The 60,948-nt window shown below is 40.3% G+C and overlaps 3 protein-coding genes across 5 annotated transcripts in view; 2 read left to right on the top strand and 1 right to left on the bottom strand.

Moving 5' to 3' along the window:
• The first annotated feature begins 1,279 nt into the window (after window positions 1-1,279).
• c8h1orf50 (chromosome 8 C1orf50 homolog) lies at window positions 1,280-13,876 on the top strand. 2 transcript variants are annotated; one of them, XM_028807711.2, is made up of 5 exons: window positions 1,280-1,505; window positions 2,313-2,428; window positions 7,108-7,194; window positions 8,943-9,074; window positions 13,086-13,876. In XM_028807711.2, the coding sequence occupies exons 1-5, from the start codon at window positions 1,466-1,468 to the stop codon at window positions 13,269-13,271; spliced, it is 561 nt and encodes a 186-aa protein (XP_028663544.1). In that variant the 5' UTR covers window positions 1,280-1,465; the 3' UTR covers window positions 13,272-13,876. The 2 variants fall into 2 exon arrangements, with proteins under 2 accessions (XP_028663544.1, XP_051786359.1); XM_051930399.1 differs by lacking the exon at window positions 1,280-1,505 and adding an exon at window positions 1,512-1,669.
• A 713-nt stretch (window positions 13,877-14,589) lies between these two features.
• Window positions 14,590-41,463, bottom strand: ap5b1 (adaptor related protein complex 5 subunit beta 1). Of its 2 annotated transcripts, XM_028807708.2 has the most exons (3): window positions 41,343-41,463; window positions 30,137-30,298; window positions 14,590-17,279 (listed from the first exon to the last, which is right to left on the bottom strand). In XM_028807708.2, exons 2-3 carry the CDS (start codon window positions 30,284-30,286, stop codon window positions 14,607-14,609), a joined length of 2,823 nt encoding a protein of 940 aa, XP_028663541.2. In that variant the 5' UTR covers window positions 30,287-30,298; window positions 41,343-41,463; the 3' UTR covers window positions 14,590-14,606. The 2 variants fall into 2 exon arrangements, with proteins under 2 accessions (XP_028663541.2, XP_028663542.2); XM_028807709.2 differs by lacking the exon at window positions 30,137-30,298.
• Window positions 41,464-59,795: 18,332 nt separating this feature from the next.
• cdc42 (cell division cycle 42) overlaps window positions 59,796-60,948 on the top strand; it is a 63,064-nt gene continuing 61,911 nt past the window's right edge. Inside the window, exon 1 of the mRNA XM_028807706.2 lies at window positions 59,796-59,919. The gene's annotated coding sequence lies outside the window, so the exon portion shown is untranslated. The remainder of the gene's footprint in view (window positions 59,920-60,948) is intronic.

Here is a 60,948-nt window from a genome sequence, read left to right as displayed (position 1 = left end):
AGCATCAAAGTCAACCTGATTTAAGTATTTGTTGATCAAAGAGACAACTAAATCAGAAATTGCACTAAAGACAAAATCAACATTATCCAAAACTGATCATTTTCCATTTGTTATTGATAATTTCTGTCTCCCCTTCCGCACAGGTTTCTGGGTGTCATCCTTGACAGTACTTTATCCTTTCAGTCCCACATCAATAACATCTCCTGGTCTGCATATTTCCACTTGCGTAACATTATTCGTATTCGCCACTCCCTCACTTCCCACACCACTGCTATCCTTGTTCATAGTCTTGTCACTTCTCGTCTGGATTATTGTAATTCCCTTTCTTTGGTCTTTCTCGCAAATCTCTTTATAAGCTTCAACCGGTCCATAATTCAGTTGCCCGCATCACAACTTGAACCCCCTCTATTCACCATATCACTCCCGTTTTGCAGCAGCTTCATTGGCTTCCAGTTAAGTTTCGCATTCGATTCAAAATTCTTCTGTTAAGGCTATCCACAACCTTGACCCGTCATATCTGTCTGACCTCCTCCATGTTGCCATTCCCTCTCGTACCCTTAGATCCTCTTCCTCCATCCACTTGACTGTCCCCTTCGTCCGTCTTACCTTTATGGGGAGCAGAGCTGCTCCCCTGCCCTGGAACTCACTACCATCTGAGCTTAGGAATATTGAATCATTTTCACTTTTCAAATCTAAACTTAAAACTCATTTGTTTAAGACTGCTTTTTCTCTTTGATTACAATTGCTCTGTCTGAGTTTAATTTTTGTATTTTAGTTTTGCTTATAACCTGTGTTTTATCTATTGTTCGGTGTCCTTGAGTGTTTAGAAAGGCGCCTACAAATAAATAAAATGTATTATTATAAAAAAAAAAATTATGTGGATTCACTGGGATGTGATTTGTCTTCAAGAATTCAGTTGAAGAATATAATTTACTATCCTCATTTGCCAGTTAAGATACTAACAGAACATTATTACCATAACACGTTTGCAGAAACAACAATTTATTTTTAGATTTAATAGCTTTATAGTTCTAAATATAGTAGGAGTGAAGTTAAGCATAATTTAAGCTTTTGAAAGAACGTCGAGTCAAAGGAATGTGGGTGGAGTCCTTACCAGTTAACTGCTCAAGGCCGTAATTTACTGGGCGGGAGGATAACAATGCCAATCATTTTCATAATAGCCAATCATTGAGGAAGCAGGCAGAGAACACACGAATAATCAGAGGAGCGTCTAGAAATGTGCCTGTCGGTAAAAACACGAGAGTGTGCATTTCAGCTTTTATGATAAAACCAAATAGTGAACCTACAGAAGACAAGTAAGAATGTAAAAAAATAAATCACCCTTGCATCGTGAGATTAACATTCACGTGCGGTGTTCATTTAGTTTTGAGCACATGCGTCGACGCCACCGAGTATAAATGTAAACGTAATTGTATGCGATAAATTGGACGACTCAGGCAATCAGATGGACAACCTCTCCACGCCGCATAGTTCTCCGGAAGCAGGTATTTGCGTTGGTGTCATCGATGTGCGCAACGACGCTCGTCCAACACGATAGTTTGTGCACTTTTTTTTTGTTTTGTTTTGTTTTGTTTAGCATTAAGTTTACGTACACGGAAAATGGATGGCACGGTTACAGTGCCTAAGTCTTTGCCTACAGCGACCACCGGTAAAGCACGCTTCCTAATAGTTGTATTAAAGAGAAAGTGTAGTGGCTCTGCAATGTCTTCTCAGCTACACCATTGTTTTCTACTGTGCTGTGTGTTCTGCGCAGATATGCCCATTAAGAGCACATCCCTTAATCCGTTTTGTAGACTGACTCATCCTTTGCTGATGCAGTTTGACGTTGTTTTGCTTTCTCTTTATTTCTTACATTATTTCTTTATACAACAAATGGGTTTCGTTAAAGTGATTTACAGGGTAATAGCTCAACCCCGCCCACCACCCCCCGTGTATGATGGCACTGTAGTATATATCTGACTGCATACATGTCAAGTGTTTGTTTGGATCTTGTGAGAAGCTGGATAACCCAATCTCAACCATGTGTTAGCTGATCGTGTCCTGCATGTACAGTTTACACATAAAATGACAAATATGCAAACCATTGACCATTTCAGCATGCTTCTAGAACGTCTGTTGCCCACGTTGCAATGCCTGGTGTTTTAAGACACTTGAATTATTTATTCACGTGTGTAAAATCACAGAGTAATACCAATAATGGATTTATTTTAGCAGCTGTTACAGTTATTAACCATTCCATTCACCCGAGTCATTTTTTTTTTGTTTGTTTTGTTTCTGCTGTTGCTAACTAGTCTCTTTGGTTGAGAACAATGCCAGCCCTTCTGGCCTTCACTTAGTAAATCCACGACAGACAAACAGAAGTGGAGATCCAATGGATTTGGTAGCATTAGCTCAGCAAGTACAGAAGGTAAGAACTTGAATACTTGGGCATCGTTTTTGAGTGAATGAATGAGAACTTACTGTCATATGCACAGTGAACAGTCAGTCACAATGTACAATGAAAATCTTACTGTGTGTGCCCTTTTGGCCATCAGCAGGGATGGATTAACTACTTGGGGGTGCCAAGGCTGACGCCAGCCACAAGACTCCCTGACCTTCCTGTTAATACAAATGCCCCACCCCTCTCTACCTTACTTTCCCATAATGACCCATAGCACTTGACACATTTCTTTTTAAATACCAATGTAACAATGTGTTATGGGTCACAGAAATGTAAAGAATTATTATTATTATTAAAAGAAATGTGGCCTGTGAAACACCAATCTGGTGTTTAAACCAACCATATGATGTCGGCAACGGTGACTGAAGTAATGAGCAGTGTGACTCTCAGTTTCAAACAACACAATGTGAGCAACAAGGTCACTTCCACCAGTCTACACAGTGATGTGCTGCTTTCTGGCCATTTGACCCACAACATCCACAAAATATTAAGCAAATGCACAACACAAAATAACACAATAGAAAAATATACCCTTTCCGTCATAAGCTGTTTATTATAGTGTTCTTTGCAGAAGAATCCTTTTTGATTTCTATAAAATGCAGTTGTTGAAGTGTATCCCTTTCAATGAGTGAACATTAGTGTTGCACTGTTGAGTCTTTCCTGTTGCACTATAGACCTCAGTCTATGTTATACCATAGCCCACTTTGATAAAGAGCACTTCTTCATTGGCATTTGTGACAGGTAATCGGGGATGGGCTGGCCTGGCTTCAAAAATTGAACTTGTACTTTTGTCCAGACCAGCATGCCACAGTTGGCCAGACACCATCCATTCTTGCACCAGTCAACTGCTGTGCACATATTATTCTCCATTTATAGTATAAGTAATGTTGTGTAGTAAATTCAAACCCCTTCTCAGTATTTCAGGCTTTTGTTTCAAGCATACAGTATTCACAATGAAGTAGTCATTTTTTACATTTTCTAAATGTCATTGTTTAAATGCTTAGCCTTTGTTTCTTTTGTTGTTTTGCATTAATAGAAGTGCAGAGTTGTCAAAGTTACAGATGTTTCCTAATTGCTCATTCATATATTTTTGCATTGCCTTTAAATGTTTAACTTTTTGTTTTGTCATTTTCTTTTTAACTCTGTGAGGTTATTCTCTTAATTAAACCCAAACACTGACAACTGATAATAAGCACAGCAGACCCAGGCCAACAATAATTGGCAAAGGATAGCTAATTCATTCAGTGTTACCCACTTGTTCCCTTACTGGTAAATACTGCATAACCAGAACATGCAAAAGAACATAATTATGTAAAGCAAAACAAAGAGGCTTTTATGCATCTAACATGCACATTCTTGCTTCATTCAGTACATATTTATCACAACCAACTTGTCATTTCTAGACTGATACCAACAAAAAATAGATACTTCTGCAGCTGCTTTGTCCTCCTTCTTCTCCTCGGCTCTACTCCATTGTAGATGTTGTACTTGGTCTTACAAAAAGTTCCTGGGTGAGTGTTTTAACACAGACAACAAAGTTTTGGTCCTAGCTAAATGTCTTTTCATGGCTTGCCACATAATCTTAACTCCACTACATGTGTTTTAAAGTTGGTGTCCTTGTAAAATAAAACATAAAACAGTTTAGAAAATAAAATCAAAGTTAAATCTTCTGACTGTTACGTTGTCTGGTAAACACCCCTAATTTGTCAATTTACCCTTCTTCGCATTTATTTTTTTTCTTGACCACCAATAGCATGCTTCCTGGTGGAGCCAGTGCTAAACACAGGGTTAACCACTGTGACGAGTTCGGCAGCAATCTCCACCTTTCCTTATTTTTAATTCATGGTACATAAAACACAAGTCATCAGACAAGTGAACCTCTCTTCTGTTTGTGAGGCCCAAAGCCCTCGTGTTCCTTATTCCTCGTTGCTGCCTTCTACGAATTGTACTTCTGGATTAGCATTCGTTGGTTCTCAGTGCTCATGTACATAGAGCCTGTCCCTACAACTAAAGACAAAATCAAACTGGTTTGATATTATTGGAGCGAGTCGCTTGGAATGTCATATTATGCAGCTGATTTCATGAAAGCGCACATTCTAGCTCAATAAGATTATGTAAATGAAACCTATGACTGAAAATCCCTGGAAAGGTCAGGTAATGTAACATAAGCATATATGATGCGCAAACTATTGAGTATTTACATTAAAAATATAAATCAGAAAGTGAGATTGAAACATGTAATACAGATACCATAATTCAAAAGGTGCTAGCTGGACATACGGTATGTGTCAGCAAAGATGCATATCTATCTATTGTGAGGGGGATACGTAATGGTGCTGGAATCACTCAAGTCTGATTGCCCGTGTATAAAAACTGTTATGTTGTCTTGTAGACCTTGATTTGATGATATGAGTGGGAAGAGGACTGTGTTTGGGGTGGGTGCTGTTTTTTTATAATACTATGAACCCACTCGATGTCTCTAACATAATTGTCCTCCAGAGATGGAACAGCTGTTCTTGACGTGTTGTGGTAGTCTTGACCACCTACTGTTGGGCTTTGCAGTTCTGTGCAGAGCAGTTACCAAACAAGACTGTGATAGCATTGGTAAGAATGCTTTCAAAAGTACCCCTATAAAAGTTTACCAAGGATTCTGACTGGCATGTGAAATTTATTTCGTCTTCTCAGGATGTACAAACACTGTTGAGATTTCTTTACTAATAGAACCAGGTAAGACCTTCACTAATATAAATGCAGATAAATGTAAGTTTTCACTCTGTCCACCTCTGCCTCACCAATGGACAGTGGTGTGTGCTGCTCCCACCATTTCCATGGGTCCACAATCATCTCGTTTGTTTTACTTACATTTAAGGGGAGGTTGTTTTACTGTCACCATGTTACCAGATTTACCATCTCCCTCATGTAGACTGTCTCATCTCTACCAATAATCGGTCCATTGACTGTACTATCAGCAGCAAATTTGATGATACTACTGTTATTCTGGGAGGCAGCACAGTGACTTGCAAAGTGGGTATAAATCAGAGGGGCTTAGCCCAAAGCCCTGAGAGGTCCCTGTATTTAAAATTTGCATGTTAGAAATATAGCTCCCAATTTGGAGTACCTGACGTCTGCCTGTTAGAAAGCCCAGAACTCATTTACAAATGGTGGATGGCAGTCCAAGGGTAAGGAGCTTGTCCATCAGTTTTGATGGTTTTACTGTATTGAATGCAGAGCTATAATCAATAAATAGCATTCTAATATAACTATATTCTCAAGGTGCGAAATAAGTACATGCATGACAATACTGACGGCATGTGCTGTGGTCGTGTTTGCTAAGTAGGCGAACTGAACGGGGCCTAGAGTGACTGGTATGATGTTCTAGATGTAATTCATGACCAGTTTTTTATGGCACTTCATCACAATAGTAGATAGTACAATGGGTTGATAGTCATGCAGACAATTCACTGTGCTTGTCTTCACAACAGGCTCAATAGTCATTGTATTGAAGCAAGTAGGGACTGAGGCTTATTCAAGGGACAGGTTAAAAATGTCTGCTTAGACATCCACCAACACTGATAAACTCTGGCCACTTGTGGGTCCAGATAAATGAAATCTCTGGACCCACAGCTTTCCATTGGTTTATTCTGCTCAGGGTCTTGCCCACAACCACCACTGCAGCCATGAATGGTGGGTACTTTATGTCCCTGACCACCAGTCCACTCTTCTGTCGCTTGGTGTTAAGCTTTCCCTATGTGAGCGTATAAATCGCTGAACTCATCAGGCAGTGTTCTGTTAACTTCTCCTGTTCTTGCTGTGAAAAATGGGAGCAGAGCAGAGTGTAGGGATGAGAGAAGCTTCCAGAAGGACAACCATCGCCACAACACTCCACCTATATGAGGTTTATGGCAAAGTGGCCAGACCGAAGTCTCTCCTTAGTAAAATACATGGAAGTTAACTTGGAGTCTGCAAAAAAAAGTACTTAAAGGACTCTTGCACTGTATTAAACAAGATTTTCTGGTATGATGAAACCAAGATAAGCATCATGTCTGGAGCAAATGAGGCACTGTTCATCTGTTTAGTACCAATGCAACAGTAAAGTGTGGTGGCAACATCATGTTATATGGTTGGCTTTGGGCAACTCTGGGAATGTCCTCAAGTTGCCCAGTCAGAGCCCACACTTGAACCTAAACGAGCATCTCTGCTGAGATCTGAAAATAGCTGTCCACTAATGGCCTCCAACATGACAGATCTTGTGAGGATCTGCAGGGGAGAATGGCAGAAAATACCCAAATCCAGGTTTGTGAGAAGCTTGCCACATTATATCCAAGAAGACTCCAGGCTGGAATTGCTGCTAAAATTGCTTCAGTTAAGTACTGATTAAAGTGTCTGACTACTTTTGTCAGTGGCATGCTAAAGTTTATTTTTAAATTTTGCAAAAATGTCTGAAAACCTGTTTTCCCTTTGTCATTCTGGGGTACTGAGTGCTAATTGATAGGCAAAAAATTAAATATTAGCAAAAGGCTGCAATATTTGAAAATGTCAAACAGTGAAGGGGTCAGAGTAATTTCTGAGTCTACTATGTATAAGTAATGTGAGAATCTTAAGTGTTCGTTTAATCATCAAAAAATATCCACTGTTTTGTTTTACAGGCAGATGAGTTTGTGAGAGGCAATGCATGCAATAAATTAACAGTTATAGCTGAGCAAATTCGATACTTACAAGAACAAGCCAGAAAGGTAACATCTGTTTATTTTGTTTATTCATATGACTGTTATATATGGCTTCAGTTCAATTTTGTCCTTGGCTATCTTTGAACTTGTGAAGTTCCTTGTTATAGCTAACTGTTGGACACCCCCTTTTTATCAGGTTTATTTTCTCCAGGAGTGCTGCCAATTTGTGTTTTTTTGTTTTCCTAATATGTTAATTGGGCATTTATCAATACTTAATATTTTCATGGTTTTATTATGCTTAATCATTGATTTTTGGTTCGTGTGTAAGGTTTAGCATTATACTGTTATTGTATAATAGTTGTAAATCTGTGGGCCTGTACCAAGTCAAGAGTGCAATGACCAGAATGTTGTATATGCAATTGGTACAATATAATATATATATATATATATATAATTTTTTAGTAAGTTACTTGCAGCAGCAGTGGTAGTAAAAAGGGGAAATACAAAAATGACAAGTACAGTTCTAGCTATTTAGTGCAAACTCAGTTCTTATCCAGTCTGATTTCAGACTTGACCACACCTCCTCCTTCCTCTTATCTTTTACCCACTTCCATGTGGCTCAATGTGCCTAATCAACCTTCTCCTTGCAGCTTGGTTCTGTACCTGTTCACCAATCAAACCATTTTCCTTCAGATTTTCTTTTACTTTGTCCATCCACCTCTGCTTTGGCCTCCTTTGCTTCCTCTTCTCCTGTACTTGCATTTCCATCACTCTTTTGCCACACATGTCCATACCACTTCTACTTTCCTGTACTTTTTTTTAGTCTCTCTTTCACTTTTGTTGTACCTCTGCTCACATTTAATATTCTGTCCTTATTTGTAACTCCACACATCCATCTCGACATACTCATTTTTGCCACTTCTTCTCCTGTACTCCTTTTACTGTCCATGTCTCAGCTCAACACATCATTGCTGGTCTTACTGCTATCTTAAAACTTTGCCTTTTCACCTCTGCCTTAATTCTTCAATCATACAATACTCCAGATACCTTGCTCTGGGGTTTAACTCTGCATCCAGTTCTCCATCTTGGGCTGCCACTGCTCCTAGATATTTATACTTATCCATTCTTTTCAATAGCTCCCTCTGCAAGCTAACTTCTGAATCTTAATCATCTTTAAACCTCAGGCATTCTGTCTTCTTCCTGTTCATTTCAATCCCTTATCTTCCAAAGCTTTTCCCCATCCTCCCAACTTACTTGCCACTGCTTTGTGATGCTACACAACACAGCGTTATCTGCAATGGTAACTAATAATTTTTGTGTCCCAATGTTGATGTGCAATTCTGTTCGATTTGGTAAGCTCAGCCTCACTGCTGCTCTTGACAGTATCCTTCCAAGTCATCTTCATTATACTACTTCACTGCATGAAACTGTTACTCCTGAATGTGTTACTGCCATTAAGGCTGGCTAATGTATGCAGACCACATTTAGGAAAATAAGGTATGCATGTAGTGAGCACAACTGACTGGTATTTGTTTCCATTGTTGCAACCAGTGCTGAAGGGATAGACCCTGGCTCCCCCGACCCTGAATAAAATTAAATGACTTTGAGAATTTTATGTTATGTTGTTGTGACATTAAATATACAGAGCACCTTATATTTTAAATAATGATGTAATGCACTTAATCTGGCCCGCAGCTGTTTTAACACTTAAAATCAATTGCATTGTTTCACTAATTTAAGAACATGTAACTCTTAGATCTTTTTTTTACACAGTGCTATGGGGCTGGATCCATGTGTCCCATTTTTTGTTTCAGGTACTAGAAGATGCCAAAATAGATGGTGACCTGCATCATGTAGCTTGTAATTTTGTGAAAAAGCCAGGGAATGTGTACTACCTATATATGCGTGAATCTGGACAAAGATATTTCTCTATTCTTTCACCAAAAGTAAGTAAAATTAATTCCTTTCTTTTTGCATAAATACAATTGGCATATATGTTTCAGTAATTGTCAAAAATGAAATGTGATTTAGTCAGTCTAATTCCACTTTCTTTACAAGGACACCATTCATTAATTTCCTGAACCCAGTTTTACTATTACAGAGTCACATATAAAAGGCAGCTTATCCTGGTGGCACCAGGTGCAAGAAAGGACCAGACCTGTCTGGAATGCCAACTCATTAAAGGGCATACTTTTGTAGACATCTGCATGTGCCTCTTAACTTACTGTACACACCTTTGGGATTCGGGAGGAAAACAGAAATAGGACCCGGGTCCCTGGTGCTGTGACGCTTAGGACCTAATCATTCTCTCACTATACAGTTTACCAATCAGAACTGTGACAATATTTTCATGTGCAGACATATGTTCTCGGATGACTGTTTTATATAAAAAAAAAAAAAAAATTAAATAAACATCACATGTAGAAATTGATGAGTTTGGTATTTTTCACTTTTAAAATAATTTCTTTACAATTATGGAATATATTAGTTTACCACATGAAATTGTGTTGAAAAGTGAAGCATATTTTACAAATTTTAAAATAAAACTAGCTGTCATGTTTTTATAATTGAGATGAAGGGTGCTGTAGTCCCATTATTAAGAAAAACTTTACAAAATATGTCAGTTTTTCAGGCCAAAAATTGTTTTAAGTAAGAAAACAAGCAACAAGCACATCATTGTTGTGAGATTCAGCCATTTTCAAAGGAGACCAGCTGTCCACCTCACTTCACCAAGTTCATCTTCAGCATCATTTCAGCCACATGGAGGCTGTACTTGGCTCCAGGGGTTTAGATTCATCTCTGGAACCCGCTGCCAAGCACTGTTAATTTGATAATATTGAATGTTGATGCTTAGATGTGGATTGCTGTCTCCATTCTGTAAACAGCTAGACAATAATAACTGAGAAAAGTTACACAACATCTTGTAATCTTTCACTGTATGGAAGCTTTTTTTCTTTTTTTCGCAAAAGTCCTTCCTACTAATACTGGATTGTTAATGCCCACACATGCTTCAGTGAGACAGCTTATTCGGCTTGCATACAGCATGTAATCAAGTGGCAAGAACTAAACCGAAATTATAGACATCCATCTGTCCATTCACTTAACCCACCCTTCTGGGGCAGTGAGGCAGGCCAGCAGAGGCCTATCCCAGTAAGCATCGGACACAAGGCAGGGACAATCCCAGGGCAGGGCATCAGTCCATCACGGGGTGAACACACATTTACACATGGGCCACTTTAGCAGTAACAATCCACCTAACGTGCATGTGTTTGGACTGTGAGAGGAAACTGGATTACTAGGGGTTTGGAATTGTACAAGCTCCATACAGTGAATACCTGGGACACCACCTGCTTCACTGAGAGACACCAGTGCTACCACTGCACTGTCCAATAATAATAGTTCCTGTTCTCAGTATCAATTATTGATTACTTTTTTCCCTCCACATATTTTTGTCTGTGATATGCACAATAAAAATAATCATAATCCCGTCACAATAATAATCTACCTCTCTAACCCACTTATCTAAGGCACGGTCATGGGGCAGCTGGAGCCTAAACCAGCAAGAATCGGATATACAGGAGGAAGAATCTCTGTCCAGGGTGCCAGTCCATCGCAGGCTGAACACACACCCAATAGGGACACTTTAGCAGCACCAGTCCAACTTACTTGCATGTGTTTGGACTGTGGAAGGAAACTGGAACCGAACATTCAAACTCCATGAAGGGGACACTCGCTACATAAATCCTATATTTCCTTCACTGTGAGATGGTAGTGATCTACTCTGCTGCCAAATAATAATAATTTTAATAATCATTCATCCATCTTCCTATGCCAACAACCATTGGACACAAGGCAGGAACAACCCCTGTATGTGCTCCAGTCCATCGAACAGCAAACACACACGCGCGCACACACACACTAGGTCCAATTTAACAATACCAATTCACTTAAATCTAATTAAACTTAAACTTTAGTATAGATATTTTAACAAAGGCAGAGTGGTAGTGCAGAGATGTCATTCCTGCCTCAGTGCCAGGTTCTACATAAGTCTGCATATTCTCATTGGCGGTGTCGATGAATTTACTCAATCAAAAGCTTTGTGCTCAGTTATTTTATTACCATATCATCAATAAGAGCAATATCTAAAAAGACAATTGATTTTTTGGAGCTTCAGTCTGTTCTATTGTGCACTCTGTCTTTTTCATTTTCTCAAACATGCCATGGAAAAGGTGGTGTGGCTGTTTCAAAACTGTTAAGTCTTTTATAAAAATGCAATGCAGTGTAATCAGTTCAATTCAGATTTTCATAGCACTGTCACTCGGTGTGAATCTCTCTGTAGGCTTTGTATATTAACAAAGAATGTCAGGAGTTGGAGTGGGTTCAACATTAGTTTGTCAAAGCTTCACCCACAGTGGCCACTGCAAGCAGACAAACGAGCAAGAAACGCTGAAAAATAGGACAAAGTATCTATGATAAAATGATTATTTCTAGTTGCCTTCTGTTATCAGAAGGATGCCTCATACAACGCAAAAGTAGGGCTGGACAATATATTCCTTCTGAATGCTAAAAAAAAAAAAAAAATCCCCAAAATCTCCAGCAGTCTTCTGCGTATGATAACTTCGACTTCACCCATGTTACCTGGAAGTGATGAGTGTGAGGAAAGGATCAGAAAAGGAATTTTTTAAAACTGGTAAAGGGTAGCACAGCTATTTGCAAATGGTTTGGTTTTCTCCAAGATGACAGTTGGATAACTACACTAACCAGTAATTCACATTGCAGAGGATTTTAGATGTCTGCACAGTGGAGATCCTCATTCAATATGGTCTCCATTACTGAATAAAGACAGCAGCTGTCCTAGTATTCTGTTGTCTGTCTTATTCAGTGTTCATGCATCAGGTATGGAAATCAATGGCATCCTGGCCCATAGGAAGCTTGCCCCATTCAGGTCTGGACCCAGGGACACTATACTATATTTTCTCAGTGATATTTGAATCTTATGATTAGGAAATCAAACCACATTACTTTGTGAGCATGTTAAACTGTTCTAGACAAAGCAAATGCATGATTTGGAACCATTGCAAATGTTTTTAATCATAAAGCAGTACATGTATAATATACATATGCACAAATACTATGATCAGGGATAAGTGAAGTAATGAAAGAGCAATGTTTATTGGCTGGCAGACCCAAATGCAATATATCTGAGTTTCCATTATATAAAAGTAGAGGAGATATATATAAAAATGGTTGGAAAAAACACATTATTTGACCTGCTTTGTGGCACAGCTATTCATGATTTTTTTTTTTTAAAGAAAAAATGGTTTCTTTTGCTAATATTTCATATTGTGGGAAAATATCCAGTCTTTTGGACTTTATGACATGCATACACAATTATATGGTGCTGATGTACAATCTTTAAGGCATTTTGAGACTATAATGAGAAATATCGAATGTTGCATTTTGGGTCAAAATAATCAAAATACCAGTTTCAGTCCATATGGCCGAGCCCTACGCAGTAGTCATGTTTTCTTACTATGAAACCTTTGCTGCCTTAAATTTAACATATTGTAAAGTTTAAAGCTTTTTCTTTCACCCTACAACCCTATTGTAAACTGTAAGAACAGACAAGGTATTTTCAAAACTGACAAAAAAAAATGCTTCATGTAAGAACACAATTTCAAGTGGCAATTTAAATACACCATGATTGTGATGAAATGGACTTGAAAAATGCCAAACATATCCTTTAATTGTTTAGTTGGGGTCTTTGCATCTTTTATTAGGATTTAGATGAACACTTTATCATTTAAAACCTGCTAAGGTTGAGAAAATCTGAAACAGTTGGAATGTATGTATAAACTTTAGAGCGCAGGAGCAACAGCTTTGTTATATAAATGAAGAAAATAGTAACATAAAAGCTAGTATTTCAATGAGTATCTGTGTTTTGTGCTGTTCCCTAGGAGTGGGGTTCCAGCTGTCCTCATGAATTCCTTGGAGCTTACAAACTTCAGATGGACATGTCTTGGTCACCTTTTGAGGAAATAGAGAGAAGAGACGCACAGATTAGCATCATTGACAAACTGCTGAACCAGCAATCCGCTCTGCCAAGCTGCTCGGAGCCCAATTTTCACGGCCTTGTTGACTGAGCAGTACCTCACTGCTGACTGACCACATGTTGAGATTCAGCACATTGCCTGACTTGGCTTTAATTTGTTAAATTCAAAACTACTTTTTGTTTGGGATCAAAGAACATCAGTCTTATATTTTCCACTGATTACCAAAGCTGCTCTTTAAATCCTTTTTAATTGTTTTCATTTATTTAATATATAGTGTATGGTATTCTAAAGGGGATTGAGTGCAGAAAAATATTACATTGTTACTTTAGATAGACTTTTTGAACATTCTCCCTGTTTTTAACTGCCTTCTCTATACTGTCTAATGTACAGAGAATAACTGCCTGTAATTTTTGCTGTCTCCTCTTGTAAGTGTAAACATATTAGGTATAATTAATGACAGAAGCCAGAATTTCAGGACTTTTAAATTTGCTGAAAAATGAGTATATATTTTCTTTATTATTAGTTGAAGTGTGAAATCGAACAATGTATGCTTTTAAAATTTGCAAAAATTCTAAATTGCTATTTAACATTATTAAAAATACAGAAAACACCATTCATGTACCCATTTCATTAATTCAACTATGGCATTACTGGAGCCAGAGTTGACCCAGGCAGCATCAGAAACAAGTCGGGAACCATCCCTGCATGAGGCATCTGCCCATCTCCAGGCACACCCACTCATCCTGGGCCAGCCAAAGAAAAGATGTCCCAGTGATTGTGGACCTGTGTGATGAAGGAAGCCAGGTAGTGGTGGTGCAGTCATCATGTATCCTTTGAGGTTTGTTAACAAAAGTGAAACACACAAAGTGTCTGAGGCTTATAGCTGCAAATAAATTGCAGTTCTTGAAACCTCACTCATTAAAATACTAGTAACAGCTGTGGAACTGATCTGCCCGTTAGGTCAGTCTCCTTGTTTGAATCAAGTATGCCCCCAGTAATTTTGTATTGCGACTTCAAGCAGACCACACATATCTACCCATAATACAAATAGTTAGGGTACATCTCCAGAATGGGTAATATTTTTAAGAGATTTTTAAGAATTTCTTGAAAGACTAATATTTTTTGTATAAAAATCGGTGTTTATCAAAAATGTTTAAAAAATCACAAAAACAAATAATGCTTTCTGAAAAGTTATGAGCTTAGTCATTTTCGGTTCTAAATTTAAGGATCATTATTCCCTTTTGCATTTTGGCAAATATTTGTGTTTCACACATAAAAGAGAGTTTAATCCAAACACTATAGTCGTAGTACAGACAATATTAAGTTCTTACCTGAATATTATGTCTCTTCTGCAAGTATATGTAATATTTAAATAGATAAGCACTTTTAAAAAATAAAGATTATCAAGTTAGGATGAATAGATTTTTATAGCTTTAATACAGAAAGACTGCTATCCAAGCCGCTAGAAGATGTGATGCTTTGCAGGTACGCATTTATGAAAGGTAGGAGCTGCCAACTGTCTGTCACAATACTAACACAGACTGCATCTTCTGTCCTCTGTATCTGCAACAAAATGTGAAATTTTGGAGGCAGAAACACAAGAACTTTGTAAGTCTCTGGTTCTGGGTTCTTAGAAATTGCAAACGTGCTCAAGTGCAAATCAAGCATGCGCTCTAAGGACTGTTCATCAGCTTCAAAGCAGAACCTGCTAGTGGCAGACACTTCCGATTTCTCCGAGCTCAGAAAGCACCACATCTGGTCAAAGAGTTGCAGTTTTTTGTGTACAGGCCACTGACGAGGAACTGGAAGTGACAGAAAGACTTCGGAAAAGCCAACAGAGATTGGGTTGAGCTGGGTTTGCCAGGAGATTCCATCTTCCGTAGTAAATACAGCACAGACTTTAAGCACGGTGGGGTAAGGCCGTATGGGTTTTAAAGTGAGAGTAATCAAGTGGGGCTTCCTTTCTTGGAAGAGGCTTGGGACAGTGATCTCACTGCAAGGTGCGTAATTGCCATCTGTGAGCTCAAAATGTAAACGGATACAGAAAAGTTTGGCAAAGGAAGGATCTACACTCCCTACAAATGTCAGATGGTAGTTCAAAATAATCACTGGAGACAAGTGCAGAAACTGATCACAATAGCTTTTGAAAAGGTCGCAATCAGGAATGTCCTCCAGTGGCTCTCCACAGTCGGTAAGTTGCCGCCTGCTTCCATCATCTGCTGAAACTTTAATCAGCTGCAACACTGGGTGCCTGGTTGAATGTACAGTCAAAGAGCTGGATAGTTCTTCACTTTCTGCCATTATGGAGGACAATGACCTGACTTTGGTCCGACTTGCTCCTGCTCCACTAGCCAGGATAGAGGCAAGTTTGTCTTTGGAAAGGTTAGTGAGCAGAGTGTAATAGAATCGGGCGTGATCTTGAATGTCTAGATCTTCAAATCGCAGCATCATAAACTGTAGTAGGTCGGCCAGCTCGATGAAGATCTTGTCCAAGCTGGGATGCTGTAATACATTTCTGCACACAGTAAGCACACTGTTGCCCATCCGCCAATTCCCAGATGTGCAGAGTCCTGAATTTAAGAGGAGATTCAGCAAGAAGTGAACGGTGCTGCCTTGTGAAACTTGGCTCTCATTGGCTATTCTGCTCAGCATTTTCAAGTTCCAGCTCAGGCTCGACTGGATGAGTTGATCTTGAGGCAGTTGTACAATTAAAATCTGGACAGCTTGAAGGAGGTCAGTAGGCCATGGGGAATCATCTAAAGTTCTCTGGGTACACTCGGCTAAGTTGATAAAATGAGGAGCAAAGTCACAATGCTTTTGGTAGAGCTGACACAGGCTCTGGATGAGGTTTCCTGGGTATTTCTCGTTTTGGTAAAAATAATATAAGAAAATGTACACAGATCTAAAATATGTCACTGCTATCTCTCTGCTGCTGTGGTGCTCAACAACTGCCTGAAGGGCCATCAGGTGCTCATACATATAGCCTGCTCCTTTATCTTCTTCATTCCCAGCTTCCAGATACACAAGGCAAAGAAGATTGAACCGGGATAACATTGTATGGCTTTCATTAAAAACAGTAGGAAAGAGCAAGGAGGTCATCTGTGGCGTCACCAACACAGGCAAGTTTTCCTCTCCACTTGAACAAATTGGTCTGTTCTCTGGGAAGTGAAGAATACAGTCTATGTAGAAAAGTTTATGAGGCACAGGCAGGAGAGGGTGCTGAGCCATACCTACCAAACGTTTCAGAAGAAAGTTCTCATCTTCAGCCGTGAACAGACTGTCTGTGAAGGTGCCTTTCATCTGTAGCATCGCATGCAGAAGGGAAATCTCCACTGTCCCAAACAGGCGCAAAAGCTGAGACTTAAAAATTGTCGGTGACAGAGACTGAACCATGGCAACCACCTGGGTTAACTCCCGTAGCAAGGAGGCCTGGCATATAGGAGTGAGAAGATAGGACTCCTCTAACAACAAGGAAATAACAGACTTCAGCTCTCTAATTTCCATACTGTAAGGAAGCACTGGAATCACATCCCCTGTGGTGATGGGGAACAGATTCAGCATGTTTTCAGTTGCACTCCAGGCCAGCCCTTCACTTCTCACCAAAATGTCCTTTAAATCTCGGTCTGCAATGTCATTCTGTAGCGTCAGCCAGCGTACTGCATTTTTCAGAGCCACAGAATACAAAAGAGAAAAGCTTTGGTGAAGAGGTGAACTTTCATGTTGTCTGAGGGAGCTTAGGATGTCCAGCTTTTGGGAAAGAAGTCCCGGGTAACAAACTTCAAACTCTCGTAGACACTCGCTTGCGATTGCTCTCATGGGTCGACAGAAAACTCCACACTTATGGTCATTTGTGTCCTGCAAAGTTTGAATCAAAGCTTCTATAAGCCTCTCGGCCACTCCAAGTCCTGGCTTCATGCAGGAGGTGGATATTAACACACTGGTGATGGAGAGCATGAGGTGGCTCTTCAGATTCACCGTCTTAGGGGTGTGTGGCGTTTGAATCAGGATGTCTAGTAACGAAGATGCTGTCTGTTCTGCGATGTGTGGCGATGTGCACAACAGAGTTGGGTACTCCAACAATGGGCTGAGCAATAGAACCTGTCAAAGGAACCAAGTAGATGTAGTCAATACAGACTCATTAGGTAAATATAAGGCACAGTGCTGTGAAAAAGTATTCGCCCCCTTCAAAACTCTCTGTTTTTGTATGAATGGCCTTAAGACAAAATGCAATATTACAGAAGGGGAGCCTGAGAGAACACACATATTTTAAAACATTCATTTCCTTATTTAATGAACAAAGTCATCTAATCACAAATGTGAAAAAGTGACTGCCTCCCTAATTTCAATATGTAGCTGCAGCAACAATTACAACTAAACACCTCTACAAATCAGTCATTCACATAACTTGAGGAATTTTAGTCTCAGGACTGCTTTCACGCAAACATGTTGATATATTTGTGAGCATAAACTGCTTGCTTCAGGTCCTACTACATCATCTGTATTGGGTTCAAGTCAGAACTTTTACTAGGTCTCTCCAAAACTTTTACCTGTAGGCATGTTGTTGTGTTTTGAGTTATTTTCCTGCCGCATAACCCAATTATGCCTCAGCTTCAGGTCACAGACATAATACTGGACATTCTCTCAAAGAATATTCTGTTGAAGTGCAGAACTCACGGTTCCTTCAATAATGGCAGGTATTCCAGGTCCTGAGGCAGCAAAGCATCCCCTCAACATCAAAACTACACCACGTTTTATTGTAGGCATGATGTACTGTTCAACGTTGTGGTGAACTAGGAGTCCTAGATTATTCCAAAAATGTCTGTTGGCAGCATTGTCTTTCTGTACAAGGTCCCTGTCTCCCAAGTCACTGCTGTGAATGTGTTATGTCAGATCATTTATAACTGTGGTGTGAGAAACAATGGCTACCCCACTCATGATTTGCACAAAAGAAAAGCAAAGTGCAGTGATTCTATTTTTGTGGTCTGAGGGTGTGCCTGGTGCCAATATTTATCAATGACTTTGTGCACAGTATGGAGAAAGTGTTATGTTGCAAAGAAGTATGTATGAACGGATAGAGAGGTTCAAGGAAGATCACACAAGTGTCAGCCTTGAAGAAGGAGCTGGACGTCCATCCATGTCCATGACTGTGACAACATTGAGCGTGCATGTGAAATGATTCTGTCAAACAGACGAGTGACAGTAGATGATGTGGCAAATCAGCCATGGCTCTGCCTATGCAATAATCCACGACAGACTTGGGTTTCAAAAGAAGCCCTACGAGGACGGACATACACGTCTGATGAAGAGGTGAAGACAGAGGTGCATTTGTGGCTTACAGCTTAGCCTAAAACATTTTTTAATGAAGGAATACAAAAGCTTTTTGACAGATGGACAAAGTGTATTGAAAAGCAGGGAGATTACGTCAAAAAAATGATGTATTTGTCTTTTCTGAAAGTTGATTTAAAATAAATTCTACAGCCGCAGTGCGGATAATTTTTGAAAATTGGCCAGTATCACGATACAAGGTCATTGTAACAAATTTATTACAAAATACATTTTAATAGAACAAAGTAAAACATACAAACACAATAAAAGAATGTTACTGTTTTTTTTGTTTTTTTTTTTTTAAGATCTGGGCCCTCATGCAGAATGACCGTGTGTAGAATTCACACTAAAACATGGCGTACGGACAAAAGTGGAAATGCAGATTTCCACATTCTTCTACTCCATAAATCCCGGTCAGTGAGAAAAGTAATGCACGTACATGTGCCTACGATCCCACCTAGTCTCCTCCCAGAATTATGCCTCTTTGAATATGCAAATCAATATAAACAGCATTTAAGGTCAGCGTTTTGTGAAAAGACAATGGCAAAAGCACAGGGGAAAATAGAAGAATTTCAGCAAATACCAAGTGGAGGAAAGGAAAAACATACTGTTTATTGGTTTAAAAGGAAGTTGATCCGAGTGACACAGAGTGTCAGAGAAACTCGAAAGCTCAAGTTCACAAAGTCGCACAGTCGAGTCAAGTTGGGGAGCATGCACTGGTACAGTGCGTTGCCGTACCCAATACACAACGAAACAACTCGGGATCCCTGTTTGCAACCCCCCAGGCAGACACACGGTCCAGTCCCACCCTCCAGAAATGACCCTCTATTTGCCGCAGCCAGGTGTCATGTGGGCAACCCCTTGGTCTGGTTCAGCCACTCGGGTCCCCAACAATGAGGATCTTACGAGCTGGATCACCCTCGGGGAAACGCGCCACATGGCCGTAGTGCCGTAACTGACGCTCCCTCACAATTCAGGTAATGTGCCTCATTCAGGACTCCATGAGCAACTGCTCATTCGACACAAAGTCAAACCAACGGTACCCAAGGATTTTCCGGAGAGACACAGTACCAAAGGAGTCCAGTCTTTGTCTCAGGTCACTGGATAGCGTCCATGTCTCGCAACCATATAGCAAGAAAAGTCGCACAGTGCCTGAAATAAAAAAGTTGTCGTCAGATATCAAAGTCGCTGTGTAAAGGCAAGTCGTAGCCCACCATCTGAGTGTCATATGGAAGCTTATTAGGATATAAAGAAAAAAAAAAAAGGGACACAGTGGGAAAAAAAGCTTGAAATGTCAACATTAATCTCGAAATTTCCACTTTAATCACGTAGTTTATTTTGTCATTAAAGTAGAAGGTCATAAACTTCATCTTAAAATCGTTTAATTTACTAGTTTCTCAAATACCATCGTAACTAAAGTAGCATGTTAAATGCTTTGTTTTGTATGTGTTCTTCTATGTGCTCTATGTGTGTGAATCACTACATGCTTCTTAAATGGGCTTTCTCTTCCTCCGACAGGACACACAATACATTACATTCATATCACAGCTCGCTGAACAATTTAAATACTAAGATGTATACTTGGTATCATTTTCATGACGATAGGAATTAAAGCATGTATTAAACATGGGAACACGGTGGCGCAGTGATACTGACAAGCTGGCGCCTCGTCCAGAGATTGTTCATGCCTCACGCAAGATGCTTGCTGCGCTGTGCACGACCTTCGATGAAATATTTTATTGAAGCAGTACTGTCTCTTTCAAACATACTAACCTCCAATTCCTGTCCTTACTTTTATATCTCCAAATACCCAATCGCCGCACAATCAGCTCTGTAATAAATGTAAAGCCATCTGTAAGCTGAGAATGCCGATTCTTCAGAACTTTTAAGGAACATTGAAATATCTTTGTTGTACTGTATGCAAACGTTAAAGACACAAACAGTGCCACCCCACTGCCTGCACTTGGGAAAGCAGATCATAATCTGGTTCTGCTTCAGCCTCACTACAAACCAGTGAGTGAGGGAGCTACCTACAACCACACACTCATTCAGGAAGTGGTCCCCTGAGGCAGAGCAGGCTTTGAGAGACTGCTTTGGAACTACGGACTGGGATATCCTGCAGGGATCTTATAGTGGGGCGGCACGGTGGCGCAGTGGGTAGCGCTGCTGCCTCACAGTTGGGAGACCTGGGGACCTGGGTTCGATTCTCCCCGTGTCTGCGTGGGTTTCCTCCGGGCGCTCCGGTTTCCTCCCACAGTCCAAAGACATGCAGGTTAGGTGGACTGGCGATTCTAAATTGGCTCTAGTGTATGCTTGGTGTGTGGGTGTGTTTGTGTGTGTCCAGCGGTGGGTTGGCACCCTGCCCGGGATTGGTCCCTGCCTTGTGCCCTGTGTTGGCTGGGATTGGCTCCAGCAGACCCCCGTGACCCTGTGTTCGGATTCCGCGGGTTGGAAAATGGATGGATGGATGGATGGATCTTATAGTGAGAACATTGAGAAGGTTATTGACTGCACTACTGACTACATCAACTTCTGTATGGACATTGTAGTTCCAGTAAGAACAGTACGCTGCTATGCTAACAACAAGCCATGGATTGCAAGTGACATCAAGGGCCTTTTGAACCAGAAGAAAAGGGCTTTTAAAGGCGGTGATCAGCATAAGCTCAAGCACGTGCAGAAGGAACTCTGAGTCCTGCTCAGTGAGGCGAAGGAGCAGTACAGGAGAAAGCTGGAGCAGAAGTTGCAGAATAACAGCATGAAGGAAGTGTGGGATGGGATGAAGATCATCACTGGCTGCAGCTCGAAGCAGGGTGCCACCATCGAGAGAGACGTGGAGAGAGAGAGCAAACCAGATAAACAACTTTTTTAACAGGTTTGACCACCCTAACCCAATCTCACCTTGGAGTACTGCACCCTCCCCCCATCTTTCTGCTGATACCAGCATAGGAATGAGTCTACCCCAACCCACAATCACAGCAGCCCAGGTAAGAAGAGAACTGTGGAGACTGTGCCAGCAAAGCAGCGGGTCCAGATGGAGTATCGCCACGACTGCTGAAGGCCTGTGCATTGGAGCTGGGGAGTCCTCCACAGCGCATCTTCAACCTGAGCCTGGAACAGGGGAGAGTCTCGAGGCTTTGGAAAACATCTTGCATCACCCCAGTCCCAAAGGTATCACATCCTAGTGAGCTGAATGACTTCTGGCCTGTCGCTCTGACGTCGCATGTGATGAAAACCATGGAGCGGCTGCTGCTTCACCACCTAAGGCCACAGGTCCGTCAAGCCCTTGACCCTCTGCAGTACGCATACCAGGAGAAGGTGGGAGTGGAGGATGCCATCATCTACATGCTACACCGATCCCTCTCCCACTTGGACGGAGGCAGTGGTGCAGTAAGAATTATGTTTCTGGACTTCTCTAGCACCTTCAACACCATCCAACCTCTGCTCCTTAGGGACAAGCTGACAGAGATGGGAGTAGATTCATACTTGGTAGCATGGATCGTGGACTATCTTAAAGACAGACCTCAGTATGTGCGTCTCGGGAACTGCAGGTCTGACATTGTGGTCAGCAACACAGGAGCGCCACAGGGGACTGTACTTTCTCTGGTCCTGTTCAGTCTATATACATCGGACTTCCAATACAACTTGGAGTCCTGCCACGTGCAAATGTTCGCTGACGACACTGCTATCGTGGGCTGCATCAGGAGTGGGCAGGAGGAGGAGTATAGGGACCTAATCAAGGACTTTGTTAAATGGTGCGACTCAAACCACCTACACCTGAACACCAGCAAAACCAAGGAACTGGTGGTGGATTTTAGGAGGCCCAGACCCCTCACGGACCCCATGATCATCAGAGGTGACTGTGTGCAGAGGGTGCAGACCTATAAAATACCTGGGAGTGCAGCTGGATGATAAATTGGACTGGACTGCCAATACTAATGCTCTGTGTAAGAAAGGACAGAGCCGGCTCTACTTCCTTAGAAGGCTGGCGTTCTTCAACATCTGCAATAAGATGCTGCAGATGTTGTCTCAGACGGTTGTGGCGAGCGCCCTCTTCTACGCGGTGGTGTGCTGGGGAGGCAGCATTAAGAAGAAGAACGCCTCGCACCTGGACAAACTGGTGAGGAAGGCAGGCTATATTGTAGGCATGGAGTTGGACAGTTTGACATCTGTGGCAGAGCGACGGCGCTGAGCAGGCTCCTGTCAATAATGGAGAATCCACTGCATCCACTAAACAGTATCATCTCCAGACAGAGCAGCTTCAGCGACTTACTGTTGTCACTTTCCTGCTCCACTGACAGACTGAGGATATCGTTCCTCCCCCACACTATGCGACTCTTCAATTCCACCTGGGGGGGGTAAACGTTAACATTATTCAAAATTATTGTCTGTCTGTATACCTGCATTGTTGTCACTCTTTAGTTTAATATTTTCTTTATCAGCATGCTGCTGCTGGAGTATGTGAATTTCCCCTTGGGATTAATAAAGTATCTATCTATTTATCAACATGTTTAAATTATTCTATCCATCTAGGTTTGCGCCAGTCCCAGCAAGCACGCAGCATGGGGCAGGAACAATCCCCGAACTGGGTGCCAGCTCGTCGCTACCACTGTGTCCTCACATGTTTAATTATCAACAATATAGATTATTTAAATGATGTTAAAATTTTATCATCTGTATACTGTAATAAACATACTTTGCCACATTTCATCTTAAAAATGATATCAAGAGCTCCAAGAACATAGTGCCTGGAAATCTAAATTGACTTAGAAGCCAGTCGTCATCATCTGTAAATATATGCTTTATAAAGTGGCTCAGGTTGGACAATACCGTGTTTCCCCGAAAATAAGACCGGGTCTTATATTAATTTTTGCTCCAAAAGATGCACTAGGGATTATTTTCAGGGGATATCTTATATTTATTCATGTATAACAATTTACATTTATCCAAATATAGTCATGTCATTTTCTTCTGGAAAATCGTCATAATTCTCCACATTCAAAACCTGAATTCCAGCCTGAATTTCTTGCTACTCCAGCTGCTTTTAGGATCCTCCAGGATCGATGTGCATATTTCGATGTTTAATGAATGGTTCGATGTGGTGAAGCAAAATGCCAACATACAAATGTATTCATGCTGCTTTTATATTCAAGCATCGCATATTCCCTGATCGTAATGACACGATATATTTTAAATATCTCACATACCATCTTCTGTGCCGTCTTTTTTTTTTTTTTTTCTTTTTGCACCGTCACATTAATAATAGAATACAATGTAAGGAGGCGTATTTGAGCCATAGAGAAAAAAAAATTAAGGACACAATGAAAAGGTCCATTTTGTAATTAAAGTGGGAATTTCGGCTTTACACTCGAAATATCCACTTTAACCTCGTAGTTTACTTTATCATTAAAGTAGACCATCGTAAACGTCATCTTAAAACTGACCCAGTTGTTAATCGCTGGGGCTTCCTCCTGACCTGACAGCAGCAGCAAGAAGCAATAGATTGACACACAGAACATATTAAATTTATTATATTCCAGCTCTCTGCACATTTAGAATTCTTAGATTTATACTTGATATCACTTACATGATTAAATGCATTAAAATATGTATGTTACATTTTACAGATAAATCGTTAACTTTGTTTAAATAATGAATACTGTTAATAGTTACACATGTTGGGGTGGCACAGTGGCAGAGCGGTAGCACTGCTGTCTCGCAGGGAGTCACTATCCTTGTGATCCCTGCTTGGAGTTTGCATGTTTTCCTGGTGGGTTTCCACAGTGTGCTCAGTTTTCCATCCAAAGACATGAAGGTTTGGGGATTTGGTGACGCTAAAATGACGCCAATGTATGTGTGTGTTTGTGTTCACCTTGCGATGAGCTGATGCCCCGTCCAAGGATTTTGTTTCTGTCTTGCGCCAATGCTGCTGGAATGGGCGCATCCCCGAATTGATGGATGTAATCATTAAACATCCTTTTCAGAGGATGGATGTAATCATTAAACATTCTTTTCAAAGATATTGTGGCAAGGTGTCCTCGGAATTTAATGGATGTTTCGGCCACACACGTCGCATCGTGTGAAGTATAAACCTGGCCTTAGGCGCCTTATTTTTAAGCTGACAATCTAGACTAGGGCTAATTTTTGGGGTAGGACTTACATTACAGAGCAGCCTGAAAATCATGCTAGGGCTTAATTTTGGAGTAGGTCTTATTTTCGGGGAAACACGGTATTATAACTGTATCGCAAGTTTTCAGTTAGGAAATTTTACTTTAAAGTACAAACAGTTCTACCAGGAACACTTCATGGACTAACTGAGTGAGTTTATAGTTCTTGGGATGAAACTGTTTTTGAACAGCGAGGTCCCTACAGGAAAGGTTCTGAAGCGTTTGCTGTATGAGAGAAGTTCAAATAGACTGTACGCGAGCAGTTCAGATAGACTGTACGCATGGCTGAGGCAGCGTGTGCTTGATGCTGTATACCGATAATTCTCTTTAACGATCAGCTGCTATAGAGTTGTGATTCCACACTCAGATATAGTGGGATAAACACTACGAGTGGTGCAGTGACAACGCTAAAGCAGCTATGGTATTTGGAATTGTTTGGCCATTCCGTGCACCATTATATTGTTACATTTTAACTACAATCAGATGCCTTAAACTAATAAACGATATGCGGTTAATTTCAGTGTATTTGATAAAGCTGCATCAGGGATGTGGATCTAAAAAGGAAAGGGAAACCACACAGGAACAATAGCACTGCTTTGACGATGGGTGCTGCTGGTTTGCAAAACCGAGCTGAGAAGTTGAGAATGCCAGGGATTGAGTTGGCGTGAAAATGTGCATGGCTTTACGCCAAGTTTAGTTTTTATACATTGCGATGTGAGCATGGAAATTGGCGTACGCAACACTTTTGTGCGTACGAACCGTTTCTACATATTTTATGTTTATTAGTTTAATGCATCTGATTGTAATTAACCTGTAACAATATAATGGTCCACAGAATGGTCAAACTATTCTAAATACCATAGCTGCTTTAGCATTGTTACTCTCACTGCACCTTCTTCTTCTTCTTTCAGCTGCTCCGGTTAGGGGTTGCCACAGCAGATCATCTTTTTCCATATTACTCTCACTGCACCACTCGGAGTATTTATATCACTGTATCTGAGTGGGGAATCACAGCTGTACAGCAGCTGATTGGAAAGAGAATTATCGGTATACAGCATCAAGTACATGCTGCCTCAGCCATGCTGTCTATTAAACTGCTCTCATACGGCACATGCTTCAGAGCCTTTCCTCGCGGTTCAGAAACAGTTTCATCCCAAGAACTATAAACGCACTCAATCAGTCCATCAAGTGCTCCTTGTAGAACTGTTTGTACTTATAAGTACAATTACCTCACTGTAAACTTGCAATACAGTTATAATATTGCACAACCTGAGCCACTTTATAAAGCGTGTATTTACATATGATGACGATGAAATGCAGCAAAATATGTTTATTATATTATACAGATAAAACTTTAACTTCATTTAAACAATCTATTTTGTTAATAATTGAACATGTGAAGACATGGTCCCGCAAGGAGCTGGTGCTCCATTCACGGATTGTTCCTGCCTCGCGCTGTATTCTTGCTGGGGCTGGCACAACACTGGAAAGATAGATGGATAGAATAATTTAACATGTACTATGAAGATATTTCAATGTTCCTTAAAAGTTTTGATGAATCAGCGTTCTCAGCTTACAGATGGCTTAACGTCTATTACAGAGCTAATTGTGTGGTGATTGGGTATTTGGAGAAAGAAAAGTAAGGACAGGAATTGGAGGTTAGTACATTTGAAAGAGAGAGTACTGCTGCAATAAATTATTTCATCTAAGGTTGTGCACGGCAGCAAGCATCTTGCGTGAGGCATGAACAATCACTGCACCACCGTGTTCCCATGTTTAATAACATGCTTTAACTCCTATCATCATGAAAATGATATCAAGTATACGTCTCAGTATTTTAATTAGTCAGAGAGCTGTAATATCACGAATGTATTGGATTCTGTGTCCTGTCGGAGGAAGAGAAAGCCCATTTAAGAAGCATGATTCACACATATAGAGTACATAGAAGATCAAATACAAAACAAAGCATTTAATGTGCTACTTTAGTTACAAAGGGATTTGGGAAACTAGTAAATTAAGCGATTTTAAGATGAATTTTATGATGTTCTACTTTAATGGCAAAATAAACTATGCGATTAAAGTGGAAATTTCGAGATTAAAGTTGACATTCCGTGCTTTTTTCCCCACTGTGTGCCTATTTTTTTTTATATGTACCCTAATAAGCTTTCATATGACACTCAGACAGTGGGCTACGACTCGCCTTTTCATGGCAACTTTGATATCTGACAACTTCTTTTTTATTTCGGGCACTGTGCGACTTTGTGAACTTGAGCTTTCGAGTTTTTCTGACACTCTATGTCACTTGATCAACTTCCTTTTGTTTTTTATACCACTGTTTAATCCAACAAATAGTACGTTTTTCCTTGCCTCCACTAGGTATTCGCTAAAATTCTTTTATTTCCCCCCGTGCTTTTGCCATTGCCTTTTCACAGAACGCTGAGCTTAAGGGCTATTTATATTGATTTGCATATTCAAAGAGGCTTAATTCTGGGAGGAGTATGGGGAGTGGCAGCAGGCACGTGCGTTACTTTTCATGCTTACTGGGGTTTATGGAGTGGAAGAACATGGAAGTTGTCGAACGCACAGATTTATGCATCTGGATTTTTTTGTGCGTATGCACATTTCCACTTTTGTCCTTACGCCATGTTTTAGTGTGAATTCTACGCACGGTGTTACGCATGAGGCTCCAGGAGTGGTCAAATCAAACATTTGATACATTCTTAAAAAGAAGGAATGCACTGGTGAGCTCAGCAACTTCAGAAGGCCTGGACAATCATGGAAGACGACTGTGCTGGATGATTGCAGAATTCTTTCATTGGTGAAGAAAAACCCCTTCATAACATTTATCCAAACCAAGAACAGTCACCAGGAGGACGACCTGCCATTACCAAAGTCTACAATCAAGAGAAGACTTTATGAAAGTAAAGAGAGAGGGTTTATTACAAAGTACAAACCACTGGTAAACTTCAAGCATGGGAAGGACAAATTAGATTTTGCCAGAAAACATGTTTTAAAAGCCTGTCAAGTTCTGGAACAATTTTCTTTGGACAAAGGAAGCCATGATCAATATACAGTAATCCCTCGCTATATCGCGCTTCGCCTTTCGCGGCTTCACTCCATCGCGGATTTTATATGTAAGCATATTTAAATATATATCGCGGATTTTTCGCTGCTTCGCGGGTTTCTGCGGACAATGGGTCTTTTAATTTCTGGTACATGCTTCCTCAGTTGGTTTGCCCAGTTGATTTCATACAAGGGACGCTATTGGCAGATGGCTGAGAAGCTACCCAACTTACTTTTCTTTCTCTCTCTCTTGCACTGACTATCTGTGATCCTGACGTAGGGGGTGTGAGCAGGGGGGCTGTTCACACACCTAGACGATACGGACGCTCGTCTAAAAATGCTGAAAGATTATCTTCACGTTGCTACCTTCTGTGTGCAGCTTTTAAGTATGCTGCACGGTGCTTCGCATACTTAAAAGCTCAAAGGGCACGTATTGATTTTTTTTATCTATCTCTCTCTCTCTAACTCTCTCTCTCTCTCTCTGCTCCTGATGGAGGGGGTGTGAGCTGCCGCCTTCAACAGCTTTGTGCCGCGGTGCTTCGCATACTTACAAGCCAAACAGCCCTATTGATTTGTTTACTCCTTTGAAGAGGAAGATATGTTTGCATTCTTTTAATTGTGAGACTGAACTGTCATCTCTGTCTTGTCATGGAGCACAGTTTAAACTTTTGAAAAAGAGACAAATGTTTGTTTGCAGTGTTTGAATAACGTTCCTGTCTCTCTACAACCTCCTGTGTTTCTGCGCAAATCTGTGACCCAAGCATGACAATATAAAAATAACCATATAAACATTGTTTCTACTTCGCGGATTTTCTTATTTCGCGGGTGGCTCTGGAACGCAACCCCCGCGATGGAGGAGGGATTACTGTATACCAGAATGTTAGAAAGAGAAGAGTATGGAGAAGACAAGAATCGTCAAATCATCTGGTGCATAACACATCATCTATCTATGGTATGGACATGCCTGAATGCCAGTGGAAGTCAGTCACCTGTGTTTATTGATGATGTGACTGCTGGCAGAAGTAGCAGGATGAATTCTGAAGTGTACAGGGCTATACTATCTGCTCAGATTCAGCCAAATGCTGCTACACTGATAGGATGACACTTTAGTACAGTACAGATAGATAATGAGCCAAAACATAATGCGAAAGCAAAGCAAAGGCTTTTCAACACAAACTAGTAGACGATTCTTCAAGCTAAGTCAATCTACAGACCTCAACCCAACTGGACATGCATTTCACTTGCTGAAGACAAAACTGATGGCAGAAAGTCCAAAGAACAAGCAGCAACTGAAAAAAGCGACAGCAAAGGCCTGGCAAAGCATCACTAGGGTGGAAACTCAGCACTTGGAGATGACTATGGGTTCAGACAGGCAGTCATTAATTGTATAGGATTTTCAACCAAATATTGAAAATGTTTGTGCAAATACTTCTGAGCAACTACAAATAGGGGACCATGTATAAAAAGTCTGTCATTCCTGAACAGCTCATACAATATTTTTGCTATACCCCTTAAATTAAAGTTGAAAGTCTACACTTCAATCACATGATTGCTTTATTCCAAATCCACTGTGGTGGTTTACGATGCCAAAATTATGAAAATTGTGTCACTGTCCAAATACTTATGGACCTGACTGTAGGCTGCACTGAGTAAATAAAGCTAAACATATTTGTGTGTGTGTTTTCATTGTAGGATGCAAAGCAACAAAATGTGAATATTTTCAAAGTGGGTGATTCTTTTCTATACCTCTTGCAACTGGTTGCTTCTACCTACTGTAATAAAAAAAGGAGTATGATGTGCTTTTGCAGAGGGGTTTTGGGTGAGGCCTGATCGAGAGTAGAAGTGCAGCACAACACAAAGGAGAATCAAATGGTTGTTGTTTAACTTCTGCTTTGTCTGCTTTTTCTTCACATTTGAAGCACTATGAACTGTCTTCCTTGAACCAAGAGAACGAGTCAAAATGACAGCATTCATGGTTACAGCCCAGCAAGGAGTTACCACACTTATGGAATCCAATTGGACCCAAAAATAACAAATTCTCGACATACAAGAGCATAGAAATTAGCAGTGAGTCAGTGTAAATGATGGATGGGGTAGTTAACAAGAACCACAGGGTCACCATTTCAAAAAAAAAAAACAAAAAACCTGCTTTCTTCCTTTAACCCATTCTACAAATATACCTAGGCAAAGACAGTGCCCTTTATGGATCAGGTATTTGGACCACTTCCTAATGCTCTTCATTCTTACCAAGTCCATGTGCTGTTCTCATTCATCCACTGGTATGATAAGTGCCAACACTGCCAGTCCATCTTGAGACCTTGCTGAATCCTGTACCTGCCCCATTCTACCTTTTTCTCTGCCTACCAGACAAATCAAGATAGCATGTAATTGTGTGGTGCTTACCTTTGTACCTTCGCTGATTTTGTCATTCTTTATGTCATGAAGAATGTCCGCTAAAAAAGCATCTGTAGATGTGGCAAGGAGAAAATGGCTAGGGCTATGAAAAAAATCAGCAACCCTGTTGGCCCAATTGCTGTGGTCCAGATTTGTCATTTTTGGGAGCAGCTGTAACAAAAGAACATTGTTTTTTTATCACCTGTTTTTTATTTTGAAATTAGTAAACATGATGATTAATCTGTATAATGTGAATACTCTGTACATTTGACAATAATGATCCCACAAACCTATATTCTGCTAAGTCAGTATTGTGAAGAGCTTAAAATAACCCACCTCTTGTTCTATAGATACAATAAAGCAAAATGTTTCAAGTTCCAAATTATATTTTAGTGTACAGTAATCCCTCGCTATATCGTGCTTCGCCTTTCGCGGCTTCACTCCATCGCGGATTTTATATGCAAGCATATTTAAATATATATCGCGGATTTTTTTGCTGGTTCGCGGATTTCTGCGGACAATGGATCTTTTAATTTCTGGTACATGCTTCCTCAGTTGGTTTGCCCAGTTGATTTCATACAAGGGACGCTATTGGCAGATGGCTGAGAAGCTATCCAACTTACTTTTCTCCGTCTCTGTCTTGCGCGGACTTTCTCTGATCCTGACGTAGGGGGATTGAGCAGGGGGGCTGTTCGCAAACCTAGACGATACGGACGCTCGTCTAAAAATGCTGAAAGATTATCTTCACGTTGCTACCTTCTGTGCAAGCTGCTTCCTGAAGCGACATGCTGCACAGTGCTTCGCATACTTAAAAGCTCGAAGGGCACGTATTGATTTGTGCTTGTTTGTTTTTCTCTGGCTCTCTATCTCTCTCTCTCTGCTCCTGACGGAGGGGGTGTGAGCTTCCGCCTTCAACAGCTTTGTGCCGCGGTGCTTCGCATACTTAAAAGCTAAACAGCCCTATTGATTTATTTGCTTTTTTTCTCTCTCTCTCTGACATCTGCTCCTGACTTGAAGAGGAAGATATGTTTGCATTCTTTTAATTGTGAGACGGAACTGTCATCTCTGTCTTGTCATGGAGCACAGTTTAAACTTTTGAAAAAGAGACAAATGTTTGTTTGCAGTGTTTGAATAACGTTCCTGTCTCTCTACAACCTCCTGTGTTTCTGCGCAAATCTGTGACCCAAGCATGACAATATAAAAATAACCATATAAACATATGGTTTCTACTTTGCGGATTTTCTTATTTCGCGGGTGGCTCTGGAACGCAACCCCCGCGATGGAGGAGGGATTACTGTACTAGGATGTTAAAAAAGTTAAATATTAAGAGTGTCCAAACATAATTGTATGACTTCTCATCCCAGCACCTTTCCATCTCCAAACAGATCTTTGGACAGCTTATTCCTGTCTATGAAAAAAAATTTTGATTGATCTACACTGTCGGCCATAGCTGAAGTTGACAGATGTGCTAAATGGCCTTCAAGAACAGCATTTTTGCTACAACTTGTAAACATTTCAATCATTCACACACTCTTCTCTAACTCTTCTCTGTCAAACAGCTGCAGCTGATCAATCAAATGACCCAGTGGCCAACTTAAGCAGTATGGAGGACCTCAGAGTCTAATCACCTCTTCACGAGGGATGAGACAGAGGTGATGCAGTTCTGTAAAGACGAGGTGAAAGTGGTGGGGATTTTTAAATATTACACCAGGCTGGGTGGATAACACAGACCTGTTGAATACAGAAGGTTCTTGTTATGGAGGAGGCTCAGATCATTTCATGTGTGCTACAAACTTATGGACATGTTCTATCATAGACAGATGAGTGCTGTCAACTCCAGGGATGCCACACACATTTAAGTAAACTAATCAGAAAGGCCAGCTGTATTACAAGGACTGACTCTGATCTCACTTGATGCCAAAATGAAAAGGCCATCACGACTAATGCCACCCTTACGCTTAGTAATGCCTCGTCCCACAGCATGTTTAGCACAGCATGATGGAATGAGCAGGTGGTGATGAAGGGGCTTTGTTTTGCCTTCAGTTTTCTGAATCTGTAATGAGTGCTCTTGGCCAATTATAACAGTCATACTGGCACAAGAACAATACATCTTTAGGGACACTATACATTGATGTGCACTAGTGTATAAACTGTCTGTACATGTCTGGGACCTTGCATGTGTTTATTTGTTTGGCCTTTGTTTTTGCTGTTTTGCACTATGTCTGTGTGCACTTAGTAATCCATGTTGCTTGTGGCACATGTGAATTTACTGTTTAATACCATTTTCTTTCTATTATGTTGCAAAACTTCAGTGAATCTGAGAGAAACTGATCCTTTGCTATTATAAAAACCTGACTGCTCTAATGGAGGGCAGGGATGGGATATAATTCCAGCCAGAAAACAAGGTGATCCCTTTCCTGGCCAGCAGGTCAATATAATGGATGGACAATGGGAGACTGCCTCCTGGGGCCCATGTGTGGGAATTACAGTAGAACGCATAAGTTTATATACACTTAGGGTGAATTCTTTAAAACTCACTTTATCAGCCCTCCACAGTTTTTATACTAACAAACTATACATTTGACATATCATTTAATAATAACTCTTTACATTTATATAGCGCTTTTCTCACTACTCAAAGTGCTCTCCATTAAGGGAGGACCCGGGAAGTGAACCCAAAATCTCCTTACTGCAAAGCAGTAGCACTTCCGCTGTGCTACCATCTGCTTTGTATAGGGAAAAAGTAATTTTTTCCAACAATGTTCACAGACAGATTATTTCACTTTTTATTGCCAAAATCACAATTCCAGTGGGTCACAAGTTTACATACACTTTGTTAATATTTGGTAGCTTTGTCTTTAAATTGTTAATTATGAGCTGAACATTTTGATTTGCCTTCCACAAGCTTCTTACAATAAGCTGCTAGAATTTTGGCACATTCATTTGGTACTGTGATCACAATCAAAATATTACAAAGTATGAAAAACTATTAAAGCCTGTCAAATGAAAATTAGATGGTGGCAGAACTGGATGCCATCATGAATAATCCCCTCCATGAGGTGCTCTCTTGGGACACTTTTAACCACAGGTTCATTCCACCACGGTGTGCTCATTAAGCGCCTCTCAGGCAATTCAATGCTCCTCCTAACTCTTTAAGCTCATTTTGAAACATCTGCACAATCTACATTTATTTATTATTTATTTATCTATCGATTCCTTGGCTGTATACAGTAAGTTGCGAGTCTGTATTCTTGTTTATGTTTCTGCTGCTGTATGCATCTGAATTTCCCTTGGGATTAATAAAGTTTACTTAATGTGCTAACAGTATACAGGAACATTACTTTTAAAAGTAACTTGGTTACATTACTCATTAATCACCAAAAAAAGTACCATATATTTTAGATAGATATTACAAACAGGGCACAACTTTTTCTTCTTTTGTATGAAAAACTGCACATTTCACTGACCAGCATTTGTTATTTAATCTTAAGTCAATATATGAAGCTTCATAAAAGTGACCAGAAGCACAACCAAATTTGACAATTTTCTTAAATTTTATAAACGCATTTAGTCCTTCGTGTGCTGTGCCGCAGGATCACACTGTTTCAAAATATCTATAGCAAATATTTGGATTAAAACTATATTGATACTTTATTTCTGTTACTGGATTGCACGCAGCAAACACTTTACTGGTTGGCTGTGTGATTGTGCTCTGCAGAGGACCGCTGTTCACAACGTTTGCTTCTTCCTTTGCACTCGGTACTGCTGGAATAATCACTGATCAGATAAAATTTACCCATCAGGACATGCAGGATTAAATGTATGCCTACAACTTTTATTCAGTTCTTTTCACTTGATTGCATGCTGTTCTTCTTCACTAGCTGCCACCAGATAGCCAGAGCACACTCATACACATTGTTACCAACTCCAGAAGTGCTGGGACTAAGAGTAGTAATGCATATTTGTGTGTTTTTTTTTTTATGTTTTTTTTTTAAGTAATGCAGGTATTTTTACTTCTATATATTTTTTAAAAACAATCTTGATTGAAATAGCCTGAAAAAATACACAGTACCAATATATACAATTAATATGAACTCAATATAGTTATTTTGAAAAACAAAAACCTTCCAATATTCTATCCATCCATTATCCAATCCGCAATATCCTAACTACAGGGCCACGGCGGGTCTGCTGGAGCCAATCCCAGCCAACACAGGGCGCAAGGCAGGAAACAAACCCCGGGCAGGGTGCCAGCCCACCGCAGGGCAAACACACTCACACACCAAGCACACACTAGGGACAATTTAGAATCCCCAATGCACCTAACCTGCATATCTGTGGACTGTGGGAGGAAACCGGAGTACCCAGAGGAAACCCATGCAGACACAGGGAGAACATGCAAACTCCACACAGGAAGGACCCGGGAAGCGAACCCGGGTCTCCTAACTGCGAGGCAGCAGCGCTACCACTATGCCACCCCCCTTCCAATATTAGTTTGTTTTATTTTTTTCAAATATCTTTCAAACAAACTTCAAAAGTGTATCCCAGCTCTTAACCCACCCTCATAGCTTATTGTATACATATATCAAAAACTTATCATTCCTACTTCTTCACTACAGTACAAAGCATACATAAAATTCACACAAACGTGGGTCAGATTAGAATTAATTTTACCTCCACCACTACTCTCCTAGTACACACCTCATACTCTGCACATAAACTGAAGAGATTACTTGATATATTCAGAAAATTCGATACTTAACAAACATCAATCATTACATGACTAGGGAATAACTTTTAATTAATTCTTTTCACTTGGCTGCATGTCATGTGCTTAATGTCTTCCCCACTATCTGTCACCTTACTGCCGGAGGAGCAGACATGTGCACAATATTACCGGCCCTGGCAGACAACATCCTTTCTTTCTTCTGGAGTGTCGGGAATAAGCTTTGGTAGCAACTTCTTTTTAATGCAGTTATTTTTACTTCAGAACAACAAATACTGCGTTAAGTTACCAGTTACTTTAAAAAGTCATCTGACTACGTAACACTCATTACTTTTAATGCATTACCCGCAACATATGTTGCACTAATAACTGATTTCACTTCAATTTTCACATTCGGCTTGTCTGTGGGTGATGCATTTTTTGTCAGATTTTGGTGAAGAATTTGAGGGTGGGTTTATTTGTAAGTACCTATGGTAAATAATGATAATTATTCACCTTATTTAAATATAGGTTCCAAGCACTTCACAAACATTTAAAAGTGTACAACAGGAATAAAAGCAGAGAAAAAGATACTTTAACACTAAATACAAAATAATATCAAACATTAAATAGCAAATAAAAAATAAATACATGATAAAGTTCCGAAAAACAAACAGGAATAAAAATACAAGATGTTAGATGCACATGGCTAATAACATCATTTTTAATACAGCATATCATCGTGAGCCCCTGGATGCAGAGGGTCAAAACGTCAGTGCAAGTAAAGGACCTCCCTGAGCAGATGTTTTTTAGAGTTGAGTCAGACAATCAATTACTTTAGGAGGTCCACTCCACAGTTCGGCTGAAGAACAGCCAAGTGCTCTGTCACACATAGAGTACAGGTTAGTTGGGTCATGGCAAGAATGCCATCATCAGTGGATTGAAGTGGGCAAACAGTAAAATAGTGGTGCAAGATGCTACTAACATAATCCTGTGGATGGCCATTTATATATAGGTTAGCAAAAGAATTTTATACTCAAACCTAAAATACAGTGGGGCAAAAAAGTATTTAGTCAGCAACCAATTGTGCGCGTTCTCCCACTTAAAAAGATGAGAGAGGCCTGTAATTTTCATCATAGGTATACCTCAACTATGAGAGACAAAATGAGAAAAATAAAATCCAGAAAATCACATTGTCTGATTTTTGAAGAATTTATTTGCAAATTATGGTAGAAAAAAAGTATTTGGTCAATAACAAAAGTTCATCTCAATACTTTGTTATATACCCTTTGTTGGCAATGACAGAGGTCAAACGTTTTCTGTAAGTCTTCACAAGGTTTTCACACACTGTTGCTGGTATTTTGGCCCATTCCTCCATGCAGATCTCCTCTAGAGCAGTGATGTTTTGGGGCTGTTGCTGGGCAACACGGACTTTCAACTCCCTCCAAAAATTTTCTATGGGGTTGAGATCTGGAGACTGGCTAGGCCACTCCAGGACCTTGAAATGCTCCTTATGAAGCCACTCCTTTGTTACCCGGGCGGTGTGTTTGGGATCATTGTCATGCTGAAAGACCCAGCCCTCAATGCCCTTGCTGATGGAAGGAGGTTTTCACTCAAAATCTGACGATACATGGCCCCATTCATTCTTTCCTTTACACGGATCAGTCGTCCTGGTCCCTTTGCAGAAAAACAGCCCCAAAGCATGATGTTTCCACCCCCATGCTTTACAGTAGGTATGGTGTTCTTTGGATGCAACTCAGCATTCTTTCTCCTCCAAACACGACAAGTAGAGTTTTTACCAAAAAGTTCTATTTTGGTTTCATATGACATTCTCCCAGTCCTCTTCTAGATCATCCAAATGCTCTCTAGCAAACCTCAGACGGGCCTGCACATGTACTGGCTTAAGCAGGGGGACACGTCTGGCACTGCAGGATTTGAGTCCCTGGCGGCGTAGTGTGTTACTGATGGTAGCCTTTGTTACTTTGGTCCCAGATCTCTGCAGGTCATTCACTGGGTCCCCCCGTGTGGTTCTGCGATTTTTGCTCACCGTTCTTGTGATCATTTTGACCCCACGGGGTAAGATCTTGCGTGGAGCCCCAGATCGAGGGAGATTATCAGTGGTCTTGTATGTCTTCCATTTTCTAATAATTGCTCCCACAGTTGATTTCTTCACACCAAGCTGCTTACCTATTGCAGATTCAGTCTTCCCAGCCTGGTGCAGGTCTACAATTTTGTTTCTGGTGTCCTTTGACAGCTCTTTGGTCATGGCCATAGTGGAGTTTGGAGTGTGACTGTTTCAGGTTGTGGACAGGTGTCATTTATATTGATAACGAGTTCAAACAGGTGCCATTAATACATTTAACGAGTGGAGGACAGAGGAGCCTCTTACAGAAGAAGTTACAGGTCTGTGAGAGCCAGAAATCTTGCTTGTTTGTAGGTGACCGAATACTTTTTTTCCACCATAATTTGCAAATAAATTCTTTAAAATCAGACAATGTGATTTTCTGGATTTTTTTTTCCTCATAGTTGAGGTATACCTATGATGAAAATTATAGGCCTCTCTCATCTTTTTAAGTGGGAGAACTTGCACAATTGGTGGCTCACTAAATACTTTTTTGCCCCACTGTACATACAGAGGCAGTGAAGGCGGAACAGAACAGGTATTTTGTGCTCACTGTTTTGGGCCCAAGTAAGAACCTTTCAAGCACAAAACACTGCAGCTGAAATAACACATTAGACGTGGTACCATGCACTTGAGTTACAGCAGTCAGTGCAGGATATGATAAATGCATGAACAAGCCTCCCAGTATCAAAAAAAAAAAAACAACATTGGAATGAGTGCATATGTTGCAGAAGTGGGAGTAAGAAACTTTCTTAATATGATTTATGTGGGCTGGGTAAGAAATAGAGGAATTAAAAATAACACCAAGATTTCTTGCAAAAGACAATAGCATGAACACAGAATGAATAAAAATGTGTGAAGGATGGCAGGACTGGGCTGGATAAACTCCATACCTTAACTTGGCAGGGAGGCCAATGTAATGGATGGTTTCTGGGGTTACTACTGCCTCTCAAGAGCACATGTTCCCCCAACACACTGGACAGCAGCATTCCTGGGCCAGTATGCCCAGTCCTGTATCTGCAAAGCATGTTGGGAATTGTGGTTCCCTAGGTGCAGACAGGGGTAGCTGCTGGGGAGGTCTGTCCCTACTTTCAAGGGTTTCTGCCTGACCCAGGTGTACTTCCTCCTTGTCACCGGATGTATTCCTAGGTCTGGCATAAAAGGGGCTGATTTCGTCCACTGAGCAGTCAGAGTTGGGTGGAGGTGGATGAGACTGCAGGGGAGTGGTAGGAGGAGAAGGTTAATGCTTGTTGCGTGTTACAGAAGAAAGGAAACTAAAGCCCTGTGAAGGCATTGTATAAATAAATACTTCTAATGTAAACCCGGGACTATGTTGTGAAGTTGCATCTGGGGGTTTCAGGTGCTGCAATGCCCCCTGTAGGCCATAAAGGATATCATTTTCATAACATGGGCTTCTGTTTTGTTGTGTTGCAGAAATATTTTAAAGAGTTGTGCACCATCCAGCATTTAATTTCTTCAAGGCAAGGCATCAGCCAAGAGATCTGTGGTGAACATCCACTTATACAAATAAAAAAGACCCACGTATCATGCACATGCAAATGATAACACAGTCCAAAGCTGCAAAAAATATGCCAATGGAAAGCGTGTAGGTGCAGAAGAGAAAATGGTGAAGGATAGAACCTTATGGAGCACCATGTGTGTCATGCGTGAAGCTACACCTGCTGTCACCAAGACTGACAAACAGTTGGCTGTCAATGGTAAGACTTAAACCACTGGAGAACAGTTGCAGTGATACCCAAAATGCCATCCATTCTAAACAGTAAAATATTGTGATTAACACCATCAAATATTGCACTAAGGTCTAACAGATTTAATATGCTGACTTGCCCAGAAACTGCTGCCACAAGTAAATCATTTGTTACTCCAAGCATAGCAGTTTCACAGATGTTCTGTATCCTGACCACAGACCGAAAGGGTTTCCTTCAGGTAATTACAGGTTACAGTAATAGTCTGCCTGAATTGTGAAGCCACAACACACACAAGAATTTCAGATAGAAAATGAAAGTGTGAAATAAGATATACAGTAAATCTTAAGAAATCAAGATCAGACTTTAACGTGTGTGTTAAGAAGACAATTTTCAAACCAGCTGGTATCAAGGCATACATTTATCTGTTATGACAGGCATAATTATTGCATAAAGTCAGAATTTATGTATTTTTAATTTGTAATACTGGATTTATGTCAATGGTTCTGAGGAGACATGCAAATATGAATTTACTATTCTTGTACTATGTACACATAACAGTAAAGTTGACTTGAAAAGTGTGGTGGTGAATGTAATTAAGTACACAAGTAGTAGGACCCATTTTACAGTAGAGGTTATTAATGGATGAGGATTAAAATAGTTAAAATCTCAGCATAGGAGCTGAGCAGGTTTGACTGGAAGATATAAAAAAAGGATAATGAACCAACAATAGTTGAATTATTCAGGTGTTTAATTTTATCACAGAAAATGAAATCCACATTCAGTGTGGAAGAATTAGGTGCAGGTTGAAGCAGTTTATTAACCCCTAGACAACAAAGCCCATGGGTTATAACGGCATGCCCTAAAGTGACTGATAAGCTGTGCATTTTCCATCTGAAAATCTTATTAAAAGTGCAGGCCAGTTCGTAATAGCTGCATTGGGTTAATAGTCTATACAGATATTACATAGCTGAAACAGAAATGTTACTTGCAACCGAAACTGTTGGATGACAATAAATAATAATTTTCATTTTTTTAAATTAAGTTTATAAAAATAAAATATTGAAACTTGGCCATTTAAAGTAAAATACCAACTCTGTGAAGCATCTGAAAAGTAACTTTAAAGGACAGCTCATGTCTCATTTAAATGAACAGACACCCCCAAGCTGAAATCGCTGGCCTCCACATTAATCTTGACAAGATTGGGGACAGGATGAAAACCAACCCTAGACCTAGTGTCCAACTGTGCCCACCCATGACCATTCCCACAGCCACTGACACCTCAAGTCCCAGATCAGAAATCAGCATGTTCTTCCCGACTCCCTCAAAAGACCCATCTCCTCCATCACTTCTCACTCCTACTCTGATAAATAATCTGTAAATTATTTAATTGGGTAGATGATATTGTTCCTCAAAGGTGGCCCCAATTCACCAAGTTTTAACTGGAGTGCCAACCATGTCCCTCCCAAAAATCAGTGCAGCAAATAATTATATAGCTGTGAATATTTTCATGGCAGACTCTTTCCTATACGCACTTCTATTCACTCGCACAATGCTAAATTGGAATCACTGTAAAAATTAGCTTTTATGTTTTCTTTTTTATAATTCACCATACCTTAAAAATGATACTTCAAAATAATAATACACTTTATGTATACAGTACTTTTCCCATGCTCAAAGTACTTCAGAGAAATTTTAATAGAACAACAGGGCATATACAACATTGGAGAAGTAATATCTGCATAAAACAATACATAAAGATAGATACTGGAAACACAAAACATTGGATTAGAAAGACAGAAAATATACCAGAATAAAATTAAAAATGTAAAAAATATTACGAGAAACCAATCAACAAACAGCATAATTTATGATACAAACGTAAATTATCCTGAGAATCTTTGTAAACTGAAAGACGGGTATATCCGGGTAAATTAAATATCTTCCTGAATAAATGAGTTTTAAAGTGGTTTTTCCAATGTACGAATTGAGTCGTATGATCTCAATAATTTGGGGAGATAGTTCTAAAGTCTGGGTGCAATGGAGCTGGAGGCAGATTGGCAGAATCAGTGGACCGTAGTGAACGGACAGCAGCAAAGTGATTGAGAAGGGTACTGATGTAGTCGGGTACAAGGCCATTATTACTGGAATTTTATACTCAGTCTTGTAATATACAGGGAGGCACTGCAAGCGGAGCAGGATGAGTGTTATATGCTCGCTGCAGGTCTGTGTAAGGACTCTGGCAGCAGAGTTTTTAATCAGAGCTATGATAACATATTAGAAGGGAAACTTGCCAGCAGGAAATTACAGCAGTTGATGCCTAATGTAATAAAAAAACTGGACATGTTTCTCATCATTACAAAAAGAGAAGAATTAGCGAACATAGGATAGGTTACGGAGGCGGAAGTGGGAAATTTTCTTTAGTATGATGTATGTGAGCAGGATAAGAAGAGAAACATTCAATAACTTGCATCTGCTTTTAGTCTCTAGATGCAACAGTGGTGGACATTTACATTGGGCTAAAAAATAACAGAAGAGCCAGGACAGTATTCGCTCGAAAAAACGAGTTTGAAGACCCCCTTCCACCCCCGCCAGTTTCCTTGTATATGGTAATTCAAGCACAGAGACTCCGTCTGCTAACTAACTCTCTTCAACCTCACGAGAAGTAAAGTTTTGCCATACCTTGCTCTGTTTAGTTGAATGACGTTATTAAAAAGATGAGTTATGCTGTATTACTTGTACGTATCAACTGTCTGGAGCTTCTTCTAGCCTGCACTTCCCATTCTGTGGGTCATATGATAGGTGTTAGCCGTGTCACGTGACAATAACGTGCTTCTGCAGGGGCTTCAAGCCTGCGCGCAGACCGCACTTCAAAGTGCGCGTGCGATCAACTACCAAAACATATTCATATCCATAACGGACCAGACCGTTTGATCGGCGCGTTGATGTCGCATACCTAACAATTTCATAGCACAGGAAATGACACTCTACTGATGGAAAAGGTGTTGTGCCTGTTATTACTGACTTCAAGAGCATAAAGGAAAAGGTGGAGTGTCATCCAGCCGTTACCGCGTGAAGCCGTTGTTGTATCCAATTCTGCGTCCCCTGGCAAAATTGACAATCATACCTCGTAATCTGTGACATTTTGCGATCAGGGTTTGTACAGAAATCAACACTTGAGTATGCCCTTTTCTATGGATCAGTGCAAGATCAATATTAAAAAAAGCAAAGGGCGTGGTTATCGACGGAAACAAATTTACGACTCGTTCAAAAACGGTCAGTCAGGTGTAGGTGACAATTTTTGGTCAATGTCGCACATCTAACAATGTCGCAGTTGAGAAAATGAGACTCTACTGATGGAAGAGTTTTGACTGTTCTTACCGACTTTAACATGAAAAATTGTTGAAAAATGCTTTCCGTAACGCGCGACGAAAACCCAGCGCGCGCATCCTGCGTACGGGGGCGCGCCTCCATCATTTTCACCGGCCCAGCGCCTCAAGTATTTCCTGCGAAGCCTGCGCGCAGAACACAACCTAAAGAGCGCACGGGATCAAGCGTACAAAACTCATTAATACTTGCTGCGGTCCGTTCGATCTGTGCATTGATATTCTGATATTGTGTTAGTCAAAAGATTAAAGTTTTTGGTCAGGGTTGCATGCTTAACAATGTCACAGAAGAGAAAGAAACTCTACAGACGGAAGATGAATCGCGCCTTCTTTTACGAACTAAAGAGGAAAAAGGAGAAGGTGGACTGTCCAAAAACAGTGAACGGAGGCCGAGTATAATATTCTTGTGAGTCGATGACCTACGTGACAACAGATGCACTTCAAAAATGTTTGCATGTCTGTGCTTTTATGACCTGTTTCCTTATTTTCAGTCCAGTAACTATAATTTTGGCTAATATGTTAATAGCCTCTCCTCGACATTCATCACTTTCAGATACACGGTGCTGCGTCCACATGGATGCTTCCCTGAATATCTGACGTCATCTTCGCCACCTAGAACCTTGTGCCCAATGCAGACATAGCAAGTATTTAGCAGCCTTTGTACAAATGCCCCTTGAAAGTGATAGCCTTCAATGACTGGATTTCACAGGAATCATAAAGGATTTACCGCAACGAACACCAGAATAAAAAGCTTATGAAGATGTGGACTTGTATTTTGCTATTCTGTTAAGTTTTCATTGATGTTGTGAGCTGTCCAGATATCACTCGGCCACTGTGTATCCTAGCGGAAGTGACCTTGCCGCTCATGCTGTGTACTTTGCACCTGGTACTTATTGCTTATTTCTTTAGTTGATGTTGCTGATGTCATGTAGTTAGTCTGAAAGACAAATTGGTGTTTCGTCGTGCACATTTCTGTAACTGTGTTTTGAATTTTATGCTTGCTATGGGTCACTACCTGAGGGTAAGGTACAGATAGGTAAGGCCTTTGTATTAACAACGTCATGGATGGTTTAAGGGCTCCCAAGTTGCTTCAAATCATGCAAGCTTGATCTTGGTCTCAAGTGAGAGCTTATGCCGCGATACATGCACAATACGACCAAAAAATTGGTTGTGCGGAGTATCTCAGGAACAAAATTATGCCTTCGCTAACAGGACAGCAACGGCTGCACTAGTATAGACACGGTCAATGGTTGTGCGCCCTTGTTGACAAAACGACAATGGTTGTGGGTGTCAATAATATCCACTTGCAGAGCCACAGCACCATACGTCATCCCAGGTCTAGGGCAGTAGTTTCAGGACAGAAGTGACGTAAATGCTGCTCGAGTGTAGGCTACGCTGACTGTAATGCGCAAAGGCGTCTGCTGGTGGAGGTGGGGGGTTTTGTGGTTGTGATAGGTGTGGGGGGGATGGTTGTTTTTTTTTTCAGTATTACCGTTATTGTATATGATTTTGATTTGGGCTGGAATTACTTGGGCAAATCTATAAATCATATTGCGCTTTCAACTTTTAGTTTTCATGGTGGGTTTTTAATACTCAGCTGTAAACCAATCCTTCATTATTTGTAATCACTCTATGCAAAAGTTTTTCTGACATACTGTATATGTGTCCCACATATATACACATCAAAATCCCCTATTCTAAATCTGCGTCAAAAAATGTGAAAAGCCGCACACACTGACGAGAAGTTTAACTGTCTGTCTCAAGGCTGGTTAATGGTGTTGTGCTTTTGATTTTTCGCTTTTATTTTTGCTCAACTATTAAATGAAAAATGTTTACAAAAATGGATAAGAAGAGAGTATAACTTCCCATACAGCAGTCTTCGTAAGTTTGGGCAAAAGAGGTCCCGACTATATCTGTTTTAACAACAGTGATGTTATAATCAAAGCGGTACAGAACACACCCCGAACAGGCACACAAATTTTCTTCAGACAGCCATTGATTGTGGGCTTCCTCCTTATCTTTTTCCGGACGAGATTGGCCACCAAAAGAAAAAAATCTGTCAATAAAATCTTAGTGAAGGACGCATCAACCTCAGCGGAGTCAGAGCTGTGTTTCATGACAGGTGCTTCTATGACGAGCGTACGTCCATTTTTTTTTACACATAGCATTTGAGAAAAAGTTAACCAGAAAGAAAGGTTTCTAAAGGTTTGCGACACTGACACCTATTGGACAAAACGTAAACAGCATCTTTGACGTCTTAACTAAATATCAAAATGAATAAAATATTTTTAAAGAATACTTTATTTCAATTATGAATAATGAAATACAATAGAACAAAACGTTTTAAGATATGAAGTACATAGAGTTCACTGAAGTACACACATATCCAAACACAAATGTACAGTTGTGGTTCTAGGATAATAAAATATAGGGGTAATAAAGAAGAAAAAAACTGAAGTTTGAGAGGAAAGGTTTAGATTTAACGAAATATGTTATATTATGAGCGCACTGCCATTCTTTTTGCAGTTTTATATCTAAAGATGGAGAAATTAAACCTAAATGTTTAATTTCCTTTATAGAAATTGTAAAATGGAGCTTTCCATCTGTAAATTTGCATTTATAAATGAGAAATGTTTCAAAAAGTAAGAGTACATGTATAATAATGAAGGCATTCTCTTTACTTTCATTATTCTCATAGAAGCTAAAATAATAATTTTAAAAGAAAGAGAAAAACCTTATAAAATGTTATTATCAATGGTGGTGTTAAAATCTTTCCAAAGTTTGTGAGTTCAAATCCAAAATAAATTAAGAATACTTCGGGATGCAATTTACTGAAACAGCATTTTACATCAACATCACCTCAATATTTCCCCTAGGAAGACTTTAACAGGCTAACATTTTTTAATTATTGTAAAAGATGTTTCTTTTAGCTTGTTAGTTAGAAAATACTTTTGCTGTAGGGAGCAGACTCTTTTCCAGTTGGTATTTTGAAGTAAATTGTCCCAACAAGAGAGCATCTAAATAATATTGTCAGGAAACAAGCTATTTACATATTTTTTCCATCAGAAGCAGAAAACTAAATCTCACCAAATTAATTGGCTCAGGAGGCAACCTGCTACTGATCTTCTACCGCTCGTCCATCAAGAGCCTGCTGACGTACTGTATCACAGTATGGTACGGCAGCTGCACCATGGCAGACAGGGAGAGGCTTCAGAGAGTAGTAAAGGCAGCACAGAAGATCATTGGCTGTCCTCTCCCCTCCCTGATGGACATTTACACCTCCCACTGCCTCAGCAGTGCAAAAAACATCATCAAGGACAGCTCCCACCCTGGCTCTGGTATGTTTGACCTGTTGCCTTCAGGGAGGCACTACAGGTGCATCACAACAAGGACAAACAGACTCAAGAACAGTTTTTTTCCAAAAGCCACAACCATTCTAACCTCACACATGCACTAATTACACAGTCTAACCCCCCAACCCCTGGACTTCCTTCTATCCATCAACAGTGCAATATCCAATATCTAAAGCTGAGGAAACTTCATGCCAGCAAAGCAGCGGTTCCAGATGGAGTATTGCCATGACTGCTGAAGGCCTGTGCGCTGGAGCTGGGGAGTCCTCTACAGCGCATCTTCAACCTGAGCTTGGAACAGGGGAGAGTCCCGAGGCTTTGCAAAACATCTTCTTTCACCCCAATCCCAAAAGTATCACGTCCTAGTGAGCTGAATGACTTCAGGCCTGTCGCTCTGCCATCACACGTGATGAAGACCATGGAGCGGCTGCTGCTTCACCACCTGAGGCCACAGGTATGCCATGCCCTCGACCCTCTGCATTTCGCATACCAGGAGAAGGTGGGAGCGGAGGATGCCATCATCTATATGCTACACTGATCCCTCTCCTACTTGGACAGAGGCAGTGGTGCTGTAAGAATTATGTTTCTGGACTTCTCTAGCGCCTTCAACACCATCCAACCTCTGCTCCTTAGGGACAAGCTGACAGAGATGGGAGTAGATTCATACCTGGTGGCATGGATCGTGGACTATCTTAAAGACAGACCTCAGTATGTGCGTCTCGGGAACTGCAGGTCTGACATTGTGGTCAGCAACACAGGAGCGCCGCGGGGGACTGTACTTTCTCCGGTCCTGTTCAGCCTATATACATCAGACTTCCAATACAACTCGAAGTCCTGCCACATGCAAAAGTTCGCTGATGACACTGCTATCGTGGGCTGCATCAGGAATGGGCAGGAGGAGGAGTATAGAAACCTCATAAAGGACTTTGTTAAATTGTGCGACTCAAACCACTTACACCTGAACACCAGCAAAAACAAGGAAATGGTGGTGGATTTTAGGAGACCCAGGCCCCTCCTGGACCCCGTGATTATCAGAGGAGACTGTGTGCAGAGGGTGCAGACCCATAAATACCTGGGAGTGCAGCTGGATGATAAATTGGACTGGACTGCCAATACTGATTCTCTGTGTAAGAGAGGACAGAGCCGGTTATACTTCCTTAGAAGACTGGCGTCCTTCAACATCTGCAATAAGATGCTGCAGATGTTCTATCAGATGGTTGTGGCGAGCGCCCTCTTCTACGCGGTTGTGTGCTGGGGAGGCAGCATTAAGTAGAAGGACGCCTCACGCCTGGACAAACTGGTGAGGAAGGCAGGCTTTATTGTAGGCATGGAGCTGGGCAGTTTGACATCCGTAGCAGAGCGACGGGCACTGAGCAGGCTCTTGTCAATAATGGAGAATCCACTGCATCCACTAAACAGTGTCATCTCCAGACAGAGGAGCAGCTTCAGCGACAGACTGCTGTCACTGTTCTGCTCCACTGACAGACTGAGGAGATCGTTCCTCCTCCAAACTATGTGACTCTTCAGTTCCACCCGGGGGGGTAAACGTTAACATTATTCAAAGTTATTGTCTGTTTTTACCTGCATTTTTATTATTCTTTAATATTGTTTTTTGTATCAGTATGCTGCTGCTGGAGTATGTGAATTTCCCCTTGGGATTAATAAAGTATCTATCTATCTATCTATCTATCTATCTATCTATCTATCTATCTATCTATCTATCTATCTATCTATCTATCTATCTATCTATCTATCTATCTATCTAAATGGTACTGATAATAACTGTGCAATATCTTTATACTGTACAATATCATTACTCTCAGGGTCCAACATCCACTACTCACTGCACATAATCATCATTATTGTTTAATAACCCAATAGTGCAATAGTTATTTATTCTTTCCAGTATTTAAATAATGTTCAATAACCTGATAGTGCAATAGTTATTATTCTTTCCATATGTATATAGCATCGCAAAACTTTTTTGCAAGTTCTTTGCAACTTTTTGCAACTTTTTGCACCATTTGTTTATTTGTTTATTTACTTGTTGTGTTCTACATATATGTCTGCTTTGAAGGAGCTGCTTTTAATCTCATTGTACATGTGTATAGTGACAATAAAAGGCATTCTATTCTATTCTATTCTATTGTGGCCTCCATTGTTAAACATCCTACATATGTCAGATGGGACACCCCCCCAAAGGGCATTGCTCTTGGTGTGATGGGTTTGATGGATTTAATTGTACAGGAGGCCTTCATTATTGATTAACCAACTCATCAACAATACAAACTGCTTGAGCTAACATTAATAAAATAAAAGACATTTCTAAACACAATATTACAGTTGGGGCAAATAAAACATGTTTGTGAAGAAGGTTATGTTTGTATAGATGAGCCAGTGCTAATAAGGCCTGCTGGTGAAAACTGGAATGCTTAACAGGAAGCTTTGTAATATTATAATTACATTTGAAGACCAAGTTCAAACCTTCAAAGTGTGAAAAGGCATAGTAAGGGATCACTGTCTAAACAGATGATGGGCATTCATATCATGTCTAGACCAGTTGATTTTAAGTGTGGTGAAGAGAACTAAAACCAATAAAATGTAAACAACCCTTCTGGTAGGAGTTTAGAATTACAAAGTTTAAATACAATGAGCCCTTATTCTCCCACAAAAATGAGATAATACTCTGTCAACAACAAACAACTAAATAGCACCGTACACAAAGCTATAAATAAGGTATAATCACAATAATGAATTTGCTTTAACATACAGTATAAACATATAAACTGAGGAACTATGCAGCTAAAAAAAACAATGTAAAGGAAGACTGGGCACTCTGAGCAAATCTCGGGGATGTGCCACTCTTTAACTTAATGAAGCTGTTACCATTCATGTACGTCATTTCTACTGACCTACAAAACAAATCAACTTTATGTAGTGAGTTAATGATTTTAGTGGCTTTAGAGCAATCTAAAAAAATAAAGCTACCATTGTTAATCAGGTCCTTACATTATTAGCGATTTGTTTACTTTGTATAAAACCAGTTTCATCTATTGTAATATCTAATACAATCTATAATCACTTGGGGAAAATTAGGGCAATCATGTTATAATCATTATTTAGCAAAGAAATTGGGTGCCAATTGCCATTCAAGAGAGGGTCTTTGCTTTTAAAATTAAACTTATTCAGCTTAGCAGGTAGTCATATTTTCAGAATATTTTTGTCATACAGTTTTCTTAAAATGGGTGCTAATATCTTAACCATCGATCCGTCCATTATCCAACCCGCTATATCCTAACTACAGGGTCACTGGGGTCTGCTGGAGCCAATCCCAGCCAACACAGGGCGCAAGGCAGGAGACAAACCCCGGGCAGGGTGCCAGCCCACTGCAGTAATATCTTAACAAATAATTTATAAACCTCAGCTGTGAGTCTGTCTGTTCTAGGGGATTTATTGCTTTTTAAACTGTTTATCGCATCTGTGATTTCTTGTATAATAATATTAGCATCGCAAAGATCTTGGGCTGTGCCTCTCAGCTGCTTTGTGTTAGGAAGAGATGTAAAAATCTCTGAAATAGATTAATACATAAAAATTGAAAGTATATCAGTTGCTTTAAAATTTAGCACAAAATTTGCTATAGTCTTTGAACCATCAACAATAGTGCTCAGTTGCTGGATGGAGTTTTTTCTGCCTTGTTGACTTTCTGCCAGTGGAGTTCTGCTCACCTTCTCTGTAATCTGACAGAAGCTCTTTGACTTTGTGTTGAAATATTTCCTCTAATTGAAGTTGTTGATTATTAAGTTCTTCATTTTCCCGGTCAATTGAATTTAATTGAATTCGGTTTATTTTTGTATAGGTCTCTTCATTGAGTGCAGGCAAAGAACCCTGTGACAAGTTCACAGGTAGACACAAATGCAAATTACTAAATACATTACACAATGAATACACATATTTGTTCAAAAAGACAAGATATAAAGTGACACAAAACTGACCAACATAATGAGGCCCTAATAATATACTCTTTGAATTATAACTTGTAGACACTGGAGGAGAGAAAAACAAAATCTCAGTCAGCAACATCCTTGGAGACAATAAACATGACAAAGGTAGACACATTCACAGTCCTGAAGACCCTGGCCAACTGGCCACCTGCCTCTTGCTGGTCACTCTACAATAAAGTAAATGATAATTAAGAAGGCAGGTTCAGTTATGGGATGTACTCTAGACCACCAGAGGTAGTAGAGAATGAAGACAAAATTGAGGGCCATTATGACTAATGCTGCACATCCTCTCTCTCAGACACACTCACAGAGGATTTTCAGCCAACAAAGTTGTGTCAAGAAGCACAACTGAGCTCCTGTATACCAATAACAATGCACCTTTGTAATGCCTCACTGGGTTTGGAAGTGCTCTTTTTAACTTTAGACAAGTCAGAAGTTTTCTTTCATTTTAGTTATTTTGGTATTTGACAGAGAGGTTGTTGTTTGTCATTTTTAACTTTAGACAAGTCAGAAGTTTTCTTTCATTTTAGTTATTTCGGTATTTGACAGAGAGGTTGTTGTTTGTCATTAGTTAGCAGTGCATGCTGAGATACTGTGATTTAACAGTAGCAGGGTTAGTGTCAGCAGTAATGGTAATATAAAAGCAATATTATATTTGCTATCAACCAGCTGATATGTTCCAGGACCTAGCTGAACCTTATCTTGATCAGGTGCAGACCAAGAGTGGACCTTGTCTGTGAGAGGTGGCTGTCTTACCATGACCCAACCCACCTTGATATTGGGATTTTCTGTTGTATCTGTCTATAGGCTTTTGGTGTCATCCAGATACCATCAATTTAACTAATATGTGTATTAGGGACTCTGGGGCAAACTACCGAGACATGTAGTTGAAGCAGAAACCTTGACAACCTTTAAAAAGAATCTGGATGAGATATTGGGATAGCTTAGCTATTAGTTAAACACAAGGGCTTGATAGACTGAATGGTCTCCTCTCATTTGTCAGATTTCTTATGTGTAAAGGAGCAGACCTATACTAGATGAGACTCAAACATATGATTAAAGATTTTTAATGCTTTTATTGTTCTGAAGAAAACCAGTAAATGCAGACGGGACCAGCTGTGAAAAGCATAACTAGAAAAATGTTAAGAGCTTCTCGCGCAATTTAGCTCTTTCAATCATGCTGCTATGGATAAAAAGCTAGTGGACTCATGTATATGATGGACAAAAAAGTAGGGTGCTAGGAGACAGCAAGGGGGACTTAAACCTCTTAAGTTGCCCCTCACAATGCCACTGCAGGCTAACCTGTTTGCTTAATTATTTCCTGAAACTTTGTCATGTGGCTGGGTTAAGTAAAATTTTTTCCCAGTGCCCCATGATGCTTTCCAAGGCTAACATGATTTGTGTCACACATTCCTGAGCTATTCTGGGATAGATTGCCACAGCAATGGCTGACATGATCAATGAACAAATATAGTGTCATGGCAAGACTACATTAAATATTTTCTACTTTTCATTTCAGCATAAAATGAGAAAACAATGTTATTTTTAAATGCCTTGAAGTTCCCCTATTGAAATGTAAACTTATTGAAATTACATCCAGGAAAAGCTACTAGAAATTAACAAAGACTGCTAATCATAAAAATAACACTGATTCCATGCTTCATGGACTGTTAGTAGTGATAGAGGCTTGAGAGATTTAAAGAGAAAGATAAAGCACTCAGAGTATTGTGCTGTGCGGTTGTGATTTCATTTTTCAGAGTTGTGTGTGCATTTATATCCATGTAGGCCGGTCCCAAGGTGACCAGAATCAGGAAACTAGGGAAACTATGTAAAAAACATATGAAAATTGGAACTCAGTTGCTTGTGCTACCACATCTGAGACATCCAGGCTGCTGGTAAGAAGTGGATTACTGGCAAAAACAGGAGACTTATTATCCCAAAAGCAGTAATTCTAGTGAAAACATTGAAAGTGTGAACTTGACATCATGTCAGTCAAAAGAAAACTATCACCCAGGAATTATCAAAATGCAAGATATTGATTGTGGCATTATTCAAATTCAGACTCACTAAATCTGGAATGATGACTAAATTACCACCACCTATCAACTCTATCCACGGAACAATGACTCTATTCTACTCCTGCGGTAAGAAACAAGAGGCATGCATCAGATTCATAGTAGACAGCTGGGATGCCAGAAGGTTAATTGCCTTCCAACCAATATCATGTCAGCTAGCAGCCCTCACCATTGACGGTACCATCATGATCCATATCCTCTCCAACTACACACAAACCGAGACCAGTCACAACACAGACATAATGCACAAGCCATCTAGCATGGACTCAGCCATATGCCAATTCTCACTCCAGAACAATGTGCCATGAGGGTACCAGATTGTGGATCTGGTTACTGCTTCATCTCAGTTAAAGTGCAGCTATGCCTTTAATGGGTGAAGCACAAGGTACCATCCACAGCCAAGTTCAATTGATTGCATCTGTTGGACCCTATGCACCCTTTGAAACTGATTTGCAATGCTGGCCTCATTAGAAGATGTGGATGAAGAGGAGAAGTAGATATCTGAGACCATCCTAGAATTTGCCAAACCATTGTGCCCCATCATTCTCTGCCAAACACAGCCATGGATCTCAGATCAGAGACTAGACCTAATGGCTCAACAGAGGCAGGCAAATTAACCAACTAGGAATGATATCAGCAGCTAAATTGGGACATCTGTCAGATCCACTTATGACAACATAATAAAGATGGACAGTTACTTTGTGACATCACCAAGTGAATGCCTGCAGTGCTGGAGGGAATTTTCCTGAAAACTCTACAATAATGACCAATTGTAGGGACTGCCAGCAGCTCCACGACCTAACAATAACTGAGACTCCACTCAATACTGTTGAACCAATGATTGAGGAAGTGAAGACAGTCATTAGATCACTGGCAGCTGGATTAGACCAGGTCACCTCAGAAGCAACGATAGTTGGGGGAGGCATCCTGTTCCATTGACTCCATTCACTCTTCCAACTGCTCTGACACATGTGCCATCAGCATGGAAGAAAGCTATCATTGTGCCAATCCAGAAGAAAGGAAATAATAAGGAATGTGCACATTACTGTGACATCAGTTTTCTCTTAGTTATCAGCAAGGTGTTCGCGAAGGTCATTCAATCGAAGCTTCTGAAACATTGAGAACAGACCAGTCAGAGAAGAATAAGCAGGTTTCTAACCACAGCAGGTCCTCCAGGCATTGTACAATGGCTCAACCAGCTATGTGTGGATCCAAAATTAATTATCCAAAGAGTTTTCCATTCAGACTTTAGTTATCCAGGAGAAAGTGGCCTCCTCTCTGCTATTCAACATAGTGGTCGATGTGAATATGAGGAAGGTGATTGTGGGCAGGGGTGGAGTGCAATATAATAAGGATCACTTCCTGGTGGATCTGATGTTTGTTAATGACAGTGTCACAGAGGCCTTGGGCGTTCTCTGTAATATTGACCGTATTGTGCAGTTGTATGGTTAAACTAAACACAGCCAAGATCAAGGAAATAGCACTGTCCATCTTAAGGGAGAAAAAATTGAACAAATCCAAATCAAGTAACTGGGATCGCTAGTCTTGGAGAACAAACTACAGAAATCTACAGCAGGATCACAAGGGCCAATTCAGTATTCTCCTCACTTAAATGATGACTGTGGAAAAGAGAAAACATCACCATCAAAACCAAAATCTATCTCTTTCTTATGCTTATCCTGCCAGTTCTCCTCTGTGATGGATCAGAAACATGGTCCCTGCTCCAAATGGACCTGATCAGACTCGATGTATTCTAATTGTGATGCCTGCAGCAGATCCTGCATCTCTCACTCCATGATCATATTCCCAATGAAACGATCTGGTTAAGATGTGAGCAGCACCCAATAGTAGAAAAACAAATCCAACTATGGAAGCTGAGGTGGCTTGGTCATGTGAAGAACGGGCCCAGACTGTCTACTGCACAGACTCCTTTGGAGGCAATGCCTTACCTAGTGGAGAATCCAATGAATTGCATCCAAGAAAACATAAACCAAATAAGTGCTAGTGGATCTGAAGAGCCAGTGCCTTGACCTTGATCAGGCCAGGACAATTGCCATAGACCGTAAAGCACTGAAAGATGTTACAAGCAGAGTTTGAAATACTGTAGCATAAAAAGCAGTATACTGTTGTGTGGTTAACCCCCTCTTTCAGCTAGGGACCAAAGAAGAACAGGAGAAATATGCTGTATGTATATATATATATTGACAGAATTGGGGGCACTGTCGTCCCCTTGAACCCTCAGACCAATCGTCAGACACCAGATAAAAGTCCAATAATTATTTTTTATAATAATAAAGTGCACAAAGCACCCTCCACTCCACAATACTCCAATAATCAATAAACAATAATCACAATACACAATTTCTCCACTCCCAGCAGCTCAGTCACCCTTCCTCCCAACTTGGCTCACTGCTGGGATTTCCCTCAGTCCTTTTAAAGTCCTTGACCCAGAAATGTTTCTGTCCCTCAGTCCATGTGACTTTATAACACTTCCGGGTCGGGTGAAAACTCCTTTCCTTCAGACTGGAAGTACGTCATTTCCTCTGTCCCTGTGACTAGGACATACTTCTGGGTTATACGGAAAATATAAGTCCTTGAGCCTCCCTGAAGCGTCCCCTGGTGGCCCCCAGGTGATGTGACTCCATGATGCCCTGCTGGAATTCGGGGCCCCTCCATGTTGCAGGGATGGCGGCTTGGGGGTATTGGCCGGGATAAGCTGCCGGCCATGTTCCACAATATATATATAGATAGATAGATAGATAGATAGATAGATAGATAGATAGATAGATAGATAGATAGATAGATAGATAGATAGATAGATAGATAGATAGATAGATAGATAGATATTTCCATCCATTATCCAACCCACTACATCCTAACTACAGGGTGACGGGGGTCTGCTGGAGCCAATCCCAGCCAAAACTGGGCACAAGGCAGGAAACAAACCCCGGGCAGGGCGCCAGCCCACCACAGGGCACACACACCCACACACTAGGGACAATTTAGAATCACCTATGCACCTAACCTGCATGTCTTTGGACTGTGGGAGGAAACCAGAGAACCCAGAGGAAACCCACGCAGACACGGGGAGAACATGCAAACTCCATGCAGGGAGGACCTGGGAAGCGAACCCAGGTCTCCTAACTGCGAGGCAGCAGCGCTACCCACTGCGCCACCGTGCCGCCCTATATATATAGATGTCCTTCCATTTTGGCCTCCTGGCTGGGTAATATATATATATATGTATGTATATATATATATATATATATATATATATATAGGGTGAGTCAAAATTATGTTAACACTAATGGTACTGCTATGTATATACTTATATACAACTTTTGTGGACAATTTATGTGCTATAAATGGTACATGTGTTGAACATGATGGCCAACAGGTTGAGACACTCCTGTAAATCACCTTGCACATACGAAGTTTTGTCAATAAAGTGTTTCTGCTATTCAAATGTTAAAATAATTTTGACTCACCCTTGTGTATGTATATATATATATATATATATATATATATATATATATATATATATATATATATATATATACTGTATATACATATTTATATAAGCAAATTAATTCTCTGAAGGCACCTTCATAGTAATATGCGTGCAGTCAACAGCTCCAATTACATTTGGAAAATCGGATGTTGCAGCAAATTGTGCTTTCATGTTTGCCTGTTCAACTACAGTGTAGGGAAATCTATAATAATAAAAGGCAAAGCCCTCACTGACTGACTGACTGACTCACTCACTCACTCACTGACTGACTGACTCACTCATCACTAATTCTCCAACTTCCCGTGTAGGTGGAAGGCTGAAATTTGGCAGGCTCATTCCTTACAGCTTACTTACAAAAGTTAGGCAGGTTTCATTTCGAAATTCAAAGCGTAATGGTCATAACTGGAACATATTTTTTGTCCATACACTGTAATGGAGGAGGTGGAGTCACGTATCGCGTCATCACGCCTTCCACGTAATCACGTGAACTAAAAACAAGGAAGAGATTTACAGCACGAGTCACACGCGGGAACGAAGGTAAATGACGTTAATTTTTGACTGTCTTTTAATACTGTGTAAGCATACATATTAACACATGTGCAATTAAATGTGTGCATTTACGGGGTGATTTCTCAGGCTTAAAAGCTCACCTTTTATCAAACGCGGGAACAAAGGTAACTGACATTGTTCACTGTCTTTTAATACTGTGTAAGCATACATATTAACACATGTGCAATTAAACGTGTGCATTTACGGGGTGATTTCTCAGGCTTAAAAGCTCGCCTTTTACTAAAAAGGTAAATGCAAAACTATTTTCAATCAGTTTATTGAAACGCTCCCGTTAAGGATTGCAATAACATATTCGCGAGATAAAACAACGAAGTAGGGGGAAATGGAGGAAGAGCCGCAAACAGCGAAGAGCAAAAAAATTATTAAACAATTGAGAACGGAGCGAGTGAAGCATACAAGCATGTTCATAAGGGAAACAAAGCACGGTGTAAAACGTAAGTTTAAATTAAGTTTATAGAAACGCTCCCGCTGCGGATTGCAATAACATATTCGCCAGATAAAAGTTTAATGAGAAGACACGAGGTATAAACGAACCACACGCCGTGGCGCAACGTTAGGGGCAACAGTTTCAACCATTCTATGATCTGCTTCTCACAACTGAAAGACGGCACATGGCGGATGTTAGCCGACTTGCTGACCGCAACGTTAGGGGCTTCAACTATGGCGCTGATGCCACATCTCAGTGCCAACACTTTGCAGACTCTACTTAAAAGACACGCCCTCCTCACTGGACAGTTAAAAAGACCAATGAAACTAACGATGACATCAAGTATTACCCAATCAAAAGTAGGAAAGGAGGCATCTTCATAAAATGCGTGTGGGATGATTTGCATGACACGCAGCTTTAAAAAAAAAAATGATAAAAAAAATACGGGATAAATCCCGTCCAGTATTGATTCAAAACGGGACGCGCAATTTCATTCTCAAACGCGGCACGATTCCGTATTTTAAAGGACGGGTGGCAACCCTACAGTGCCAGGTAACCACCCATACAATCAGATTGTGATTCACACTAGGAATGCAATGAATGTAATTACCCCGATCTACATACAAGGCGAAAGTCTTGCAACATTCAAAGATGATGCTTTGGGATAATTAGTACTTATTAAGTACACCATGGAACATAAAAGAGCTTATGAAGCCTTGAACCGAAAAAAGCAAGATCTCAGAGATCGTAAAAAAAAAAAAGGAGGTAATGTCGTTTTACTCGCTGTAGGTTTTAGTCAAACATTACCAGTTATTCCACGAGGGAGACCAGCAGATGAACTCAACGCGTGTTTACAATCCATGCTTCTCCCACGGTCGGTTATATGTCGCGTGTTCTCGGGTAGGTACACCAAAAAATGTATACATTTAAGCATGTAATGGGCAAAGAAAAAATGAGGTATACCCGAAGGCACTGCAGTAGTACTCAATGTAACTTTACTTCTTAAATGTTAATGTTTTACTGTTTAATAATTTATACGCTTCTTATATATTGTTCAAATTCTTTTATCAAAATACCAGTGACAGCGCAATGCACGATAACATGGAGTGAATACACCATACGCATCTGCCCACGGCCGCCCTGGTGTGCGCAGATAGGAGTTGATTCTAAAATAAAATAAACATAAAAAGAGTAATACAATCATCACCCATAAAGCGGATAGCAGACGTGACGTATTATATGTGTACCAGATTTCAAGTCAATAGGTGAAACGGTTTGCAAGCTACAGGTGATTTAAAATCCTGGACAGACCAACGAAAAGCCACGGTAGCAAATTATAGAAGAAGATTTTACTGTTTAACAATTTATATTTATATGAAATGTGCTTCTTATATATTACTTCATATTCTCATATGATAATGATGTTAATGTTGTTTATATTGATTTCTATGTTATTGTAAGTGCATCTATGTGTGTATATGTATGTATGTATGTATGTATGTGTATATATATATATATATATATATATATATATATATATATATATATATAAAAAATATATATATATAAAATATATGTGTATATGTATATATAATATATCTGTATATGTGTCTATATGTGTGTGTATATGTGTATATGTATATATATATGACAGCAACACTCATAACAATAACAACACAATTACATTGACAATCATGTTACGTTATTTTTAAACTGTTTCCTTTACTTTTTCATAACCTCTTTAACACACTACTTCTCCGCTGCGAAGCGCGGGTATTTTGCTATATATAATATATGTGTATATGTATGTATATATATATATATATATATATATGACAGCAACACTCATAACAATGACATCACAATTACATTGACAATCATGTTACGTTATTTTTAAAATGTTTCCTTTACTTTTTCATAACCTCTTTAACAAACTACTTCTCCGCTGCGAAGCGTGGGTATTTTGCTAGTCTTATATATCTGGATGATGAATGGATGATACCATCCCATACAGCTAGCATAGTGTGACTCACTGATGACTGAGAAAGGCCTGATCAGTCAGCCAGTTCATGTTGAAAAGCTCCTGTGGCTAAAAACCTGAGGGAGGACAGAACTTGCAAAGGAACAGGTAGAGCACAATTCCTCAATATCTGACTTTGTAAAGCCAGTGCCAGTTCAGCACACAGCTCCAAGAGGATAGCTCTTGGAAATCGAAATCGACTCAGATGCCAGTCATCATTACGGGACAAGAAATCAGTATGATCTCTAAATACACACTCTATTCTAATTTTTCCATTTACAATGTCTTCTAACAACGCTAAAGCAGCCATGGTAGTTGGAATAGTTTGGCCATGCACCATTATATTGTTACAGATTGATTACAATCAAGTGCCTTAAATATGTAAACAATATGCAATATGCAAATGCATCATGGATGCAAATCTAAAAAAGAAAGGGGAACCACGCAGAAACAACACTGATTTGACCCTGGGTGCTGCCCGTTTACAAAATCAAGCAGAAACATGCGTATGCATGGTCTGAGGCTGCCATGAAAATGTGCGTAGCGTTACGGCAAGTTTAGTTTTTATACATCTCAACATGAGTGTGGAAATGGGCGTACACAACATTACTGTGTGCAGGCACCATTTATACATGAGGCACATGATGATTACAAGTGAACAAGCAAACCTTTTTTGTCTGGAGCTGCAGATGTACTGGTCTCTTGGCTGTTTTCCTTCAATGGAGTGACACTGCAAACGCCATTCCAGGTCTAGATATCAGCTTTGCAACTCTCCCTCTTTGAGACACTAGTACACGAACGAGGACTTTCAAGTCTTAATGCTGAATGAGCTTGTCCACATTGTGAGTCTTAATTTTGGCATGCATCACCCCCCATACCCTCCATTGCTACATGTTCATTGCCCATGCCCTTTTACCACCAGCTCTGCTGCACAAGCCTCACCTGGAGTCAGTGACAACTCTATAACACTTTTTCCTCGATCCATGAACTGGACGTTCCACCAGTGCCTGCGTACCCAGGCCAATGGGCCTTATCAGATTGAGAAGCGGTGGTTGTACTGCAGAGGTAGCAGTCTCTCGGCTGTCTTCCCTGATATTTGCCTTTAGACTCTCCAGCAACTTGTCCAAAGTGCCAAGCAGGTCCATTGTGGTCTTCTGAGCACTTTCTAAAATGAACAAGTAGGTCTGCTTCTAGCGCTGAGTTGTAGAATGGATTTATTTGTTCCTTATGTGGCTCTTTTACATGGATCCTTTTCCTTAAAGGGACTGCTTGCCGTTGCCACACTAGATACAGTTCTGTTTGTGACCTTGCAGACTTGAAGTTTTCATAAGCACCCCTGCTGCTTGTGATGGAATATCAACTCATGGTAATGGTGACTCATCCCTTGCTGGTGCAACTTCTTAATGTCGTTAAAAAAGCATAAATCAGAAACAGCAGCAAAAGAAAGAAAAAAAACCCGTGCGTTATTAGTGTAATTTAAATAGGAATCAAAAATCACGTTTCAGTTCTTTTAACAGTACTAAATGAATCCGTGATGCGACCTACATTAACCTACATTATTAATACAATTTAATGACTCTGTATTTTTTATCCGTTTGTGTTTAAAACGTGTCTTGGGATGTGTTGTTTTTATTTTTGTGAATTTTCAATGGATGTGCAACATTATATCCCTTTCTGTGAACATAAATTAATTTGTTAAAATTTACTTCTCATTAATTTATGTATTTAATACCAGCACAGAACATATAAACGATACTTCCTGTGAGTTGAGCTCCTTTTAACTCCGCCTCAGGTCTTCCGGTAGATGACGTAAGCGTGCGTCGCTTGCGTGCGGACGTGCCCCTTTGGAAGTGAGGGAGAAACCCCTTGCTCTGAGCTGCCAACGCCCGGCGCAGAGACACAAACAGCGGCGAGTTACGGTAAGAACTATATGCGGAAAACGGTGGCTAAAGAACGCTTCGAAGGAACGGTGAACTTGTGATTATTTTGGAAAACTAACGGTGTGTCGTCTGTGGGTTTTGTTGTTTCTCCGCGCTAACATTAGATTAATATTGACGAAAATGTCTTCCTTACAAGCACCCAGTAATAGAGGGGGTTAAATGCCAGGAGGCTGAGCATCGGGTTTGCCGCCGGGTCTCCCGGTCATCGGTCACCTGGCAAGGCTACGGTGTGTGTTGAGGTTTTAGGTTGAGGGCATTTGTCCCTTTTGTCAGTGTGGTAAGAGGCCGATGTGTCAGTAACGAAATGGCGAGAGATGAGGAGGATGAGAGATGAGGAGGGAGGAAGTGGTGTAGGAAGCAGATTAAAGCCGCGCTAAATCATGTAGAATTGTCCGTTTCATATATAGTTAAGAATTAAAGCTACTCTGTTTAGTAATATCGAAAGAACTGGATCCGGTGAACCTAGAGGAGGAAGCGAGTTTAAAAGTAAGCACCGGAAGGGAGTGTGGCATAGTCTGTAAATGTAGGGCTCGGTCAGAGAAGCTTGGGGCGACTATCGAAACGCCCAGAGAAACCCTTAATCATCGGGGCTAAGAACAAAACTGTAAGTGAGCTTTCCAGCAAATGACCGATCCATCCTAACAAGTCCATTAAATGTTTTGCTGTGCGATGTCGACCGCTGTCATCGAGCAGAATTGCTGGCCCAGCAGTTTGGTATCCTCCCACCCCCATTGCTGCCTTAAGCTGATGCGCTGAAATGTGATGAATAGAGTCGATCTAGCCACCAAAGATGCGGCCAGGCGACATGTGTAACCTTTATGCTAGTGACCCCTTTATGTGCAATTTTAATTTTCATATCTGTGTCGTACCTGTTAGTGTCCTGCCTCTGTGATTAACTTGGTCGTCAAAATTAGCCTAGCAAGACGACATTTCATTTTTGTGGCTAGTTTGATTAGCAACCCTTTCTTTTTGTTTAGGCTACATATACAATAAGAAATGTTAATGCTG

This window comes from Erpetoichthys calabaricus, chromosome 8, assembly GCF_900747795.2.
Source record: "Erpetoichthys calabaricus chromosome 8, fErpCal1.3, whole genome shotgun sequence".
Lineage (NCBI taxonomy): Eukaryota > Metazoa > Chordata > Cladistia > Polypteriformes > Polypteridae > Erpetoichthys > Erpetoichthys calabaricus.
The sequence above is the reverse complement of the archived record's forward strand: the minus strand, read 5'-3'. Positions and strand labels throughout refer to the sequence as shown.

Coding starts and splice junctions, on each gene's coding strand:
- c8h1orf50 (XM_051930399.1), top strand. CDS start 1,621: ATGGATGGCACGGTTACAGTGCCTAAGTCTTTGCCTACAGCGACCACC. Junction 1,670..2,312: donor TTTGCCTACAGCGACCACCG/GTAAAGCACGCT, acceptor GTTGCTAACTAG/TCTCTTTGGTTGAGAACAAT. Junction 9,075..13,085: donor TCTCTATTCTTTCACCAAAA/GTAAGTAAAATT, acceptor GCTGTTCCCTAG/GAGTGGGGTTCCAGCTGTCC.
- ap5b1 (XM_028807708.2), bottom strand. CDS start 30,286: ATGACAAATCTGGACCACAGCAATTGGGCCAACAGGGTTGCTGATTTT. Junction 17,280..30,136: donor AAATCAGCGAAGGTACAAAG/GTAAGCACCACA, acceptor TTCCTTTGACAG/GTTCTATTGCTCAGCCCATT.